The sequence below is a fragment of the Ambystoma mexicanum genome, chromosome 1p (assembly GCF_040938575.1).
Source record: "Ambystoma mexicanum isolate Mex_15411 chromosome 1p, UKY_AmexF1_1, whole genome shotgun sequence".
Lineage (NCBI taxonomy): Eukaryota > Metazoa > Chordata > Amphibia > Caudata > Ambystomatidae > Ambystoma > Ambystoma mexicanum.
Window position 1 is genome coordinate 745,423,193 of NC_090921.1, and position 72,089 is coordinate 745,495,281.

At 47.3% G+C, this 72,089-nt stretch overlaps 3 pseudogenes; all 3 read right to left on the reverse strand.

The window, feature by feature from the left end:
- Nucleotides 1-348: 348 nt before the first annotated feature.
- On the reverse strand, nucleotides 349-24,549 carry LOC138509657 (E3 ISG15--protein ligase HERC5 pseudogene; annotated as a pseudogene).
- Nucleotides 24,550-41,853: 17,304 nt separating this feature from the next.
- Nucleotides 41,854-45,236, reverse strand: LOC138580101 (E3 ISG15--protein ligase HERC5 pseudogene; annotated as a pseudogene).
- Nucleotides 45,237-58,384: 13,148 nt separating this feature from the next.
- LOC138580111 (E3 ISG15--protein ligase HERC5 pseudogene) lies at nucleotides 58,385-61,663 on the reverse strand (annotated as a pseudogene).
- Between the last annotated feature and the right edge of the window lie 10,426 nt (nucleotides 61,664-72,089).

Genomic DNA, 72,089 nt, shown 5'->3' on the forward strand with positions numbered 1-72,089 from the left:
GGAGTCAGAAAACATAACCAGACTGGTTGCAGATGCAGCCTAGTCTAGCCACGAAACAACACGTATCAAGGATTATAAGTGTGGTTACATGGCTATACTAAACTGCATTGCTACAGCCATTCTAGCCATATCGTACTGTGACATGACATTTTGTACTTTCCATTTATGATAAAGCAAACATGATAAGTGTTACTACATGTCGAACATGTTTTCTTATTGTGGCATAGCATTTTGTATTGGCAGAGCCAGCTTGGGCATGTTTTCTTATGGTATAATTACTGGCATTATGCACAAAGCAAACATGAGTATGCTCTTATATGGGAATATTGCCATGTATAGGTGCAGCCATAAACAAAGAAGTGCAGTTTATTGTATCAGTATTTTACTATCAACTTCTGAGTAAAATGTATTAGACATCTTTTATAAAAAAAATACATATTTACAATTTACAAAATTAACCAATTCATTTAAAAAAGAAAAAAAATGTGTTGGTCTTCACTATGATCCACATTTAAACAAATCCTCTGTTGTAGCCAATAGCTAGCAGCAACTTTTCAGTGAGAACTTGTTTTGTGGAGTAAGGTGGGAGGATAAGGATTTGAAAGCAGGTTTGTGTCTGTGGAAGATGATCTTTGGTTAAAGCAGCACTCGAGGTAATGGTAATCTTCATACAGTCCATTCCAGAAACAGGAATGCTGTCACTTCCAACGACAAACAAGAGAAACTTTTTCTTTTCTGACAATGGCAGCTCATGGAAAACCTCCCAAAATATTCGAATAGTTGGATGGGTTGGAGATTGCTTAAAAATACCATCATACACTGCAAGCTTTTCAAATTTAATCCAGTCATATTCTGTTTTTCCAACCATGACACCCATCAGTTCCTGGGGCTGGAAATGTTCGAGCATAGATTTCTCGCAGACTTTGTAAAACCCCCTCTTGAATTCTTCAAAAGCGACATCCACCGACTTGTTGAAAACATAGTCGACATATTTATTCACATAGTCATGTTTGTTTGAGTTATCCACTGATAAAGTACTTCCATTTGGAATTAAATCTACCCTCTCGTTGTCCCACGATGCGATAAAACAAATGTCCAAATTGTCCACAATATCATCGTGCTCATAGTCTAGAACAGACTGCAAACTCCTTCCCATGACAGGGTCCAGTTCTGCCAGGTCTTCCAGAGTGGGCTGCTGGTCTAGAAGTTTTTTGAAGAAGGCCAGTGGAAATGGAAGATGCATGCTGGGGCAGTTGAGTATTGTCAGCCCGCACAGTATTCCGAAGACCAAGTACTTTTTCAGCTCACCAGAAGGTTTGGCTGGAAACCACAATGGGGAAAACTTTGCACACTGGACAAACATTCCGTACTCTGGTTGGAGAATTTCCTCAAATATATGTAAGAAAAGCACCCTTTTAGCACGCTCTGTGTCAAAGGGAAATGTACCATGGAATTGAACCAATAATGGGTTCCTAAGATAAAAGTCGGGTAATGTACTTAGTACTTGCAGAGTACCTTCAACCATATTATCAATGCTGACAGCGAGATGCAACCACTGAAGTGTGGGCGGGGGCAATGCGCTGCTTCTTTGCTTCCGGTTCGGCAACATCTGGATAAAGGCTTCAGGAATCAAATCATTTTGTTTGAAAGCCGTATTAATTTGAAACACATGACGCTTGGCAAGTAAGTTGAGGATAAAAGGAAACCGGCAAAATATTATGGGTCCATCAGACTCATTACAGAACTGTTGTTGTTGCAAACGATGCCATACGGCCACATCTTTATATAAGTTTACATCTTTGCCGATTTCATTGATGTAGAATTCTTCTATCGCCAATGGATAGTTCGCCTTCATGTTTACCTTGTACAACTTCTCCAGCATTTCTAAGACAGATGTTGTGTTGAGATTGTCCTGTTTGGTAGCAATTCCACTCGTAAGCTTGTTCACCACCGCCCTTTTAAGCATCAGGACATGTTTATTCAAGAGGGTGGATGAGGAAGACCACCATTTCTCCAAAATGTTCAATGAAGGCAGTCCGAGCTTGTTCACACCATTTGCAAATTCAGCAACAAGAGCGAAAGAGTCCTGGCCTTCGTGCATCAAGGAACATTCTGGAAGCAGGAGGAATATAACCAGGGCATCACAGTGATCAGGAAGCCGTGAAAGATTGGGAATAAGGGACTTCCTCAACCAGGAACCAATCTGATTTAAAACTGGTTCACAATTTGCAACTGATTTAAAAAAGAGGGAAGCTGTTGAAATGGCAACCTCTGGTATCACTGAAGGAGCTTTACGCCGTTTACCTCTGTGTTGCAAAAAACTGCCATTGACACAAGCCACGGATGAAAAAATCTGTTTCATTTCCTTTTTTGCTCTGCGCCAGTGATCAGAGCTCTCATACTTGAGCCACCTCTCTGGCATCTCAGCTTCAATAGTGGCGATTGTTCTGTTCGTAGCCCTGCCGTCATTCTTTTCGTCCAAGCTGAGCAAAACACTTTGGTTTCCTCCAGCGACAATCTTATAGCTTCTTTGTTGGATAACGTTTCCTTCGTGAATACCAATTTCTAGCAGGTCCATGGGTAGCGGTATTAACTGCTCACACATCTCTCCGTTTTCTGGCGCCCCTTCTCCTCTCGCGCCAAATAAATATACCATCCTCTGAGATGGAGCACAGGCAAGGGTGTGGTTCCTCCCACATGCCACCTGTGATACCCGCACCTTACACAGTCTTTCAACCAAACGAGGTAGGGGCTGGTTTATTGTGCTTTTGTGCCCAAGCTGTCCATGTCCTCCAGCACCGAAGGTGAACAGCAGCCTGCCCTTTGACAAAACAGCTGTGTGCTCTGCGCCACAGGCAACACACTCAACACTTTTGCACTGCAGAGCTTTCACCGGAGTCGGAAGGTGTCGGTTTTCAATGTCGCCAAGTCCCAGTTGGCCAGCACCATTATTTCCCCACGCATAGACAGTACCTGATAGAGAAAGGGCGATGTTGTGCGCACTTCCTGCCGTTATCTGCACCAAGGGGCTGCCTCTGAGGTGTTCCACCAGTAGCGGCGTGCTCTGGCGGGGGGGTTGAAATGTGAGCCCCAGCTGGCCATGTGTATTCTGCCCCCAAGTGAAAAGCTCTCCGCCTTTTGAAAGTGCCAGGGAATGGTGGTCACCGCACGCAACTTGAATGATCTGCCTGTCGTGTAAACTGGTGACTGGACGAGGCGGGAGGCTGACGACTGGGTAATCACACTCAAAGAGTCTTCCATCGGCAGCGAGTAAAAGCATGAAGGACTCGCCACAGTGCAACGCCTCCACCCTCGCTTTTCTCAGCGTGACCAACTTGGGTTTTCTGCACGTTGTCTCTGAGGCCCCTGCGTTCTGTGTGCCACAGAGGGCCACGCTGCCATTGCTCAGCACCACGGCCAGGTGGCCCCGGCTGCAGCTCACCTGGCGGATGCCGCCCAGTTCCAAGGGGCACAGGCTCAGCTGGCAACTCTCCGCCGAGTACAACCAAAGCCTGGGAGAGGACTGCTTAGGGAGGGCAGTGGGTGCTGCTACTGTGCCGCGAGCCGGACCTCCTTTTCTAACTTTCCCCATCCTCGGCTTCTCCGCGGTGACTCCTAGTGAAGAATGTGCAACTCAGCAGGCGTCTTATAAACGCTGCCATCTGAGAGTTCGGTTTCTTTTCCCGGGGATGACGCCCGTCAGGCGATCTCGACACCCGCCTGTTCCAGAGGCGGCGGCCGCACAGAAAGAAGGGAAACCGAAACCGGTGCGCTGCAGGGAGCCGAGACGCGAAACCAGAGGAAACCCCAGCGCTCAGCAGAAGGGGGCGAGTTCATGAACATGTGTTTATACTGGCAATCCGGAATGGCAAACATTGCGGTGAAAGAAAGGCATGGTGAAAATGCGTTGGGAAATGCTCCTGTGCACTGTTGGTGATGTGAGGTGCCTACAATGCACTATTGGATTGTTTCATGTGTTACCTATAACATTCGAATGGAAACGCTCAGATTTGATAGCCAGATTTTCACACAAAGTGTGCAGTATAATGCACCGTTTTACCCAATTATTCAAAACATTTTCTCGGGTGGTCAGGGAAGGGGTGGGGTGTGTGGGGGTGGTGGGTTACTGGGGTTAGGAGAAGGGTAACCCCCAAACCTCTCTTGGTTTTGGCTCCCAAATTATGCTAGGTTGTTCTCGCTTATTTGTGGAAAATATGTACACCCCTTCAATTAAAATAATCACCAGGTGGCAGAGCATACTTGCCAACATTCTGTGACCAAAAAGATGTAGGATTTTTCAAGTTTCAAAAATAATTCCCATAAAAATGACATCACAGGAAATTACAAAACATACATTGTTGGCACCATTGAAACATTCTAAAATACACAATCCATCAAACAGCACAACATGGAAAGATGTTCAAATGTTAAAAATGTATAATTCCAAATGGTAAGTTAACACCAAATTCAATTACACAGAAGGTAATCACACAGGGGTGGTAGGGAACGTTTGCCCCTACTCTGTAGCAGCAGCCTTGGCAACACATATATATTCCTGCAGTGCAATTTGAACACAGAATGACATGGAGACTGATACCCCCTCAGTCTGATAGGCAGATGCTGTGTGATGGTGTTACGATCTGCCACTTGCCCTCAGTGGTGGTTCATCTAAGGGTTTTACCGGCAAGAGTGCAGGACAGAGTCACGTAGCTTTCAGGTCAGTGGATTGGTCTGAGCCCAATCAAAGTAGTCACCTACCAGCCTGCCTTAGAGTGACATAAATTACCTGCCACTGTAAACAGCAGTAGGATCTGTCACCCGAATCGGTAGATGGTAGGACTGTTTCAAAAGCAGTAGCCCACTGCCTAAATCTGTAGGGTTGGCAAGTATGCCAGTGGCTCAACTCGTCCAAAATGGGTTGCTCGATGTCCCTTCACCAATTATGGACGAGCCACCACTGGTGAGTAATTACCGTGTACATAGACATTAAACAACTTAAGCAACAGGACACCGAGATGCACATGATGTCAGTGTGGTGTGTCACCCCTCCTGGGAGCATGGTATCTCCCAGGGCTCGTGGCCATGTCACATGTCAGTGACCATGTGACCAAAACAATAAAAGGGACGAGCCAGTTCCGGCTCCTCAGTCGCTCCAACCTGACTCCTGCCTGCTGTGTGTGTCCTTGTCTGCAGCGCGATGTGTAGTAGGCAGAGGGCCTGCTTCTGCAGGGACCTCCACCCTGACAGTGCCCCTGCTGGGCAATGCTGTCTGTGATCCCCCTATGTAAGCAGAGCCCCTGCTGGGCAACTCTGCATGGAGGTGCCGGTGCCCCTGCTGTGCAACTCCGTCGCCATGGAAGAGCCCTTGTACTCACAGGCTGACAGGGTGCCCCCTGTGCCGCGATGTCAGCTGGGTGCCCCCAGCAAGTCCCCGGGCTGGCCTTGGGCCAGCCCATAACTGGGCAGGCCTACGTGTCTGCTGGGTGCCCCCAGCGATGGATGGACTGGCCTGCGTGACCGCAGGTCCAGTCGCAACAGTCAGGATAAGCAGAGCTGGGATGTTATTATGGGGAGGGGTAGAACAACATTGTCTGGACTCATAACTGCTGGGCAACTATTGAAAGCACATGGCGAAAGGGGTCTTGCTGGAGAAACAAATAAAATAATAAAACAACAGTTTACTTTAACAAGAGGCAAACAGACTGGTGTTTAAGCTGCAACACATCCAATCATTGAAAAGGAATATTTCAAAATAACAACTGCGTGTAGTAGGGGCCCTCCTACATGGTCTCGCTAAGATATTCACACTTTCCAGACACATATTTCCCTCTCACGTTGTAGATGGGATGGAAACACAAGTGCAAAGTGGCCTTGATGAGTTTCCATTAGAAACTGACGTCTACCAGCATACAGCTAAGTTCTTCACGCCTGCCCCACTACTCGAAATGCAAATGAAGGTGACACCCAAAGCTATCACCTGCCATGTGACTAGTAATGCAAGGCTGGTGGCTATCTTGCAACGGGGACAGGTCTACTAAACAAAATGTATAAGCACCTGACAAATACTCCCTATTGGTTAAAATTTGCATATTCTTTCTTTCAAACAGACAGGCAGTGCTGCACTAAATAAAAGGAAAAGAGCATTGCTCGTCTGAGGGGCTGATATGCAATAGGCCGAAGACTACCTACATACCTATACACACCCCCATCTGTAGCCCAAGGCTACCAATGCCAACACTGAACCTGCATATACTTTATCCATCGGAAGATGTACCGAAGACAGCTTTTATACTGTGGCACACAGCCCCATTGGAAAGCCCCTAGTGGGGACACCATATTCTAGGACTGGGCTTGCCTTCTACTATCATCCCTCCTCTCAGCAATACTGCATCACCCACCAAGAGTACAGTTTTGTTTTGTCATGTGATATAGGTTCTCATAAGATGAGCATGACTAAAGTTATCAAAATGGTTCTCATATGTCATAACATGCTTAAATCAGCACAAGGATAATGTCCTTTGAAAGTCCACATTCTGAAGATTACAGTCATGTATTTGTTTTTTCTACTGGTTAAACAGTTATTCTAATGCCAAAAGGTACCTTGTTCAAATGTGTTTGTTTTAAAGATGTCCTGAATTTTGGGTAGTAACTGGGCCGGGCACAAAGAATAAACACAAGTCAAAGTCGGCTTCCTTTAAAATAAGCAGATTAGGGACTCTTCTGGCAATAAAAGTTCAGAACCCCTTGTATCTAACAACATTATACGAGACAGATGGCAGACCTCCCGTGCTTCAAATGATAATAATTATCCTTCTGGCTCTCCAGGGCTGGAAGGAAAGCACTCACATACATCTGGTATTATAATGTAAAGTACATTAGCACCCTGGCGAGGGGAGTCAGCCAATCTGGTGGTTAGGAATGCAGGCTTGAACTGGTGGTGAAAGCCTGTGTTCCATGCTGCCTGATGACCGGCTCCCCGTCGCCATTTTTCCTCCACCCTCGAGGCACCCCGTTCACAGAGCGAAAATACTGTAAATTAGCCCCATTGCAAAGGGACAGGTGCTTATGGCCTTATGTACCCGTACTGTTGGGGAGAAGTTGGACCCCCACCAGAGCTTCTGGGGGTTCCAGCTATGGGAGGCCCCAACACCTCCCATTTTGCCCAAAGAAATGCAGCAGAGTTCCAAGCAAGCAGCAACATGTTCCAAACTCCGTTTATTTCTGGGCAGCAAAAAAAACACAGAGGGCTTAGTGCACAGTGAAAATCCAGGCACCGTCTCCCCTGGGGCTGGCTTGCAAGCCAGCTTTGTAACACACTGCAGGCTGACATCACATAATTGGACCAGCTCCCAGAAACCTATCTCATCCTGAGATTGGCTGCTAAGTGATTGGTCACATAGAGTCCCCTTATAGGAAGCCTGATCATTGGACATTTGGACCTTGGTGTCAGTGGGATGTCTTGACTGCTCCTCTCTCATTACCTAATTCTAAAATTGTTGCATTGTGAATTTGTTCCCATTAGTTTTAGCTGAACAGGCTTTTCGCCCCTGGGCCCTCAGCGTTCATTGGCCAGAGCTGAGCCATTCTTGTTACAATTATGTGTGGGTCTTTCGAAAATGTCTTTCGTTCCCAGAGAAAAAACACTGGGCCCTCGGTGTTCTGCTCTGACTTACTCGTATTTGTGAAGAATTAAAAATGCTTGTCTGCCAGAGTTCACTGTCATTGAAAGAAAGGAATCTTATCTTACTGTAAGACCTTGAGCTGCTCCTGGGTTTGCGAGGCGCATTGTTGAAGTCAGCACGAATCCCCACTGAGGCTGGTGTTCAGTGAGACAAGTGTACTTGGCTGTAATTTTCCTGAAACATGGCTTTACACTGTGCCATTAGATTAGGTTAATTCATATGAGCATCTGCAAGCCTTTAAACAGGAATTCTTGTGTTTTGTAGATTCTGGTATTGCTGCATTGAGGCTAATGTAGGTTGCAGTGTTAGTGAAGTGGGTGTCTTTCAGCATATTTGTCACCCATGGGCGCACTGGGGCCTGGTGCAAAATGGAGTGCGCTCATTATTCTTCCTGCTGTTCTTTCTGTTGATGTGTCTGGGGTTAGGGGGCAGGAGTTTGATCTCGATTTTCCCTCTTCAGTACCATGGGCATCACAGGGGGAGTAGCATCCCGGGGGCCCACGTTAATTGCCCTTGCTTTGCTCGGGCCGTTAACTTGGGCCCCAAGCCTTTACCCCCAGGTGATACCCATGGACCGGGTACATAATGTCACAATATTGCACACTTTACTTCTTTCCAAGGTATGGCTGAATGTAAATGCTAGACATAAAGCTGCGTGGGAACGCAACGCCATAGGTGTGGTCTACCCCAGGGCAGCCGGTTTGTGGCATCCTAGCAGTCTCCTTGACAACCTCTCATAAGCATTGGAGAAGCGCGCTCCTGCGCGTCCTCCATTGATTGTAAGCAGCATTGCCTACAGCAGGTAAGCGGCTGCCCAGCAAGCCGTGTTCTGACATTAACAAACCAGACATGCATTGATAACACATTTTTATTTAGTTACAGCTCGTAGAATTGTGTGCGTTTACACACTATAACTTCCCTTCTGGGAGGGCACAAGATTCGATTGTTTTTGTATGCATCATTGCCTGCCACAGGTAAGGGGCTGATCAGCATGACGTGTTCTGTAATTCACAAGTAATACACGCGTTCACAGCCGATTATTAATTGACTTTCAGCTTGTGAAATCGTGTGTGTTTGCACACCACGGGCCTCATTACGAGTTTGGAGGTAGCCATGCCCTTAAACTTTCCCCATTCAGGGAACCCGAACCCAGACCATCCCCATTCCCATTTGAGCCCCGATAGGGCTCAATGGGAATGGGGAGGGAACGGGCCCGTTGTTAGCTCCCTGTTCCCATCGCGGGACCCACAAAGGACGTTCGGTTTGACCAGACGTCCAGAGCGGGTCCCGCATGGGGACCTCGAAATAGGGTGGAATGGGTTTAACGGCACTGGCAGCTCTACCGGCGCCGTTAAACCCATTCCACCAGGGTAATGAGGCCCCACATCTTTCCTTCTGTGAAAGAATTGGAATCGAACGCTTTTGTCCAACCACTTAGGTACTTTTATTTTTACATTTGCACTACCAAATGCCTTCAGTTATACTGTTTGTACACTAACAGGATATTGAGCCTCATTAGAAGTTTGGCGGTAGCCTTGCTGGTAAAACTGGAAGGCTGCCGCCAAACTTCTGAAAATTTCCGGTGCCCACGAATGGGCAATAACCGGGTCATTACGGCCCTGCCGGACCCGGTAATTGCCCATTTGCGGGTGCCGGAAAAAAGATGCTCCCCATTCCCATTCGGAATGGGAATGGGGAGATCGGATGCACCGGCACCGTTTACAACGGTGCCGGTACATCCGACATGCTCTGCTTGCGGCGCCTTTCTGCCCGCTAGGTCCGACATTGCAAGCAGAAAGGCACCCGTGAGCACAACTCGTAATTTGCCGGTCTGGGAACTACGGTACCGGCATGCTTACCGGTACCGTAGTTCCCGGACTGGCAAACTTATAATGAGGCCCATTGTGCTTTTGTTTCTTTTCCCTTTTTGATCACCATGTTTGACTTTGGTATGTATCATTACATTTTATATTGAATATTGTGCTCTCATGTCATATGCTCACCTATCTGTATGAATTTGTGCAATTGTATTTGGTTTATTGAAGAATGGGCCCCATTATAAGTGTTGTGGTAAGGCAACAACGTCGCCGGTAGTGCTACCGGCGCCGTTGTTACCTCGCCGCAACATTACGAGTTCTGCTTGCGGGGGCGCTCTGCACGCCTGGTCCGTCCAGACGTGCAGAGCGGGACCCGCGAGCAGTACCGGATGGTAGCAACGGCCCCGTTATTAACGGGACCGTTGTTACCATCCTCCCCATTCCCATTGAGCCCTATGGGAATGGGGACGTACCGGGTCCGGGTTCCGCGAATGGGAATTACTGGGCCCGCAACGTTCTGAATGGCCCGGTAATTCCCATTTTTCAGGACCCAGACCCGTGTTTGGGGGTAGAAACGGCATGGCTACCTCCAAACTCGTAATGAGGCCCAATGTGTAGGGCTCCGCCCTGATGAAGGAGCTTGGTCTCTGAAATGCATTGGCTTTAGAGCTCTACCCTAAAAGAAATCTGCACAACTAATGTACCACAGGCTATTGCTGCCACACAAGACCCAACTGGTGGAGTGAAGCACGCAAGAGATAGCACGACTATCACAGCTGACAAAGTAGACAATGGGGCACATCACCAGAGCTTTGTGGAAGTATCTAATCCCACTGCTCTGGATCCTTTAATACCTTCCATTGCTCCACTCAATCCGAAACGAGGGGTAAAATATTTAAATAGGCCGGAGGTGGTGAGGCTGCTGGATAACATAATACTACAGATTTTGATTTTATTGAGCAGATTGATGTGGGTGGAAGGTGACACTACTGTACTGTTGTCTTCTGGATACTGTTGCCCTAATACGCCTACATAAGTGTACCTTTGGTGCATTGTTGTGAAAAATGCACTAGAAAGCATAACATGTTCAGTGTAACCAAGAATATTACAATAGCACAAACACCAACGTGCAGTGTAACCAAAAATACTGTAACAGCACAAACACCAAAGAGCTTTGCAAATGTACAGGGATGGGAATGGTTGAAAGGTTTCTTGCCCCAACACTGTCAGGCCTCGAACTGAGGTTTAAAGATCCTCAGTTGGAACACTAGAGGCAATAATCATCTGTTCTCTCAAGAAGGGTCCCTGCCCTTACTCCTAAGGCACATGGGGCCTCATTACGAGTTTGCTGGTAAAACCGTGTTCATTACTGGCATGCCGGAATGAGCGGGTCCGTGCACGTATGAACCCGCCAATAGCGGGTGATTACGAGTGCGCGAGCACGTGCGTTCCCCCATGCCGGTAGTGGCAATACCGCCATGCCAGTAAAGGGCCTCCAAGCCCCCTATACCGGCATCGCGGGGCCCGCCCATTGCGCTACCGCCTCACACTAACCCGTAAATACCGGCACTGTAATACCGGCGTGGTATTACCGTGTTTGCAAGAAATGGACCCGGAAATTACGTCATCGCACAGGAACGGGAAATGGGCCGGCGGCCATCTTTAAAAACACAATCCATTGCAATCCTCTACAACCAACACTCTTCCCGTGTCGTCGTGTGTCAGGAGAGCATCACCATGTCCAAGGCCAGCAGGAAATCCACCCGGAGGAAGAGGAAGCAGCGGTTCTCGGACGCTGAGCTCACCATGCTCGCCAACACACTGGAAGAGCATGCGGACGTAATACGCTGCACAGACCTCAAGCATGCAGCCCAAACCCGCAAAAAAGAGGTCTGGCTCGAGTTAGCGCAGAGGGTGACAGCAGTGGGGTGCGCCCCAAGGAGTGTGCGCGACTGCCGGAAGCGGTGGGACGACCTCCGCCTCCGTGTCCGGAGGACCCTGTCCGAAAATCGGAGAGCCGCAAGGGCGACAGGCGGTGGGCCACACTCCCCAGTCCAATTGATGCCATGGGAGGAGACGGCAAGTCGCTTCATCAACACCGAAAGCATTGAGGGGATCGGAGATCAGGAGGTCGGGGCGGCAATCACCACAGAGGAAGGTGAGTGTACCATCACAACCACGTATCACGACACATGATGTGGCCCAACTGATGGGGAAGTTAGAGTGGGCAAGGCGATGCATCAACATACCCATAGATCAATCATCGTCACTTCCCGCACCACATGGACGCAGAGTGACGACCCCAATCCCAACAGAGGTGCCACATGACCCAACCATGCCCATGCACCCACCACACAGAGACCAAACTAATGCTACACCACCAGCCATGCATTGATCCCCCACATACCCCCTCAGTACACCCAAAGCAACAAACCAGAAATGAAATGATGGCTGAATGCATGGACACATCCCACCACAATACATCACAGCCGCCAATTGACCACATCACTGATGACCCGCATCTCTTCTATCCCCCAGGCACTGACGATGAAGGTAGACCAGTGGACAGGGGTGAGAGCACGTCCAGTGCACAAAAGGGGTCCAGGGACACCCCAACACAACCGTCCAAGGAGAAGTCATCTGCCAAAGCCAGCATGCCACGCAAGGCACCAACCCTGCAGGGAACACCTGCACCCACTGACCAACAACCAAAAACCACAACAGTGGTAGCCCTGCCGCAAGCCACCAAGGACGTTGTGTCCACAGAGGTGGAAGAGGAATCAGACATGATGCCTGGCACACCCACCCCAAGCCCAATTGCCAGCCCCCAACCTCTAGCAGAGTCTGAGTGCCTCGACAATCCGTGCCTGCATGATTCAGACCTCGGTGAATAAGACACTGCACTGTTCGAGGACAGTGCCCCGGAGGATGGCTCCGCGCAGCCGCCTACCACCACCCTGCAAGGCACGACTCTGCCCTCCTCCACTCTGCCCTCCTCCACTCCGCCCTCCTCCACTTTGCCCTCCTCCACTCTGCCCTCCTCCACTCTGCCCTCCTCCACCCTGCCAGCAACCTGCAGACCTGTGGACGTCACATCATTCGAGACCCGCCTGACAAGGGTCGAGGCCCGGCAGGAGTCCATGCTCCAGATCATGCAGCAGCAGGTAGAAGCAAGCAGAGAGGCCATGAGTGCCATCGTGAGGGCAATAGCAGCCAATACTGCAGCAGTGGAGGCATCCACGCGTGCCTTCCAGGAGTGCATGGGGACACTCACGGAGGCCATCCGTGCAGGTAACGCTCCAATGCAGCGGCCATACCTTGACACAGGCAGTCCATTGAGAATTGACACTTCCGCCACAACTACCCCTGCCACCTCGGCCCAATCCAGTCCGGTGCGTCACATGAGGAGGAGCGCACGACGGCCGGCCATGGCACCACCCAACACCAAGATGCAAAAGAAATGAATGCACGGACAATGACATTGTGGCAGGACACATTGTGGAAGGGAGCACTGTCCGATGCACACATGGGGGCACTTAGCATCTGTGTGGAGGGAGAGGGATTTTACTTGGGTGTTTGGAGGGTTTGTGGGGTGGGAGGGGGGGTTCACTGGGGTGTTTGGAGGGGAATGTTAATATTATCACGTGTATGTGAATAATACACCCGTTGTTTGCAAGCAATTCAATGGCTGGACATTCTTAATTTTGTGCATGTACATTCAATGTGTGATAGCGTACGGTTGTGAACTGCTAAGTATACAAGTGTGCATGCCCACATGCAGCCAGTGTGTCACTGGAACATTCCATTGATGGTCCGTGCGTTTCAGATGTATACGTGGATTAGTGCTTGGCGTACAGCATGGCCATCCCGTGCATCATGTACTGGCAGGGGGGCTCCTTCGCCTCCGTCTCTATCCCCTTCATGGTCACCCGGCCCATGCATGTCTATGTCAGTTGGCAGTGGTACATTCCTCCGGACGCACATGTTGTGCAGCATGACACAGGCCATGGTGATATTTGCCACCCCCTCAGGCCTATATAGGAGTGCACCACCAGAACTGCATTGGCATCGTAACCGCGCTTTCACAGGCCAAAGGTATGCTCAGGCAGAACACGGGTACGAGTGTGCACGCGATTGTACTCCTATCCATGCCAGTTCAGCGGTTACGCATTGGGGTAAGTAGCCACGGCCTGAAGGTATATCCTCCATCACCTGCAGGCAGATTTGAATAGGTGTGTGTCACTCTGACTTGCCAACTTTCAGGGCACTCAGTCATGGCGGCAGTTATTTGCTGTGGGCATGCACATGTCCCTGTACGTATACGCAATAGTCACATAGATGCTATGGATACTGTAATGAGGTGTGGGACACTGGATGTGGTTTGATAGATGATGCAGGGTGTAAACATGCATGCTGAGGCAGATGTGCTGTGTTAGTGCGGCAATGTTTGGCCTCCAATTCATGATGTGTATTCTATGCATGCTCACAATTATGCATGCTCACACTGGCCACATTGCCAGGGTTACCATCCTGTTCAGTCCTGCATTGCTTGACATTGCCATGGTGGCCTGGTTGTGGCTCTTACTTGTCGTCATCCATATGCATAGTTTGACATTTGTGGCCCAGTGATGTGTCGGGTTCGGTTTGGCTAGTTCAGGTCTGGAGTGTTTGGCTCGGCATGCACTCTCCACTCACTGGCTACTGCCACCCAGGTGCACTATTCCCCCCCTTGCCACCCAGGTGCAGTAGCCCCCCCCTTCTGCAACTGCACTGATCAGGTCCCCACAGCACAGCCATGGGACAGTTGTGCAACTCACCAGGCTGCCAGGCACGTGGTCCAGCATGCGTGAGAGTAGTGGTTGTGAAATGCCATGCAGCTGGTCCACTGTGTGTTGGTAGGTGCCTGGGGCCAGGAAGTGTTGCACAGTAACCCCCTTTATTGGTGGGGGGATGGCAGTGCGTATCTCGATGTGGCTGGCAATGTCATTCTGTGTTATGTCCACTATGGTGGTGATGGTGTCACGGTCCAACCGGTCCAGGGTGTGCGTCTGCTCAGGGGTTGGTTTACATGGGCTGGGTCTGGTGCAAGGGATTGGTGGCTGCCTACGTGGCACTGGTGGCTGCGCTGGTGGTGATTGCTGGCCATGTCTCGCCCTCCTTCTCCTCCTGCGTCTCCTCTGTGCTGCCTGTTGTTGCTGCTGTGGTTGTATCACTATGGGCGGGTCCTCCTGCACCATGTTTGATGGTGCTAGTGGTGGCATTTTGGTGTGGGAAGGGGTGTGGTGTTTCATTGTGCGCCTTTTGTGATGGCTAACTCTGCATTGGCTACGCCGGGGGGGGGGGTTGCGGTGTGTGGTGTGCTCAGTTCATACTGGCACAGCCTCCTTTGACTCCACCTGTGGGGATTGTGTGCACCTGTGGCAGCTGCCTTGTATCTTGGTTGCTGTTTACGGGTGGTCCGCGATGCCTGTTTTTCCGGCATCATGCAGCCCGTTATTACCGTGTTCGCAATGCCGGTATTTGCATGTTTGCGTGGGTTGTGATTGCCCCCTATTACCGGCATGCCGGTATTTACTACCTGAGGAGGCGCGTGTACGCGCCTGTGCCGCTATTAGCGGCACCGTAAATAACGGTGCGGTTAATACCGGGTTTGTTGGTCAGAATGCTACGGAACGTTAAATGATGCCGGTATTTACATACCGGCATCATTTTTCCCTTACCGGCATAACTCGTAATGAGGCCCATTATCTTTCTTTGCCAGGAAACCTGGTTAATTGATGTAGTACATGTTGAAGGCTTTGTAATCCACCAAATTCTGGCAGGAAAGGGTACGGTGGCATGATAATTGGGGTTAGGCAATATATTGATTTGATACCCCTTCCCACTAGCACCAATAGCAGTAACATTATGGCAGTCGAAATTAAACTGCAAGGCAAGGCCGTAAAGGGAAAACATCTGTTGATCAATGTATATAGCCCACCAGGGGGGCTTGATACTCAAGACATTTTTACAAGTATCAACGAGGTGTGTGTTGATTGGCTTGGAAGTGTGGATCATGACAGGATTCTCCTGGGAGGAGATTTGAATGAGTACTGCCTTGACAAATCACCTTTCCACCCTTATGCTAACATCCGCCCTGAATCCAGGCTATTACAGCAAAAGGGGAATGCACAGAGCTGCCTATGGGTTGACTCACTAAAGGAATGGGAACTAGTCCTGCTAAATGGACGTACCACTGGGAACACCCCGGGTGCATGGACCAGGAGGAATGTTCTAAGCAAGGCTACATTAGATTATTATTTTGGAAGTGAGGGCATTTTAGAGAGCATATTGGACCTAGAAATAGCCTGGGCTGAGCATAGTGACCATGCTACATTAAGCCTGACCCTATTGTTCCCAGTGAAAATAATCTTGGGCTCATGCATAAAGGACCTAATGCCGAGCCACTCGGGAAACCGTGGACAGGGGCCGGTATAGCCAAAGCCACTGCCACTTTAGAAGCAGTAGATCAGGATGAGTGGCAGAAATATCTTGCTCTTAGTGTGGATGAGATGGAGACTTGGACTGGTTCTCTGACCACTGGTGTGGCTTCTGTTGATCCCAGGAGGGTGATTGTGACAGAGAACACAAACAGGAGGCCATTTGATATCGTAATACGCAACTCCAAAAAAAACACGTGCAGAGAGATCAGATGGCTGAGAAAGAAATAACCCCCAGGTCATAAGCTCTGTGGTGAAATCAATAGGATTAAGAACACCTATCGACGCTGGCTTTACCACTGGAAAAGTTTGGCTCTGAATGTTCAGTGGCAGCACATGATTAGTGCCCTTGGTAGTGGAAACCCAAGATCAATATGGCAAATATTGCCTGCTGCCAAGGGGAAAAGGAAAAGCAGATTCTCAATCCCATTGGCGCAGCCACCTGGCTGCGTTTTGTTGATGCAAAGATGAACTTTCAGATGTTGCCCCCGTCCGCCAGTTATTCTGGAAATATGGCCGCTTGACATCTCCACACAGGCTATATCGGCAGCTATTAAGAATGCAAAGGCCTCTAGGGCACCAGGTCCCAATGGCTTGGCCAATGTTGTACTCAGGACTATTCCTGAGTGTTGGCTACCTTATTTGAAGACCCTATTTAACAAGGTCTGTAAAGAGCATACCATTCTGTTCACATGGAGGCAGTCGATGCTGGTACCTGTCTTCAAGAAAGGAGACAGGTTTTTGTCAGCAAACTATAGACTGCTCTCCATGTTGGACGTAACTGGAAAGCTGTTTACTGGATTTGTCTTGAAAGAACTTGAGTCCTGGCTCAAAGCTGACAAAATTATGTATGATTTTCAGACAGGTTTTCGACCAGCGTCTGCAAAAACCCATAAAATTCGACTTCTTTAGCGTCTCATACTTGAGGTGAAAAAAAAAGATGCTCCAGTTCTATATATTGCATTTTTTTATTTTAAATCAGCGTTTGATCTTGTCAACAGGGCTAGGCTCTGAGACAAAATGAAACTTCAAGGTTGTCCTTGGTTGCTCTTAGATATTACTCAGAAGCTTCATGAAGGGACAGGGGCAAGAATTAGGTTGGACAACAACGGTCGTCTATCTGCATCTGTACCTATAGGTAGCGGGAAAAGCAAGGCTGCATTTTGGCTCCCTTTTTATTTAACATGTATATCTCTGACCTTCCTGAGAGAATGCTTGATGCCGTTGGGTGCCCCCCTAAGATTGGTCAAACGCAAATTGCATGCATGTTATATGCAGATGAGCTTGTCATTTTTTACCACACTTTGAGAGGTTGCAGAGCAAGATTGAACGAACTGGCCAGATATGCTAAAGAAAATGATATCAATCTGCAAAAAAATAAGATTCTCCTAATAGCCGGAAAAAGGGTGAACAGGGTGAAACTGTATTCTTTCTTTGGTTGTGTAGAGTACGTGGATCAATATCCCAATCTCGGTTTAGAGATGAGTGCAGAGACCACCTACTCGCACATCATTGCAAACAAAAAGAGGAAGGCAGTACAACTGACAAACCTCTTCTATAGCTTTGCCGACAATCTGCAGGCTACTGCCTCGAAGGCATATTAATCCTCTATAGGCAGTGCTTCTGTCCTGTGATTTTGTACGGCCTTGAGGCGCTGACTATGAAGAATGTTAGATGGTTGGATTGCATACAGGGAGTATTCTGGAGGAAACTGCTAGGGCTGCGACCCTCAGTCCCAATGGAGACTTTACGCCTCAAGTTAGGCTTAACCTCATTGGGGAGAGGCAAGCTGAAAGAAAAAGGATGGAGCTATACCTGAAGGCAAAAATTACGCCCCAATGTTGCATCCTAGAAATGTTGAGGTCAAACTGGGGAAGATGTGATCGGTGTAGGGTACCCTCATTTGCCAATCTAGCATCAACCACGTTCCAGGCAATACACTGGTATCCAAACTGGCTCATTAAGGGCGGATACCAGTAGTTAAAAGGTTCCTTCAAATCACGACTTGTATGATTGGAATAAGAACTATGACCACCTTGCTACCTTAAAAAGCTTAAAGAGTGTCTCAAATGAGGACCACAGATATAAGTGCCCTCGACAGTATTTGGTACTAAGTCCTAGCCTAGAAATATGCTGGCTTCTATTGCGACATCGAATTAAGCAACTACCGATTTTAACTATTTTGGGCCTCAATTTAAAATTTCTGCCGAAAACAGGTCCTGTTGAATTTGTCAATGTAAGAATACCCTTGAAACTGCGAGGCACTTGTTCACTGAGTGTCCAAATGTGAGTACTGTATACATGTGTGCATGTGGGAACTTTATGCACACGTATATCAGTATCAAATGTAACGAATTTTGGACATATTGCGTGAACTGCCCTGCAGTTGCGATAAATATTGCATTACTTCAGGTTTAGCGCAACATAATTAAGATGTTGCCCACTGGAATGATAATATCATAGAATGCCTGCCTCTATAAGCAACTGTTGGTAAGCCGAAGTGAGTGCTCGGAACATACACTAGCTTGTACAACTGCTTACATGTGTAACCGAAATACAGTATTACATAATATGTAATTGCATATCACTGTAAAGTTTAGGTCCCTTATGATAGGAACTAGTGTCTTATACGAGAACAATGGTATTTATGTTTACAATGTTAGCCTGTTATAGTGCTGCTGCTGATTTGAAATGATTTTTAGGTCTATATTTACTGTGACTACTTTATTAATTCGATAAACTTGTTAAAAGTCAATTGACTAATAACAATAAAATAAAATTTTAAGATTTGGGATACCTGGATAGAGGGAGAAACGCCTGAAACGGGGGCACAACAGTAAATGTAGAAATATCTGGATTATGGATACCTGGTTATAGGGAGAAACACCCGAAATGGGGGCACAACAGTAAATGTAGAAATACCTTAATTGAGATACCTGAATAGAGGGAGAAACACCTGAAATGGGGGCACAACAGTAGATGTAGAAATATGGTGAATATAACTCTTATTTCTGTTACATTTGAATTGCCATTTATTATCTTTATGAGTTAATGTATGTACAAGTGTGAGGGACAGATTCCTTTTGTTAGAGTGCTTTCCTTTAGTTTATTTTGATAGGCAAGGAAAATCCTCTGTAGGTTTGGGATAGTGAGGGGCTTATCAAACCCTTATTTATTTAATTAAATGGCTTCTTGTGAAAAACCTTTACCGTGTTGTACGCCTCGCATTTCTGACCCCTCACAGTATCCAAACTAAGCACCAAGTAACATTTATCCCAATCCATTTATCTACACTGAACACATGTTAAATTGCCACATGCGTCTAACCTAGCCACACCATTGTTCTAATATGACTTGTGCAACGTAAACCTCTGCGCTACATTGGGATTTAAAACGTGCATTGCAACAAAACCCAGGGTATTTAAAAATGTTCAGGATAAACATTAGAAAACTACTGAAAGTAGAACAAAGTTATGTTTGTTGTACAGTGTAGCATTTTCAATGGAAGTGTCTTTTCTTACACAGGCTGGCTCCATATTGCAATGGTGCTGCTACATAGAGCTACGTTGTTGCTGAATTACCTGCCTACTGGAAGTGTATAGGATTTATTTGTTTTGTGCCTCTTCCTGATATTATTTTCTGTACATTGTTGGAATCCTCTAGATCTAATGCAGTCTGCTATATGAGCTACTGTTCATGTGTGTCTCACGTTTCTTGCAGTGGCCCACCAGATTTTAACACTAGGCAGAAACTGTTTTATCACTGCACACATAGCGAGTGTACGCTAGGCCTTATCATTTCCTGACACTGCACACCGTTTATGTGCACACAGCAGACTTTACCAGTGTAGGTCAATGCACACTGCTGGTAAGTCGCACACCCAGCCTACAAATTACACACTGCACAGAGGTTGAAAACACCCAGTTATAGCACTGCACAGCACTGAACACTGCTCAATGGTCACACAATGGGATAATACAATTGCTATCACCAGGCATAGACATGAAGTAACAGCCTGGAACAATTGTACAACAAGCTTCTAAGACATTTTAATGCACAGCACACTGCTGACCAGTTACACATTCAGCCTAGAGAGGCAATGCACACAGAGGGTGTACACCATCCCCGAGCGTTGCATGGCCCAGCACTCTGCTGATAGTTTGTGCGCTCAGCCCAGATACAGCTGCCAAATTCTGTGGCACACCAGATGTGGGCACTGCACACTGCTGCAATGCTGCTTACTCATCCGATGTACTGCACATGCATGCAGAACATCAGTGCAGTGTGGCTGCGCCAAAACTGCAACCTCTAGCCATTTTCAAGATCATATTAAAAGGGGTCATTTGATTGAATTGTGGATTGTAACTTTTTAAAGTATGCAGTAGAGTATAAAAGTTCAAACTTTGACCTGCTTCAAATAAGCGCATAACAAGGTATCCCTATCCTACCCAAAAATTTCTTAGCCCTCACACCTCCTTTATTATAATCCCATCACCTCTTCACCAATATACATCAGATTCCCCTTTAAATGTAGCCCTTGTGTCTGTTCAAATTGGGAATCTGATTTGGGGATGCAGAGGGAGGGCTGCATTTTTACTGGGCATCAATGTTAAAGCAAACATTATGTTTGCTTTAACATTGTTGCACAGTAAAAAATACCATGTCAGAGTCAGAAAACCTAACTTGACTGGCAGCAGCAATGCAGTCGTATCTGGCAATGTAACAACACTAATCATGTATGATAAGTGTTATTATGTTATTATGTGGCTAGACTGGCATTTTGGGGTGGCCGGTTTAGCCATTTCTTACTGTAGCATGACATTTGTAGTGGCCATCAATGTTTAAGCAATCCATGTTAAAGCAAACATGGTACTATGTTTGCTTTAGCATTGATGGCCAGTCAAAACATGCATCCCGGAGTCAGAAAACGTAACCAGACTGGTTGCAGATGCAGCCTAGTCTAGCCACAAAACAACACGTATCAAGGATTATAAGTGTGGTTACATGGCTCTACTCAACTGCATTGCTACAGCCATTCTAGCCATATCGTACTGTGACATGACATTTTGTACTTTCCATTTATGATAAAGCAAACATGATAAGTGTTACTACATGTCGAACATGTTTTCTTATTGTGGCATAGCATTTTGTATTGGCAGAGCCAGCTTGGGCATGTTTTCTTATGGTATAATTACTGGCATTATGCACAAAGCAAACATGAGTATGCTCTTATATGGGAATACTGCCATGTATAGGTGCAGCCATAAACAAAGAAGTGCAGTTTATTGTATCAGTATTTTACTATCCACTTCTGAGTAAAATATATAAGACATCTTTTAAAAAAAAGACATATTTACAATTTACAAAATTAACCAATTCATTTAAAAAAAAAAAATGTGTTGGTCTTCACTATGATCCACATTTAAACAAATCCTCTGTTGTAGCCAATAGCTAGCAGCAACTTTTCAGTGAGAACTTGCTTTGTGGAGTAAGGTGGGAGGATAAGGATTTGAAAGCAGGTTTGTGTTTGTGGAAGATGATCTTTGGTTAAAGCAGCACTCGAGGTAATGGTAATCTTCATACAGTCCATTCCAGAAACAGGAATGCTGTCACTTCCAACGACAAACAAGAGAAACTTTTTCTTTTCTGACAATGGCAGCTCATGAAAAACCTCCCAAAATATTCGAATAGTTGGATGGGTTGGAGATTGCTTAAAAATACCATCACACACTGCAAGCTTTTCAAATTTAATCCAGTCATATTCTGTTTTTCCAACCATGACACCCATCAGTTCCTGGGGCTGCAAATGTTCGAGCATAGATTTCTCGCAGACTTTGTAAAACCCCCTCTTGAATTCTTCAAAAGCGACATCCACCGACTTGTTGAAAACATAGTCGACATATTTATTCACATAGTCATGTTTGTTTGAGTTATCCACTGATAAAGTACTTCCATTCGGAATTAAATCTACCCTCTCTTTGTCCCACCATGCGATAAAAGACATTCCCAAATTGTCCACAATATCATTGTGCTCATAGTCTAGAACATACTGCAAACTCCTTCCCATGACAGGGTCCAGTTCTGCCAGGTCTTCCAGAGTGGGCTGCTGGTCTAGAAGTTTTTTGAAGAAGACCAGTGGAAATGGAAGATGCATGCTGGGGCAGTTGAGTATTGTCAGCCCGCACAGTATTCCGAAGACCAAGTACTTTTTCAGCTCAACAGAAGGTTTGGCTGGAAACCACAATGGGGAAAACTTTTCACACTGGACAAACATTCCATACTCTGGCTGGAGAATTTTCTCAAATATATGTAAGAAAAGCACCCTTTTACTACTCTCTTGGTTAAAGGGAAACATACCATAGAATTGAACCAATAATGGGTTCCTAAGATCAGAGTCAGCTACTGTACTTAGCACTTGCAGAGTATCTTCAACCATATAATCATTGCTGACAACGAGATGCAACCACTGAATATCATTGCTGACCACGAGATTCAACAACTGAAGAGTGGGCGGGGGCAATGCAATGCTTCTTTGCTTCCTGTTCGGAAACATCTGGATAAAGTCTTTAGGAATCAAAATCTTTTGTTTGAAAGCCGTATCAATTTGAAACACATGACGCTTGGCAAGTAAGTTGAGGATAAAAGGAAACCGGCAAAATATTATGGGTCCATCAGACTCATTACAGAACTGTTGTCGTTGCAAAAGATGCCATAAGCCCACATCTTCGTATAAGTTTACATCTTTGCCGATTTCATTGATGTAGAATTCTTCTATCGCCAATGGATAGTTTGCCTTCATGTTTACCTTGTACAACTTCTCCAGCATTTCTAAAACAGATTTTGTGTTGAGATTGTCCTGTTTGGTAGCAATTCCACTCGTAAGCTTGTTCACCACCGCCTTTTTAAGCATCAGGACATGTTTATGCAAGAGGATGGATGAAGAAGACCACCATTTCTCCAAAATGTTCAATGAAGGCCGTCCGAGCTTGTTCACACCATTTGCAAATTCAGCAACAAGAGCGAAAGAGTCCTGGCCTTCCTGCATCAAGGAACATTCTGGAAGCAGGAGGAATATAACCAGGGCATCACAGTGATCAGGAAGCTTTGAAAGCTCTGGAATAAGGGATTTCCTCAACCAGGAACCAATCTGATTTAAAACTGGTTCACAATTTGCAACTGATTTAAAAAAGAGGGAAGCTGTTGAAATGGCAACCATTGACACAAGCCATGGATGAAAAAATCTGTTTAATTTCCTTTTTTGCTCTGCCCCAGTGATCAGAGCTCTCGTACTTGAGCCACCTCTCTGGCATCTCTGCTTCAATAGTGGCGATTGTTCTGTTCGTAGCCCTGTCGTCATTCTTTTCGTCCAAGCTGAGCAAAACACTTTGGTTTCCTCCAGCGACAATCTTATAGCTTCTTTGTTGGATAACGTTTCCTTCATGAATACCAATTTCTGGCAGGTCCATGGGTAGCGGTATTAACTGCTCACACATCTCTCCGTTTTCTGGCGCCCCTTCTCCTCTCGCGCCAAATAAATATACCATCCTCTGAGATGGAGCACAGGCAAGGGTGTGGTTCCTCCCACATGCCACCTGTGATACCCGCACCTTACACAGTCTTTCAACCAAACGAGGTAGGGGATGGTTTATTGTGCTTTTGTGCCCAAGCTGTCCATGTCCCCCAGCACCGAAGGTGAACAGCCGCCCGCCCCTTGACAAAACAGCTGTGTGCTCTGCGCCACAGGCAACACACTCAACACTTTTGCACTGCAGAGCTTTCACCGCAGTCGGAAGGTGTCGGTTTTCAATGTCGCCAAGTCCCAGTTGGCCAGCGCCATTATTTCCCCACGCATAGACAGTACCTGATAGAGAAAGGGCGATGCTGTGCGCACTTCCTGCCGTTATCTGCGCCAAGGGGCTGCCTCTGAGGTGTTCCACCAGTAGCGGCGTGCTCTGGCGGGGGGGTTGAAATGTGAGCCCCAGCTGGCCATGTGTATTCTGCCCCCAAGTGAAAAGCTCTCCGCCTTTTGAAAGTGCCAGGGAATGGTGGTCACCGCACGCAACTTGAATGATCTGCCTGTCGTGTAAACTGGTGACTGGACGAGGCGGGAGGCTGACGACTGGGTAATCACACTCAAGGAGTCTTCCGTCGGCAGCGAGTAAAAGCATGAAGGACTCGCCACAGTGCAACGCCTCCACCCTCGCTTTTCTCAGCGTGACCAACTTGGGTTTTCTGCACGTTGTCTCTGAGGCCCCTGCGTTCTCTGTGCCACAGAGGGCCACGCTGCCATTGCTCAGCACCACGGCCAGGTGGCCCCGGCTGCAGCTCACCTGGCGGATGCCGCCCAGTTCCAAGGGGCACAGGCTCAGCTGGCAACTCTCCGCCGAGTACAACCAAAGCCTGGGAGAGGACTTCTTAGGGAGGGCAGTGGGTGCTGCCACTGTGCCGCGAGCCGGACCTCCTTTTCTAACTTTCCCCATCCTCGGCTTCTCCGCGGTGACTCCTAGTGCAGAATGTGCAACCCAGCAGGCGTCTTATAAACGCTGCCATCTGAGAGTTCGGTTTCTTTTCCCGGGGATGACGCCGTCAGGCGATCTCGACACGCGCCTGTTTCAGAGGCAGCGGCAGCACAGAAAGAAGGGAAACCGAAACCGAAACCGGTGCGCTGCAGGGAGCCGAGACACGAAACCAGAGGAAACCCCAGCGCTCAGCAGAAGGGGGCGAGTTCATGAACATGTGTTTATACTGGCAATCCGGAATGGCAAACATTGCGGTGAAAGAAAGGCATCATGAAAATGCGTTGGGAAATGCTCCTGTGCACTGTTGGTGATGTGAGGTGCCTACAATGCACTATTGGATTGTTTCATGTGTTACCTATAACATTCGAATGGAAACTCTCAGATTTGATAGCCAGATTTTCACACAAAGTGTGCAGTATAATGCACCGTTTTACCCAATTATTCAAAACATTTTCTCGGGTGGTCAGGGAAGGGGTGTGGTGTGTGAGGGTGGGGGGTGGGGGGGTTAGGAGAAGGGTAACCCCAAAACCTCTCTTGGTTTTGGCTCCCAAATTATGCTAGGCTGTTCACGCTTATTTGTGGAAAATATGTACACCCCTTCAATTAAAATAATCACCAGGCGGCAGAGCATACTTGCCAACATCCTGTGACCAAAAAGATGTAGGATTTTTCAAGTTTCAAAAATAATTCCCATAAAAATGACATCACAGGAAAATACAAAACATACATTGTTGGCACCATTGAAACATTCTAAAATACACAACCCATCAAACAGCACAACATGGAAAGATGTTCAAATGTTAAAAATGTATAATTCCAAATGGTAAGTTAACACCAAATTCAATTACACAGAAGGTAATCACACAGAGGTGGTAGGGAACGTTTGCCCCTACTCTGTAGCAGCAGCCTGGGCAACACATATATATTCCTGCAGTGCAATTTGAACACAGAATGACATGGAGACTGATACCCCCTCAGTCTGATAGGCAGATGCTGTGTGATGGTGTTACGATCTGCCACTTGCCCTCAGTGGTGGTTCATCTAAGGGTTTTACCGGCAAGAGTGCAGGACAGAGTCACATAGCTTTCAGGTCAGTGGATTGGTCTGAGCCCAATCAAAGTAGTCACCCACCAGCCTGCCTTAGAGTGACATAAATTACCTGCCACTGTAAACAGCAGTAGGATCTGTCACCCGAATCGGTAGATGGTAGGACTGTTTCAAAAGCAGTAGCCCACTGCCTAAATCTGTAGGGTTGGCAAGTATGCCAGTGGCTCAGCTCGTCCAAAATGGGTTGCTCGATGTCCCTTCACCAATTATGGACGAGCCACCACTGGTGAGTAATTACCGTGTACATAGACATTAAACAACTTAAGCAACAGGACACCGAGATGCACATGATGTCAGTGTGGTGTGTCACCCCTCCTGGGAGCATGGTATCTCCCAGGGCTCGTGGCCATGTCACATGTCAGTGACCATGTGACCAAAACAATAAAAGGGACGAGCCAGTTCCGGCTCCTCAGTCGCTCCAACCTGACTCCTGCCTGCTGTGTGTGTCCTTGTCTGCAGCGCGATGTGTAGTAGGCAGAGGGCCTGCTGCTGCAGGGACCTCCACCCTGACAGTGCCCCTGCTGGGCAATGCTGTCTGTGATCCCCCCTATGTAAGCAGAGCCCCTGCTGGGCAACTCTGCATGGAGGTGCCGGTGCCCCTGCTGTGCAACTCCGTCGCCATGGAAGAGCCCTTGTACTAACAGGCTGACAGGGTGCCCCCTGTGCCGCGATGTCAGCTGGGTGCCCCCAGCAAGTCCCCGGGCTGGCCTTGGGCCAGCCCATAACTGGGCAGGCCTACGTGTCTGCTGGGTGCCCCCAGCGATGGATGGACTGGCCTGCGTGACCGCAGGTCCAGTCGCAACAGTTAGGATAAGCAGAGCTGGGATGTTATTATGGGGAGGGGTAGAACAACATTGTCTGGACTCATAACTGCTGGGCAACTATTGAAAGCACATGGCGAGAGGGGTCTTGCTGGAGAAACAAATAAAATAATAAAACAACAGTTTACTTTAACAAGAGGCAAACAGACTGGTGGTTAAGCTGCAACACATCCAATCATTGAAAAGGAATATTTCAAAATAACAACTGCGTGTAGTAGGGGCCCTCCTACATGGTCTCGCTAAGATATTCACACTTTCCAGACACATATTTCCCTCTCACGTTGTAGATGGGATGGAAACACAAGTGCAAAGTGGCCTTGATGAGTTTCCATTAGAAACAGACGTCTACAAGCACACAGCTAAGTTCTTCACGCCTGCCCCACTAGTCAAAATGCAAATGAAGGTGACACCCAAAGCTATCACCTGCCATGTGACTAGTAATGCAAGGCTGGTGGCTATCTTGCAACGGGGACAGGTCTACTAAACAAAATGTATAAGCACCTGACAAATACTCCCTATTGGTTAAAATTTGCATATTCTTTCTTTCAAACAGACAGGCAGTGCTGCACTAAATAAAAGGAAAAGAGCATTGCTCGTCTGAGGGGCTGATATGCAATAGGCCGAAGACTACCTATATACCTATACACACCCTCATCTGTAGCCCAAGGCTACCAATGCCAACACTGAACCTGCATATACTTTATCAATCGGAAGATGTACCGAAGACAGCTTTTATACTGTGGCACACAGCCCCATTGGAAAGCCCCTAGTGGGGACACCATATTCTAGGCCTGGGCTTGCCTTCTACTATCATCCCTCCTCTGAGCAAAACTGCATCACCCACCAAGAGTACAGTTTTGTTTTGTCATGTGATTTAGGTTCTCATAAAATGAGCATGACTAAAGTTATCAAAATGGTTCTCATATGTCATAACATGCTTAAATCAGCACAAGGATAATGTCCTTTGAAAGTCCACATTCTGAAGATTACAGTCATGTATTTGTTTTTCTACTGGTTAAATAGTTATTCTAATGCCAAAAGGTACCTTGTTCAAATGTGTTTGTTTTAAAGATGTCCTGAATTTTGGGTAGTAACTGGGCCGGCACAAAGAATAAACACAAGTCAAAGTCGGCTTCCTTTAAAATAAGCAGATTAGGGACTCTTCTGGCAATAAAAGTTCAGAACCCCTTGTATCTAACAACATTATACGAGACAGATGGCAGACCTCCCGTGCTTCAAATGATAATAGTTATCCTTTTGGCTCTCCAGGGCTGGAAGGAAAGCACTCACATACATCTGGTATTATAATGTAAAGTACATTAGCACCCTGGCGAGGGGAGTCAGCCAATCTGGTGGTTAGGAATGCAGGCTTGAACTGGTGGTGAAAGCCTGTGTTCCATGCTGCCTGATGACCGGCTCCCCGTCGCCATTTTTCCTCCACCCTCGAGGCACCGCGTTCACAGAGCGAAAATACTGTAAATTAGCCCCATTGCAAAGGGACAGGTGCTTATGGCCTTATGTACCCGTACTGTTGGGGAGAAGTTGGACCCCCACCAGAGCTTCTGGGGGTTCCAGCTATGGGAGGCCCCAACACCTCCCATTTTGCCCAAAGAAATGCAGCAGAGTTCCAAGCAAGCAGCAACATGTTCCAAACTGCGTTTATTTCTGGGCAGCAAAAAAAACACAGAGGGCTTAGTGCACAGTGAAAATCCAGGCACCGTCTCCCCTGGGGCTGGCTTGCAAGCCAGCTTTGTAACACACTGCAGGCTGACATCACAGAATTGGACCAGCTCCCAGAAACCTATCTCATCCTGAGATTGGCTGCTAAGTGATTGGAAGCCTGATCATTGGTCATGACTGCTCCTCTCTCATTACCTAATTCTAAAATTGTTGCATTGTGAATTTGTTCCCATTAGTTTTAGCTGAAAAGGCTTTTCGCCCCTGGGCCCTCAGCGTTCATTGGCCAGAGCTGAGCCATTCTTGTTACAATTATGTGTGGGTCTTTCGAAAATGTCTTTCGTTCCCAGAGAAAAAACACTGGGCCCTCGGTGTTCTGCTCTGACTTACTCGTATTTGTGAAGAATTAAAAATGCTTGTCTGCCAGAGTTCACTGTCATTGAAAGAAAGGAATCTTATCTTACTGTAAGACCTTGAGCTGCTCCTGGGTTTGCGAGGCGCATTGTTGAAGTCAGCACAAATCCCCACTGAGGCTGGTGTTCAGTGAGACAAGTGTACTTGGCTGTAATTTTCCTGAAACATGGCTTTACACTGTGCCATTAGATTAGGTTAATTCATGTGAGCATCTGCAAGCCTTTAAACAGGAATTCTTGTGTTTTGTAGATTCTGGTATTGCTGCATTGAGGCTAATGTAGGTTGCAGTGTTAGTGAAGTGGGTGTCTTTCAGCATATTTGTCACCCATGGGCGCACTGGGGCCTGGTGCAAAATGGAGTGCGCTCATTATTCTTCCTACTGTTCTTTCTGTTGATGTGCCTGGGGTTAGGGGGCAGGAGTTTGATCTCGATTTTCCCTCTTCAGTACCATGGTCATCACAGGGGGAGTAGCATCCCGGGGGCCCACGTTAATTGCCCTTGCTTTGCTCGGGCCGTTAACTTGGGCCCCAAGCCTTTACCCCCAGGTGATACCCATGGACCGGGTACATAATGCCACAATATTGCACACTTTACTTTTTTCCAAGGTATGGCTGAATGTAAATGCTAGACATAAAGCTGCGTGGGAACGCAACGCCATAGGTGTGGTCTACCCCAGGGCAGCCGGATGGTGGCATCCTAGCAGTCTCCTTGACAACCTCTCATAAGCATTGGAGAAGCGCGCTCCTGCGCGTCCTCCATTGATTGTAAGCAGCATTGCCTACAGCAGGTAAGCGGCTGCCCAGCAAGCCGTGTTCTGACATCAACAAACCAGACATGCATTGATAACACATTTTTATTTAGTTACAGCTCGTAGAATTGTGTGCGTTTACACACTATAACTTCCCTTCTGGGAGGGCACAAGATTCGATTGTTTTTGTATGCATCATTGCCTGCCACAGGTAAGGGGCTGATCAGCATGCCGTGTTCTGTAATTCACAAGTAATACACGCGTTCACAGCCGATTATTAATTGACTTTCAGCTTGTGAAATCGTGTGTGTTTGCACACCACGGGCCTCATTACGAGTTTGGAGGTAGCCATGCCCTTAAACTTTCCCCATTCAGGGAACCCGAACCCAGACCATCCCCATTCCCATTTGAGCCCCGATAGGGCTCAATGGGAATGGGGAGGGAACGGGCCCGTTGTTAGCTCCCTGTTCCCATCGCGGGACCCACAAAGGACGTTCGGTTTGACCAGACGTCCAGAGCGGGTCCCGCATGGGGACCTCGAAATAGGGTGGAATGGGTTTAACGGCACTGGCAGCTCTACCGGCGCCGTTAAACCCATTCCGCCAGGGTAATGAGGCCCCACATCTTTCCTTCTGTGAAAGAATTGGAATCGAACGCTTTTGTCCAACCACTTAGGTACTTTTATTTTTACATTTGCACTACCAAATGCCTTCAGTTATACTGTTTGTACACTAACAGGATATTGAGCCTCATTAGAAGTTTGGCGGTAGCCTTGCTGGTAAAACTGGAAGGCTGCCGCCAAACTTCTGAAATTTCCAGTGCCCACGAATGGGCAATAACCGGGTCATTACGGCCCTGCCGGACGCGGTAATTGCCCATTTGCGGGCGCCGGAAAAAAGATGCTCCCCATTCCCATTCGGAATGGGAATGGGGAGATCGGATGCACCGGCACCGTTTACAACGGTGCCGGTACATCCGACATGCTCTGCTTGCGGCGCCTTTCTGCCCACTAGGTCCGACATTGCAAGCAGAAAGGCACCCGCGAGCACAACTCGTAATTTGCCGGTCTGGGAACTACGGTACCGGCATGCTTACCGGTACCGTAGTTCCCGGACTGGCAAACTTATAATGAGGCCCATTGTGCTTTTGTTTCTTTTCCCTTTTTGATCACCATGTTTGACTTTGGTATGTATCATTACATTTTATATTGAATATTGTGCTCTCATGTCATATGCTCACCTATCTGTATGAATTTGTGCAATTGTATTTGGTTTATTGAAGAATGGGCCCCATTATAAGTGTTGTGGTAAGGCAACAACGTCGCCGGTAGTGCTACCGGCGCCGTTGTTACCTCGCCACAACATTACGAGTTCTGCTTGCGGGGGCGCTCTGCACGCCTGGTCCGTCCAGACGTGCAGAGCGGGACCCGCGAGCAGTACCGGATGGTAGCAACGTCCCCGTTATTAACGGGACCGTTGTTACCATCCTCCCCATTCCCATTGAGCCCTATGGGAATGGGGACGTACCGGGTCCGTGTTCCGCGAATGGGAATTACTGGGCCCGCAACGTTCTGAATGGCCCGGTAATTCCCATTTTTCGGGACCCGGACCCGTGTTTGGGGGTAGAAACGGCATGGCTACCTCCAAACTCGTAATGAGGCCCAATGTGTAGGGCTCCGCCCTGATGAAGGAGCTTGGTCTCTGAAATGCATTGGCTTTAGAGCTCTACCCTAAAAGAAATCTGCACAACTAATGTACCACAGGCTATTGCTGCCACACAAGACCCAACTGGTGGAGTGAAGCACGCAAGAGATAGCACGACTATCACAGCTGACAAAGTAGACAATGGGGCACATCACCAGAGCTTTGTGGAAGTATCTAATCCCACTGCTCTGGATCCTTTAATACCTTCCATTGCTCCACTCAATCCGAAACGAGGGGTAAAATATTTAAATAGGCCGGAGGTGGTGAGGCTGCTGGTTAACATAATACTACGGATTTTGATTTTATTGAGCAGATTGATGTGGGTGGAAGGTGACACTACTGTACTGTTGTCTTCTGGATACTGTTGCCCTAATACGCCTACATAAGTGTACCTTTGGTGCATTGTTGTGAAAAATGCACTAGAAAGCGTAACATGTTCAGTGTAACCAAGAATATTGCAATAGCACAAACACCAACGTGCAGTGTAACCAAAAATACTGTAACAGCACAAACACCAAAGAGCTTTGCAAATGTACAGGTATGGGAATGGTTGAAAGGTTTCTTGCCCCAACACTGTCAGGCCTCGAACTGAGGTTTAAAGATCCTCAGTTGGAACACTAGAGGCAATAATCATCTGTTCTCTCAAGAAGGGTCCCTGCCCTTACTCCTAAGGCACATGGGGCCTCATTACAAGTTTGCCAGTAAAACCGTGTTCATTACCGGCATGCCGGAATGAGCGGGTCCGTGCACGTATGAACCCGCCAATAGCGGGTGACTACGAGTGCGCGAGCACGCCCGTTCCCCCAGGCCGGTAGTGGCAATACCGCCATGCCAGTAAAGGGCCTCCAAGCCCCCTATACCGGCATCGCGGGGGCCCGCCCATTGCGCTACTGCCTCACACTAACCCGTAAATACGGGCACGGTAATACCGGCGTGGTATTACCGTGTTCGCAAAAAATGGACCCGAAAATTACGTCATCGCACAGGAACGGGAAATGGGCCGGCAGCCATCTTTAAAAACACAATCCATTGCAATCCTCCACAACCAACACTCCTCCCGTGTCGTCGTGTGTCAGGAGAGCATCACCATGTCCAAGGCCAGCAGGAAATCCACCCAGAGGAAGAGGAAGCAGCGGTTCACGGATGCTGAGCTCACCATGCTCGCCAACACACTGGAAGAGCATGCGGACGTAATACGCTGCACAGACCTCAAGCATGCAGCCCAAACCCGCAAAAAAGAGGTCTGGCTCGAGTTAGCGCAGAGGGTGACAGCAGTGGGGTGCGCCCCAAGGAGTGTGCGCGACTGCCGGAAGCGGTGGGACGACCTCCGCCTCCGTGTCCGGAGGACCCTGTCCGAAAATCGGAGAGCCGCAAGGGCGACAGGCGGTGGGCCACACTCCCCAGTCCAATTGATGCCATGGGAGGAGACGGCAAGTCGCTTCATCAACACCGAAAGCATTGAGGGGATCGGAGATCAGGAGGTCGGGCGGCAATCACCACAGAGGAAGTTGAGTGTACCATCACAACCACTTATAACGACACATGATGTGGCCCAACTGAGGGGGAAGTTAGAGTGGGCAAGGCGATGCATCAACATACCCATAGATCAATCATCGTCACTTCCCGCACCACATGGACGCAGAGTGACGACCCCAATCCCAACAGAGGTGCCACATGACCCAACCATGCCCATGCACCCACCACACAGAGACCAAACTAATGCTACACCACCAGCCATGCATTGATCCCCCACATACCCCCTCAGTACACCCAAAGCAACAAACCAGAAATGAAATGATGGCTGAATGCATGGACACATCCCACCACAATACATCACAGCCGCCAATTGACCACATCACTGATGACCGTTGTGTCCACAGAGGTGGAAGAGGAATCAGACATGATGCCTGGCACACCCACCCCAAGCCCAATTGCCAGCCCCCAACCTCTAGCAGAGTCTCGACAATCCGTGCCTGCATGATTCAGACCTCGGTGAATCAGACACTGCGCTGTTCGAGGACAGTGTCCCGGAGGATGGCTCCGCGCAGCCGCCTACCACCACCCTGCAAGGCACGACTCTGCCCTCCTCCACTCTGCCCTCCTCCACTTTGCCCTCCTCCACTCTGCCCTCCTCCACTCTGCCCTCCTCCACCCTGCCAGCAACCTGCAGACCTGTGGATGTCACATAATTCGAGACCCGCCTGACAAGGGTCGAGGCCCGACAAGAGTCCATGCTCCAGATCATGCAGCAGCATGTAGAAGCAAGCAGAGAGGCCATGAGTGCCATCGTGAGGGCAGTAGCAGCCAATACTGCAGCAGTGGAGGCATCCACGCGTGCCTTCCAGGAGTGCATGGGGACACTCACGGAGGCCATCCGTGCAGGTAACGCTCCAATGCAGCGGCCACACCTTGACACAGGCAGTCCATTGAGAATTGACACTTCCGCCACAACTACCCCTGCCACCTCGGCCCAATCCAGTCCGGTGCGTCACATGAGGAGGAGCGCACGACGGCCGGCCATGGCACCACCCAACACCAAGATGCAAAAGAAATGAATGCACGGACAATGACATTGTGGCAGGACACATTGTGGAAGGGAGCACTGTCCGATGCACACATGGGGACACTTAGCATCTGTGTGGAGGGAGAGGGATTTTACTGGGGTGTTTGGAGGGTTTGTGGGGTGGGAGGGGGGGTTCACTGGGGTGTTTGGAGGGGAATGTTAATATTATCACGTGTATGTGAATAATACACCCATTGTTTGCAAGCAATTCAATGGCTGGACATTCTTAATTTTGTGCATGTACATTCAATGTGTGATAGCGTACGGTTGTGAACTGCTAAGTATACAAGTGTGCATGCCCACATGCAGCCAGTGTGTCACTGGAACATTCCTTTCATGGTCCGTGCGTTTCAGATGTACACGTGGATTAGTGCTTGGCGTACAGCATGGCCATCCCGTGCATCATGTACTGGCAGGGGGGCTCCTTCGCCTCCGTCTCTATCCCCTTCATGGTCACCCGGCCCATGCATGTCTATGTCAGTTGGCAGTGGTACATTCCTCCGGACGCACATGTTGTGCAGCATGACACAGGCCATGGTGATATTTGCCACCCCCTCAGGCCTATATAGGAGTGCACCACCTGAACTGCATTGGCATCGTAACCGCGCTTTCACAGGCCAAAGGTATGCTCAGGCAGAACACGGGTACGAGTGTGCACGCGATTGTACTCCTATCCATGCCAGTTCAGCGGTTACGCATTGGGGTAAGTAGCCACGGCCTGAAGGTATATCCTCCATCACCTGCAGGCAGATTGGAATAGGTGTGTGTCACTCTGACTTGCCAACTTTCAGGGCACTCAGTCATGGCGGCAGGTATTTGCTGTGGGCATGCACATGTCCCTGTACGTATACGCAATAGTCACATAGATGCTATGGATACTGTAATGAGGTGTGGGACACTGGATGTGGTTTGATAGATGATGCAGGGTGTAAACATGCATGCTGAGGCAGATGTGCTGTGTTAGTGCGGCAATGTTTGGCCTCCAATTCATGATGTGTATTCTATGCATGCTCACAATTATGCATGCTCACACTGGCCACATTGCCAGGGTTACCATCCTGTTCAGTCCTGCATTGCTTGACATTGCCATGGTGGCCTGGTTGTGGCTCTTACTTGTCGTCATCCATATGCATAGTTTGGCATTTGTGGCCCAGTGATGTGTTGGGTTCGGTTTGGCTAGTTCAGGTCTGGAGTGTTTGGCTCGGCATGCACTCTCCACTCACTGGCTACTGCCACCCAGGTGCACTATTCCCCCCCTTGCCACCCAGGTGCAGTAGCCCCCCCCCTTCTGCATCTGCACTGATCAGGTCCCCACAGCACAGCCATGGGACAGTTGTGCAACTCACCAGGCTGCCAGGCGCGTGGTCCAGCATGCGTGAGAGTAGTGGTTGTGAAATGCCATGCAGCTGGTCCACTGTGTGTTGGTAGGTGCCTGGGGCCAGGAAGTGTTGCACAGTAACCACCTTTATTGGTGGGGGGATGGCAGTGCGTATCTCGATGTGGCTGGCAATGTCATTCTGTGTCATGTCCACTATGGTGGTGATGGTGTCACGGTCCAACCGGTCCAGGGTGTGCGTCTGCTTAGGGGTTGGTTTACATGGGCTGGGTCTGGTGCAAGGGATTGGTGGCTGCCTACGTGGCACTGGTGGCTGCGCTGGTGGTGATTGCTGGCCATGTCTCGCCCTCTTTCTCCTCCTGCGTCTCCTCTGTGCTGCCTGTTGTTGCTGCTGTGGTTGTATCACTATGGGCGGGTCCTCCTGCACCATGTTTGATGGTGCTAGTGGTGGCATTTTGGTGTGGGAAGGGGTGTGGTGTTTCATTGTGCACCTTTTGTGATGGCCAACTCTGCATTGGCTACGCCGGGGGGGGGTTGCGGTGTGTGGGTGTGCTCAGTTCATACTGGCACAGCCTCCTTTGACTCCACCTGTGGGGATTGTGTGCACCTGTGGCAGCTGCCTTGTATCTTGGTTGCTGTTTACGTGTGGTCCGCGATGCCTGTTTTTCCGGCATCATGCAGCCCATTATTACCGTGTTCGCGATGCCGGTATTTGCATGTTTGCGTGGGTTGTGATTGCCCCCTATTACCGGCATGCCGGTATTTACTACCTGAGGAGGCGCGTGTACGCGCCTGTGCCGCTATTAGCGGCACCGTAAATAACGGTGCCGTTAATACCAGGTTTGTGGGTCAGAATGCTACGGAACGTTAACTGATGCCGGTATTTACATACTGGCATCATTTTTCCCTTACCGGCATAACTCGTAATGAGGCCCATTATCTTTCTTTGCCAGGAAACCTTGTTAATTGATGTAGTACATGTTGAAGGCTTTGTAATCCACCAAATTCTGGGAGGAAAGGGTACGGTGGCATGATAATTGGGGTTAGGCAATATATTGATTTGATACCCCTTCCCACTAGCACCAATAGCAGTAACATTATGGCAGTCGAAATTAAACTGCAAGGCAAGGCCGTAAAGGGAAAACATCTGTTGATCAATGTATATAGCCCACCAGGGGGGCTTGATACTCAAGACATTTTTACAAGTATCAACGAGGTGTGTGTTGATTGGCTTGGAAGTCTAGATCATGACAGGATTCTCCTGGGAGGAGATTTGAATGAGTACTGCCTTGACAAATCACCTTTCCACCCTTATGCCAACATCCGCCCTGAATCCAGGCTATTACAGCAAAAGGGGAATGCACAGAGCTGCCTATGGGTTGACTCACTAAAGGAATGGGAACTAGTTCTGCTAAATGGACGTACCACTGGGAACACCCCGGGTGCATGGACCAGGAGGAATGTTCTAAGCAAGGCTACATTAGATTATTATTTTGGAAGTGAGGGCATTTTAGAGAGCATATTGGACCTAGAAATAGCCTGGGCTGAGCATAGTGACCATGCTACATTAAGCCTGACCCTATTGTTCCCAGTGAAAATAATCTTGGGCTCATGCATAAAGGACCTAATGCCGAGCCACTCGGGAAACCGTGGACAGGGGCCGGTATAGCCAAAGCCACTGCCACTTTAGAAGCAGTAGATCAGGATGAGTGGTAGAAATATCTTGCTCTTAGTGTGGATGAGATGGAGACTTGGACTGGTTCTCTGACCACTGGTGTGGCTTCTGTTGATCCCAGGAGGGTGATTGTGACAGAGAACACAAACAGGAGGCCATTTGATATCGTAATACGCAACTCCAAAAAAAACACGTGCAGAGAGATCAGATGGCTGAGAAAGAAATAACCCCCAGGTCATAAGCTCTGTGGTGAAATCAATAGGATTAAGAACACCTATCGACGCTGGCTTTACCACTGGAAAAGTTTGGCTCTGAACGTTCAGTGGCAGCACATGATTAGTGCCCTTGGTAGTGGAAACCCAAGATCAATATGGCAAATATTGCCCGCTGCTAAGGGGAAAATGAAAAGCAGATTCTCAATCCCATTGGCGCAGCCACCTGGCTGCGTTTTGTTGATGCAAAGATGAACTCTCAGATGTTGCCCCCGTCCGCCAGTTATTCTGGAAGAGGGGGAAATATGGCCGCTTGACATCTCCACACAGGCTATATCGGCAGCTATTAAGAATGCAAAGGCCTCTAGGGTACCAGGTCCCAATGACTTGGCCAATGTTATACTCAGGACTATTCCTGAGTGTTGGCTACCTTATTTGAAGACCCTATTTAACAAAGTCTGTAAAGAGCATACCATTCTGTTCACATGGAGGCAGTCGATTCTGGTACCTGTCTTCAAGAAAGGAGACAGGTCTTTGCCAGCAAACTATAGACTGCTCTCCATGTTGGACGTAACTGGAAAGCTGTTTACTGGATTTGTCTTGAAAGAACTTGAGTCCTGGGTCAAAGCTGACAAAATTATGTATGATTTTCAGACTGGCTTTCGACCAGCGTCTGCAAAAACCCATAAAATTCGACTTCTTTACCGTCTCATACTTGAGGTGAAAAAAAAAGATGCTCCAGTTCTATATATTGCATTTTTTGATTTTAAATCAGCGTTTGATCTTGTCAACAGGGCTAGGCTCTGGGACAAAATAAAACTTCAAGGTTGTCCTTGGTTGCTCTTAGATATTACTCAGAAGCTTCATGAAGGGACAGGGGCAAGAATTAGGTTGGACAACAACGGTCGTCTATCTGCATCTGTACCTATAGGTAGCGGGAAAAGCAAGGCTGCATTTTGGCTCCCTTTTTATTTAACATGTATATCTCTGACCTTCCTGAGAGAATGCTTGATGCCGTTGGGTGCCCCCCTAAGATTGGTCAAACGCAAATTGCATGCATGTTATATGCAGATGACCTTGTCATTTTTTACCACACTTTGAGAGGTTGCAGAGCAAGATTGAACGAACTGGCCAGATATGCTAAAGAAAATGATATCAATCTGCAAAAAAATAAGATTCTCCTAATAGCCGGAAAAAGGGTGAACAGGGTGAAACTGTATTCTTTCTTTGGTTGTGTAGAGTACGTGGATCAATATCCCAATCTCGGATTAGAGATGAGTGCAGAGACCACCTACTCGCACATCATTGCAAACAAAAAGAGGAAGGCAGTACAACTGACAAACCTCTTCTATAGCTTTGCCGACAATCTGCAGGCTACTGCCTCGAAGGCATATTAATCCTCTATAGGCAGTGCTTCTGTCCTGTGATTTTGTACGGCCTTGAGGCGCTGACTATGAAGAATGTTAGATGATTGGATTGCATACAGGGAGTATTCTGGAGGAAACTGCTAGGGCTGCGACCCTCAGTCCCAATGGAGACTTTACGCCTCGAGTTAGGCTTAACCTCATTGGGGAGAGGCAAGCTGAAAGAAAAAGGATGGAGCTATACCTGAAGGCAAAAATTACGCCCCAATGTTGCATCCTAGAAATGTTGAGGTCAAACTGGGGAAGATGTGATCGGTGTAGGGTACCCTCATTTGCCAATCTAGCATCAACCACGTTCCAGGCAATACACTGGTATCCAAACTGGCTCATTAAGGGCGGATACCAGCAGTTAAAAGGTTCCTTCAAATCACGACTTGTATGATTGGAATAAGAACTATGACCACTTTGCTACCTTAAAAAGCTTAAAGAGTGTCTCAAATGAGGTCCACAGATATAAGTGCCCTCTACAGTATTTGGTACTAAGTCCTAGCCTTGAAATATGCTGGCTTCTACTGCGACTTCGAATTAAGCAACTACCGATTTTAACTATTTTGGGCCTCAATTTAAAATTTCTGCCGAAAACAGGTCCTGTTGAATTTGTCAATGTAAGAATACCCTTGAAACTGCGAGGCACTTGTTCACTGAGTGTCCAAATGTGAGTACTGTATACATGTGTGCATATGGGAACTTTATGCACACGTATATCAGTATCAAATCTAACGAATTTTGGACATATTGCGTGAACTGCCCTACAGTTGCGATAAATATTGCATTACTTCAGGTTTAGCGCAACATAATTAAGATGTTGCCCACTGGAATGATAATATCATAGAATGCCTGCCTCTATAAGCAACTGTTGGTAAGCCGAAGTGAGTGCTCGGAACATACAATAGCTTGCACAACTGCTTACATGTGTAACCGAAATACAGTATTACATAATATGTAATTGCATATGACTGTAAAGTTTAGGTCCCTTATGATAGGAACTAGTGTCTTATACGAGAACAATGGTATTTATGTTTACAATGTTAGCCTGTTATAGTGCTGCTGCTGATTTGAAATGATTTTTAGGTCTATATTTACTGTGACTACTTTATTAATTCGATAAACTTGTTAAAAGTCAATTGACTAATAACAATAAAATAAAATAAATAAATAATTGTAATAACATCCAGATTTGAGATACCTGGATAGAGGGAGAAACGCCTGAAACGGGGGCACAACAGTAAATGTAGAAATACCTGGATTATGGATACCTGGTTATAGGGAGAAACACCCGAAATGGGGGCACAACAGTAAATGTAGAAATACCTTGATTGAGATACCTGAATAGAGGGAGAAACACCTGAAATGGGGGCACAACAGTAGATGTAGAAATATGGTGAATATAACTCTTATTTCTGTTACATTTGAATTGCCATTTATTATCTTTATGAGTTAATGTATGTACAAGTGTGAGGGACAGATTCCTTTTGTTAGAGTGCTTTCCTTTAGTTTATTTTGATAGGCAAGGAAAATCCTCTGTAGGTTTGGGATAGTGAGGGGCTTATCAAACCCTCATTTATTTAATTAAATGGCTTGTTGTGAAAAACCTTTACCGTGTTGTACGCCTCGCATTTCTGACCCCTCACAGTATCCAAACTAAGCACCAAGTAACATTTATCCCAATCCATTTATCTACACTGAACACATGTTAAATTGCCACATGCGTCTAACCTAGCCACACCATTGTTCTAATATGACTTGTGCAACGTAAACCTCTGCACTACATTGGGATTTAAAACGTGCATCGCAACAAAACCCAGGGTATTTAAAAATGTTTGGGATAAACATTAGAAAACTACTGAAAGTAGAACAAAGTTATGTGTGTTGTACAGTGTAGCATTTTCAATGGAAGTGTCTTTTCTTTATACACAGGCTGGTTCCATATTGCAATGGTGCTGCTACATAGAGCTACGTTGTTGCTGAATTACCTGCCTACTGGAAGTGTATAGAGTTTATTTGTTTTGTGCCTCTTCCTGATATTATTTTCTGTACATTGTTGGAATCCTCTAGATCTAACGCAGTCTGCTATATGAGCTACTGTTCATGTGTGTCTCACGTTTCTTGCAGTGGCTCACCAGAATTTAACACTAGGCAGAAACTGTTTTTATCACTGCACACATAGCGAGTGTACGCTAGGCCTTATCATTTCCTGACACTGCACACCGTTTATGTGCACACAGCAGACTTTACCAGTGTAGGTCAATGCACACTGCTGGTACGTCGCACACCCAGCCTACAAATTACACACTGCACAGAGGTTGAAAACACCCAGTTATAGCACTGCTCAGCACTGAACACTGCTCAATGGTCACACAATGGGATAATACAATTGCTATGGGTAATCACCAGGCATAGACATGAAGTAACAGCAGGGAACAATTGTACAACAAGCTTCTAAGACATTTTAATGCACAGCACACTGCTGACCAGTTACACATTCAGCCTAGAGAGGCAATGCACACAGAGGGTGTACACCATCCCTGAGCGTTGCATGGCCCAGCACTCTGCTGATAATTTGTGCGCTCAGCCCAGATACAGCTGCCAAATTCTGACAGGTGGCACACCAGACGTGGGCACTGCACACTGCTGCAATGCTGCTTACTCATCCGATGTACTGCACATGCATGCAGAACATCACTGCAGTGTGGCTGCGCCAATAACGCAACCTCTAGCCATTTTCAAGATCATATTAAAAGGGGTCATTTGATTGAATTGTGGATTGTAACTTTTTAAAGTATGCAGTAGAGTATAAAAGTTCAAACTTTGACATGCTTCAAATAAGCGCATAACAAGGTACCCCTATCCTACCCACCAATTTCTTAGCCCTCACACCTCCTTTATTATAATCCCATCCCATCACCTCTTCACCAATATACATCAGATTCCCCTTTAAATGTAGCTCTTGTGTCTGTCCAAATTGGGAATCTGATTTGGGGATGCAGAGGGAGGGCTGCATTTTTACTGGGCATCAATGTTAAAGCAAACATTATGTTTGCTTTAACATTGTTGCACAGTAAAAAATACCATGTCAGAGTCAGAAAACCTAACTTGACTGGCAGCAGCAATGCAGTCGTATCTGGCAATGTAACAACACTAATCATGTATGATAAGTGTTATGATGTTATTATGTGGCTAGACTGGCATTTTGGGGTGGCCGGTTTAGCCATTTCTTACTGTAGCAAGACATTTGTAGTGGCCATCAATGTTTAAGCATTCCATGTTAAAGCAAACATGGTACTATGTTTGCTTTAGCATTGATGGCCAGTCAAAACATGCATCCTGGAGTCAGAAAACGTAACCAGACTGGTTGCAGATGCAGCCTAGTCTAGCCACGAAACAACACGTATCAAGGATTATAAGTGTGGTTACATGGCTATACTAAACTGCATTGCTACAGCCATTCTAGCCATATCGTACTGTGACATGACATTTTGTACTTTCCATTTATGATAAAGCAAACATGATAAGTGTTACTACATGTCGAACATGTTTTCTTATTGTGGCATAGCATTTTGTATTGGCAGAGCCAGCTTGGGCATGTTTTCTTATGGTATAATTACTGGCATTATGCACAAAGCAAACATGAGTATGCTCTTATATGGGAATATTGCCATGTATAGGTGCAGCCATAAACAAAGAAGTGCAGTTTATTGTATCAGTAATTTACTATCAACTTCTGAGTAAAATGTATTAGACATCTTTTATAAAAAAAATACATATTTACAATTTACAAAATTAACCAATTCATTTAAAAAAGAAAAAAAATGTGTTGGTCTTCACTATGATCCACATTTAAACAAATCCTCTGTTGTAGCTAATAGCTAGCAGCAACTTTTCAGTGAGAACTTGTTTTGTGGAGTAAGGTGGGAGGATAAGGATTTGAAAGCAGGTTTGTGTTTGTGGAAGATGATCTTTGGTTAAAGCAGCACTCGAGGTAATGGTAATCTTCATACAGTCCATTCCAGAAACAGGAATGCTGTCACTTCCAATGACAAACAAGAGAAACTTTTTCTTTTCTGACAATGGCAGCTCATGGAAAACCTCCCAAAATATTCGAATAGTTGGATGGGTTGGAGATTGCTTAAAAATACCATCATACACTGCAAGCTTTTCAAATTTAATCCAGTCATATTCTGTTTTTCCAACCATGACACCCATCAGTTCCTGGGGCTGGAAATGTTCGAGCATAGATTTCTCGCAGACTTTGTAAAACCCCCTCTTGAATTCTTCAAAAGCGACATCCACCGACTTGTTGAAAACATAGTCGACATACTTATTCACATAGTCATGTTTGTTTGAGTTATCCACTGATAAAGTACTTCCATTTGGAATTAAATCTACCCTCTCGTTGTCCCACGATGCGATAAAACAAATGTCCAAATTGTCCACAATATCATCGTGCTCATAGTCTAGAACAGACTGCAAACTCCTTCCCATGACAGGGTCCAGTTCTGCCAGGTCTTCCAGAGTGGGCTGCTGGTCTAGAAGTTTTTTGAAGAAGGCCAGTGGAAATGGAAGATGCATGCTGGGGCAGTTGAGTATTGTCAGCCCGCACAGTATTCCGAAGACCAAGTACTTTTTCAGCTCACCAGAAGGTTTGGCTGGAAACCACAATGGGGAAAACTTTGCACACTGGACAAACATTCCGTACTCTGGTTGGAGAATTTCCTCAAATATATGTAAGAAAAGCACCCTTTTAGCACGCTCTGTGTCAAAGGGAAATGTACCATGGAATTGAACCAATAATGGGTTCCTAAGATCAGAGTCAGCTACTGTACTTAGTACTTGCAGAGTACCTTCAACCATATTATCAATGCTGACAACGAGATGCAAACACTGACGTGTGGGCGGGGGCAATGCGCTGCTTCTTTGCTTCCGGTTCGGCAACATCTGGATAAAGGCTTCAGGAATCAAATTATTTTGTTTGAAAGCCGTATCAATTTGAAACACATGACGCTTGGCAAGTAAGTTGAGGATAAAAGGAAACCGGCAAAATATTATGGGTCCATCAGACTCATTACAGAACTGTTGTCGTTGCAAACGATGCCATACGGCCACATCTTTATATAAGTTTACATCTTTGCCGATTTCATTGATGTAGAATTCTTCTATCGCCAATGGATAGTTCGCCTTCATGTTTACCTTGTACAACTTCTCCAGCATTTCTAAGACAGATGTCGTGTTGAGATTGTCCTGTTTGGTAGCAATTCCACTCGTAAGCTTGTTCACCACCGCCCTTTTAAGCATCAGGACATGTTTATGCAAGAGGATGGATGAGGAAGACCACCATTTCTCCAAAATGTTCAATGAAGGCAGTCCGAGCTTGTTCACACCATTTGCAAATTCAGCAACAAGAGCGAAAGAGTCCTGGCCTTCGTGCATCAAGGAACATTCTGGAAGCAGGAGGAATATAACCAGGGCATCACAGTGATCAGGAAGCCGTGAAAGATTGGGAATAAGGGACTTCCTCAACCAGGAACTAATCTGATTTAACACTGGTTCACAATTTGCAACTGCTTTAAAAAAGAGGGAAGCTGTTGAAATGGCAACCTCTGGTATCACTGAAGAAGTTTTACGCTGTTTACCTCTGTGTTGCAAAAAACTGCCATTGACACAAGCCACGGATGAAAAAATCTGTTTAATTTCCTTTTTTGCTCTGCGCCAGTGATCAGAGCTCTCGTACTTGAGCCACCTCTCTGGCATCTCAGCTTCAATAGTGGCGATTGTTCTGTTCGTAGCCATGTCGTCATTCTTTTCGTCCAAGCTGAGCAAAACACTTAGGTTTCCTCCAGCGACAATCTTATAGCTTCTTTGTTGGATAACGTTTCCTTCATGAATACCAATTTCTAGCAGGTCCATGGGTAGCGGTATTAACTGCTCACACATCTCTCCGTTTTCTGGCGCCCCTTCTCCTCTCGCGCCAAATAAATATACCATCCTCTGAGATGGAGCACAGGCAAGGGTGTGGTTCCTCCCACATGCCACCTGTGATACCCGCACCTTACACAGTCTTTCAACCAAACGAGGTAGGGGATGGTTTATTGTGCTTTTGTGCCCAAGCTGTCCATGTCCCCCAGCACCGAAGGTGAACAGCCGCCCGCCCCTTGACAAAACAGCTGTGTGCTCTGCGCCACAGGCAACACACTCAACACTTTTGCACTGCAGAGCTTTCACCGCAGTCGGAAGGTGTCGGTTTTCAATGTCGCCAAGTCCCAGTTGGCCAGCACCATTATTTCCCCACGCATAGACAGTACCTGATAGAGAAAGGGCGATGCTGTGCGCACTTCCTGCCGTTATCTGCGCCAAGGGGCTGCCTCTGAGGTGTTCCACCAGTAGCGGCGTGCTCTGGCGGGGGGGTTGAAATGTGAGCCCCAGCTGGCCATGTGTATTCTGCCCCCAAGTGAAAAGCTCTCCGCCTTTTGAAAGTGCCAGGGAATGGTGATCACCGCACGCAACTTGAATGATCTGCTTGTCCTGTAAACTGGTGACTGGACGAGGCGGGAGGCTGACGACTGGGTAATCACACTCAAAGAGTCTTCCATCGGCAGCGAGTAAAAGCATGAAGGACTCGCCACAGTGCAACGCCTCCACCCTCGCTTTTCTCAGCGTGACCAACTTGGGTTTTCTGCACGTTGTCTCTGAGGCCCCTGCGTTCTCTGTGCCACAGAGGGCCACGCTGCCATTGCTCAGCACCACGGCCAGGTGGCCCCGGCTGCAGCTCACCTGGCGGATGCCGCCCAGTTCCAAGGGGCACAGGCTCAGCTGGCAACTCTCCGCCGAGTACAACCAAAGCCTGGGAGAGGACTTCTTAGGGAGGGCAGTGGGTGCTGCCACTGTGCCGCGAGCCGGACCTCCTTTTCTAACTTTCCCCATCCTCGGCTTCTCCGCGGTGACTCCTAGTGCAGAATGTGCAACCCAGCAGGCGTCTTATAAACGCTGCCATCTGAGAGTTCGGTTTCTTTTCCCGGGGATGACGCCCGTCAGGCGATCTCGACACGCGCCTGTTTCAGAGGCGGCGGCCGCACAGAAAGAAGGGAAACCGAAACCGAAACCGGTGCGCTGCTGTGAGCCGAGACACGAAACCAGAGGAAACCCCAGCGCTCAGCAGAAGGGGGCGAGTTCATGAACATGTGTTTATACTGGCAATCCGGAATGGCAAACATTGCGGTGAAAGAAAGGCATCATGAAAATGCGTTGGGAAATGCTCCTGTGCACTGTTGGTGATGTGAGGTGCCTACAATGCACTATTGGATTGTTTCATGTGTTACCTATAACATTCGAATGGAAACTCTCAGATTTGATAGCCAGATTTTCACACAAAGTGTGCAGTATAATGCACCGTTTTACCCAATTATTCAAAACATTTTCTCGGGTGGTCAGGGAAGGGGTGTGGGGGTGGGGGGGTTAGGAGAAGGGTAACCCCCAAACCTCTCTTGGTTTTGGCTCCCAAATTATGCTAGGCTGTTCACGCTTATTTGTGGAAAATATGTACACCCCTTCAATTAAAATAATCACCAGGTGGCAGAGCATACTTGCCAACATTCTGTGACCAAAAAGATGTAGGATTTTTCAAGTTTCAAAAATAATTCCCATAAAAATGACATCACAGGAAAATACAAAACATACATTGTTGGCACCATTGAAACATTCTAAAATACACAACCCATCAAACAGCACAACATGGAAAGATGTTCAAATGTTAAAAATGTATAATTCCAAATGGTAAGTTAACACCAAATTCAATTACACAGAAGGTAATCACACAGAGGTGGTAGGGAACGTTTGCCCCTACTCTGTAGCAGCAGCCTGGGCAACACATATATATTCCTGCAGTGCAATTTGAACACAGAATGACATGGAGACTGATACCCCCTCAGTCTGATAGGCAGATGCTGTGTGATGGTGTTACGATCTGCCACTTGCCTTCAGTGGTGGTTCATCTAAGGGTTTTACCGGCAAGAGTGCAGGACAGAGTCACGTAGCTTTCAGGTCAGTGGATTGGTCTGAGCCCAATCAAAGTAGTCACCTACCAGCCTGCCTTAGAGTGACATAAATTACCTGCCACTGTAAACAGCAGTAGGATCTGTCACCCGAATCGGTAGATGGTAGGACTGTTTCAAAAGCAGTAGCCCACTGCCTAAATCTGTAGGGTTGGCAAGTATGCCAGTGGCTCAGCTCGTCCAAAATGGGTTGCTCGATGTCCCTTCACCAATTATGGACGAGCCACCACTGGTGAGTAATTACCGTGTACATAGACATTAAACAACTTAAGCAACAGGACACCGAGATGCACATGATGTCAGTGTGGTGTGTCACCCCTCCTGGGAGCATGGTATCTCCCAGGGCTCATGGCCATGTCACATGTCAGTGACCATGTGACCAAAACAATAAAAGGGACGAGCCAGTTCCGGCTCCTCAGTCGCTCCAACCTGACTCCTGCCTGCTGTGTGTGTCCTTGTCTGCAGCGCGATGTGTAGTAGGCAGAAGGCCTGCTGCTGCAGGGACCTCCACCCTGACAGTGCCCCTGCTGGGCAATGCTGTCTGTGATCCCCCCTATGTAAGCAGAGCCCCTGCTGGGCAACTCTGCATGGAGATGCCGGTGCCCCTGCTGTGCAACTCCGTCGCCATGGAAGAGCCCTTGTGCTCACAGGCTGACAGGGTGCCCCCTGTGCCGCGATGTCAGCTGGGTGCCCCCAGCAAGTCCCCTGGCTGGCCTTGGGCCAGCCCATAACTGGGCAGGCCTACGTGTCTGCTGGGTGCCCCCAGCAATGGATGGACTGGCCTGCGTGACCGCAGGTCCAGTCGCAACAGTCAGGATAAGCAGAGCTGGGATGTTATTATGGGGAGGGGTAGAACAACATTGTCTGGACTCATAACTGCTGGGCAACTATTGAAAGCACATGGCGAGGGGGGTCTTGCTGGAGAAAAAAATAAAATAATAAAACAACAGTTTACTTTAACAAGAGGCAAACAGACTGGTGGTTAAGCTGCAACACATCCAATCATTGAAAAGGAATATTTCAAAATAACAACTGCGTGTAGTAGGGGCCCTCCTACATGGTCTCGCTAAGATATTCACACTTTCCAGACACATATTTCCATCTCACGTTGTAGATGGGATGGAAACACAAGTGCAAAGTGGCCTTGATGAGTTTCCATTAGAATCTGACGTCTACCAGCATACAGCTAAGTTCTTCACGCCTGCCCCACTAGTCGAAATGCAAATGAAGGTGACACCCAAAGCTATCACCTGCCATGTGACTAGTAATGCAAGGCCAGTGGCTATCTTGCAACAGGGACAGGTCTACTAAACAAAATGTATAAGCACCTGACAAATACTCCCTATTGGTTAAAATTTGCATATTCTTTCTTTCAAACAGACAGGCAGTGCTGCACTAAATAAAAGGAAAAGAGCATTGCTCGTCTGAGGGGCTGATATGCAATAGGCCGAAGACTACCTATATACCTATACACACCCTCATCTGTAGCCCAAGGCTACCAATGCCAGCACTGAACCTGCATATACTTTATCCATCGGAAGATGTACCGAAGACAGCTTTTATATTGTGGCACACAGCCCCATTGGAAAGCCCCTAGTGGGGACACCATATTCTAGGCCTGGGCTTGCCTTCTACTATCATCCCTCCTCTCAGCAAAACTGCATCACCCACCAAGAGTACAGTTTTGTTTTGTCATGTGATTTAGGTTCTCATAAAATGAGCATGACTAAAGTTATCAAAATGGTTCTCATATGTCATAACAGGCTTAAATAAGCACAAGGATAATGTCCTTTGAAAGTCCACATTCTGAAGATTACAGTCATGTATTTGTTTTTCTACTGGTTAAACAGTTATTCTAATGCCAAAAGGTACCTTGTTCAAATGTGTTTGTTTTAAAGATGTCCTGAATTTTGGGTAGTAACTGGGCCGGGCACAAAGAATAAACACAAGTCAAAGTCGGCTTCCTTTAAAATAAGCAGATTAGGGACTCTTCTGGCAATAAAAGTTCAGAACCCCTTGTATCTAACAACATTATACGAGACATATGGCAGACTTCCCGTGCTTCAAATGATAATAATTATCCTTTTGGCTCTCCAGGGCTGGAAGGAAAGCGCTCACATACATCTGGTATTATAATGTAAAGTACATTAGCACCCTGGCGAGGGGAGTCAGCCAATCTGGTGGTTAGGAATGCAGGCTTGAACTGGTGGTGAAAGCCTGTGTTCCATGCTTCCTGATGACCGGCTCCCCGTCGCCATTTTTCCTCCACCCTCGAGGCACCCCGTTCACAGAGCGAAAATACTGTAAATTAGCCCCATCGCAAAGGGACAGGTGCTTATGGCCTTATGTACCCGTACTGTTGGGGAGAAGTTGGACCCCCACGAGGGCCTCTGGGGGTTCCAGCTATGGGAGGCCCCAACACCTCCCATTTTGCCCAAAGAAATGCAGCAGAGTTCCAAGCAAGCAGCAACATGTTCCAAACTGCGTTTATTTCTGGGCAGCAAAAAAAACACAGAGGGCTTAGTGCACAGTGAAAATCCAGGCACCGTCTCCCCTGGGGCTGGCTTGCAAGCCAGCTTTGTAACACACTGCAGGCTGACATCACAGAATTGGACCAGCTCCCAGAAACCTATCTCATCCTGAGATTGGCTGCTAAGTGATTGGTCACATAGAGTCCCCTTATAGGAAGCCTGATCATTGGACATTTGGACCTTGGTGTCAGTGGGCTGTCTTGACTGCTCCTCTCTCATTACCTAATTCTAAAATTGTTGCATTGTGAATTTGTTCTCATTAGTTTTAGCTGAACAGGCTTTTCGCCCCTGGGCCCTCAGCGTTCATTGGCCAGAGCTGAGCCATTCTTGTTACAATTATGTGTGGGTCTTTCGAAAATGTCTTTCGTTCCCAGAGAAAAAACACTGGGCCCTCGGTGTTCTGCTCTGACTTACTCGTATTTGTGAAGAATTAAAAATGCTTGTCTGCCAGAGTTCACTGTCATTGAAAGAAAGGAATCTTATCTTACTGTAAGACCTTGAGCTGCTCCTGGGTTTGCGAGGCGCATTGTTGAAGTCAGCACGAATCCCCACTGAGGCTGGTGTTCAGTGAGACAAGTGTACTTGGCTGTAATTTTCCTGAAACATGGCTTTACACTGTGCCATTAGATTAGGTTAATTCATATGAGCATCTGCAAGCCTTTAAACAGGAATTCTTGTGTTTTGTAGATTCTGGTATTGCTGCATTGAGGCTAATGTAGGTTGCAGTGTTAGTGAAGTGGGTGTCTTTCAGCATATTTGTCACCCATGGGCGCACTGGGGCCTGGTGCAAAATGGAGTGCGCTCATTATTCTTCCTGCTGTTCTTTCTGTTGATGTGCCTGCGGTTAGGGGGCAGGAGTTTGATCTCGATTTTCCCTCTTCAGTACCATGGGCATCACAGGGGGAGTAGTATCCCGGGGGCCCACGTTAATTGCCCTTGCTTTGCTCGGGCCGTTAACTTGGGCCCCAAGCCTTTACCCCCAGGTGATACCCATGGACCGGGTACATAATGCCACAATATTGCACACTTTACTTCTTTCCAAGGTATGGCTGAATGTAAATGCTAGACATAAAGCTGCGTGGGAACGCAACGCCATAGGTGTGGTCTACCCCAGGGCAGCCGGATGGTGGCATCCTAGCAGTCTCCTTGACAACCTCGCATAAGCATTGGAGAAGCGCGCTCCTGCGCGTCCTCCATTGATTGTAAGCAGCATTGCCTACAGCAGGTAAGCGGCTGCCCAGCAAGCCATGTTCTGACATTAACAAACCAGACATGCATTGATAACACATTTTTATTTAGTTACAGCTCGTAGAATTGTGTGCGTTTACACACTATAACTTCCCTTCTGGGAGAGCACAAGATTCAATTGTTTTTGATTGCATCATTGCCTGCTACAGGTAAGCGGCTGATCAGCATGCCGTGTTCTGTAATTCACAAGTAATACACGCGTTCACAGCCGATTATTAATTGACTTTCAGCTTGTGAAATCGTGTGTGTTTGCACACCACGGGCCTCATTACGAGTTTGGAGGTAGCCATGCCCTTAAACTTTCCCCATTCAGGGAACCCGAACCCGGACCATCCCCATTCCCATTTGAGCCCCCATAGGGCTCAATGGGAATGGGGAGGGAACGGGCCCGTTGTTAGCTCCCTGTTCCCATCGCGGGACCCACAAAGGACGTTCGGTTTGACCAGACATCCAGAGCGGGTCCCGCATGGGGACCTCGAAATAGGGTGGAATGGGTTTAACGGCACTGGCAGCTCTACCGGCGCCGTTAAACCCATTCCGCCAGGGTAATGAGGCCCCACATCTTTCCTTCTGTGAAAGAATTGGAATCGAACGCTTTTGTCCAACCACTTAGGTACTTTTATTTTTACATTTGCACTACCAAATGCTTTCAGTTATACTGTTTGTACACTAACAGGATATTGAGCCTCATTAGAAGTTTGGCGGTAGCCTTGCTGGTAAAACTGGCAGGCTGCCGCCAAACTTCTGAAAATTTCCGGTGCCCGCGAATGGGCAATAACCGGGTCATTACGGCCCTGCCGGACCCGGTAATTGCCCATTTGCGGGCGCCGGAAAAAAGATGCTCCCCATTCCCATTCGGCCCCCTAGGGCCCAATGGGAATGGGGAGATCGGATGCACGGGCACCGTTTACAACGGTGCCGTTACATCCGACATGCTCTGCTTGCTGTGCCTTTCTGCCCGCTAGGTCCGACATTGCAAGCAGAAAGGCACCCGCGAGCACAACTCGTAATTTGCCGGTCTGGGAACTACGGTACCGGCATGCTTACCGGTACCGTAGTTCCCGGACTGGCAAACTTATAATGAGGCCCATTGTGCTTTTGTTTCTTTTCCCTTTTTGATCACCATGTTTGACTTTGGTATGTATCATTACATTTTATATTGAATATTGTGCTCTCATGTCATATGCTCACCTATCTATATGAATTTGTGCAATTGTATTTGGTTTATTGAAGAATGGGCCTCATTATAAGTGTTGTGGTAAGGCAACAACGTCGCCGGTAGTGCTACCGGCGCTGTGGTTACCTCGCTGTAACATTACGAGTTCTGCTTGCGGGGGAGCTCTGCACGCCTGGTCTGTCCAGACGTGCAGAGCGGGACCCGCGAGCAGTACCGGATGGTAGCAACGGCCCCGTTATTAACGGGACCGTTGTTACCATCCTCCCCATTCCCATTGAGCCCTATGGGAATGGGGACGTACCGGGTCCGGGTTCCGCGAATGGGAATTACTGGGCCCGCAACGGTCTGAATGGCCCGGTAATTCCCATTTTTCGGGACCCGGACCTGTGTTTGGGGGTAGAAACGGCATGGCTACCTCCAAACTCGTAATGAGGCCCAATGTGTAGGGCTCCGCCCTGATGAAGGAGCTTGGTCTCTGAAATGCATTGGCTTTAGAGCTCTACCCTAAAAGAAATCTGCACAACTAATGTACCACAGACTATTGCTGCCACACAAGACCCAACTGGTGGAGTGAAGCACGCAAGAGATAGCACGACTATCACAGCTGACAAAGTAGACAATGGGGCACATCAGCAGAGCTTTGTGGAAGTATCTAATCCCACTGCTCTGGATCCTTTAATACCTTCCATTGCTCCACTCAATCCGAAACGAGGGGTAAAATATTTAAATAGGCCGGAGGTGGTGAGGCTGCTGGCTAACATAATACTACGGATTTTGATTTTATTGAGTGGATTGATGTGGGTGGAAGGTGACAATACTGTACTGTTGTCTTCTGGATACTGTTGCCCTAATACGCCTACATAAGTGTACCTTTGGTGCATTGTTGTAAAAAATGCACTAGAAAGCGTAACATGTTCAGTGTAACCAAGAATATTGCAATAGCACAAACACCAACGTGCAGTGTAACCAAAAATCCTGTAACAGCACAAACACCAAAGAGCTTTGCAAATGGACAGGGATGGGAATGGTTGAAAGGTTTCTTGCCCCAACACTGTCAGGCCTCGAACTGAGGTTTAAAGATCCTCAGTTGGAACACTAGAGGCAATAATCATCTGTTCTCTCAAGAAGGGTCCCTGCCCTTACTCCTAAGGCACATTATCTTTCTTTGCCAGGAAACCTGGTTAATTGATGTAGTACATGTTGAAGGCTTTGTAATCCACCAAATTCTGGCAGGAAAGGGTACGGTGGCACGATAATTGGGGTTAGGCAATATATTGATTTGATACCCCTTCCCACTAGCACCAATAGCAGTAACATTATGGCAGTCGAAATTAAACTGCAAGGCAAAGCCGTAAAGGGAAAACATCTGTTGATCAATGTATATAGCCCACCAGGGGGGCTTGATACTCAAGACATTTTTACAAGTATCGACGAGGTGTGTGTTGATTGGCTTGGAAGTGTAGATCCTGACAGGATTCTCCTGGGAGGAGATTTGAATGAGTACTGCCTTGACAAATCACCTTTCCACCCTTATGCTAACATCCGCCCTGAATCCAGGCTATTACAGCAAAAGGGGAATGCACAGAGCTGCCTATGGGTTGACTCACTAAAGGAATGGGAACTAGTCCTGCTAAATGGACGTACCACTGGGAACACCCCGGGTGCATGGACCAGGAGGAATGTTCTAAGCAAGGCTACATTAGATTATTATTTTGGAAGTGAGGGCATTTTAGAGAGCATATTGGACCTAGAAATAGCCTGGGCTGAGCATAGTGACCATGCTACATTAAGCCTGACCCTATTGTTCCCAGTGAAAATAATCTTGGGCTCATGCATAAAGGACCTAATGCCGAGCCACTCGGGAAACCGTGGACAGGGGCCGATATAGCCAAAGCCACTGCCACTTTAGAAGCAGTAGATCAGGATGAGTGGCAGAAATATCTTGCTCTTAGTGTGGATGAGATGGAGACTTGGACTGGTTCTCTGACCACTGGTGTGGCTTCTGTGGATCCCAGGAGGGTGATTGTGACAGAGAACACAAACAGGAGGCCATTTGATATCGTAATACGCAACTCCAAAAAAAACACGTGCAGAGAGATCAGATGGCTGAGAAAGAAATAACCCCCAGGTCATAAGCTCTGTGGTGAAATCAATAGGATTAAGAACACCTATCGATGCTGGCTTTACCACTGGAAAAGTTTGGCTCTGAACGTTCAGTGGCAGCGCATGATTAGTGCCCTTGGTAGTGGAAACCCAAGATCAATATGGCAAATATTGCCTGCTGCCAAGGGGAAAAGGAAAAGCAGATTCTCAATCCCATTGGCGCAGCCACCTGGCTGCGTTTTGTTGATGCAAAGATGAACTCTCAGATGTTGCCCCCGTCCGCCAGTTATTCTGGAAGAGGGGGAAATATGGCCGCTTGACATCTCCACACAGGCTATATCGGCAGCTATTAAGAATGCAAAGGCCTCTAGGGCACCAGGTCCCAATGGCTTGGCCAATGTTGTACTCAGGACTATTCCTGAGTGTTGGCTACCTTATTTGAAGACCCTATTTAACAAGGTCTGTAAAGAGCATACCATTCTGTTCACATGGAGGCAGTCGATGCTGGTACCTGTCTTCAAGAAAGGAGACAGGTTTTTGTCAGCAAACTATAGACTGCTCTCCATGTTGGACGTAACTGGAAAGCTGTTTACTGGATTTGTCTTGAAAGAACTTGAGTCCTGGGTCAAAGCTGACAAAATTATGTATGATTTTCAGACAGGTTTTCGACCAGCGTCTGCAAAAACCCATAAAATTCGACTTCTTTAGCGTCTCATACTTGAGGTGAAAAAAAAAGATGCTCCAGTTCTATATATTGCATTTTTTTATTTTAAATCAGCGTTTGATCTTGTCAACAGGGCTAGGCTCTGAGACAAAATGAAACTTCAAGGTTGTCCTTGGTTGCTCTTAGATATTACTCAGAAGCTTCATGAAGGGACAGGGGCAAGAATTAGGTTGGACAACAACGGTCGTCTATCTGCATCTGTACCTATAGGTAGCGGGGAAAAGCAAGGCTACATTTTGGCTCCCTTTTTATTTAACATGTATATCTCTGACCTTCCTGAGAGAATGCTTGATGCCGTTGGGTGCCCCCCTAAGATTGGTCAAACGCAAATTGCATGCATGTTATATGCAGATGACCTTGTCATTTTTTACCACACTTTCAGAGGTTGCAGAGCAAGATTGAACGAACTGGCCAGATATGCTAAAGAAAATGATATCAATCTGCAAAAAAATAAGATTCTCCTAATAGCCGGAAAAAGGGTGAACAGGGTGAAGCTGTATTCTTTCTTTGGTTGTGTAGAGTACGTGGATCAATATCCCAATCTCGGTTTAGAGATGAGTGCAGAGACCACCTACTCGCACATCATTGCAAACAAAAAGAGGAAGGCAGTACAACTGACAAACCTCTTCTATAGCTTTGCCCGACAATCTGCAGGCTACTGCCTCGAAGGCATATTAATCCTTTATAGGCAGTGCTTCTGTCCTGTGATTTTGTACGGCCTTGTGGCGCTGACTATGAAGAATATTAGATGGTTGGATTGCATACAGGGAGTATTCTGGAGGAAACTGCTAGGGCTGCGACCCTCAGTCCCAATGGAGACTTTACGCCTCGAGTTAGGCTTAACCTCATTGGGGAGAGGCAAGCTGAAAGAAAAAGGATGGAGCTATACCTGAAGGCAAAAATTACGCCCCAATGTTGCATCCTAGAAATGTTGAGGTCAAACTGGGGAAGATGTGATCGGTGTAGGGTACCCTCATTTGCCAATCTAGCATCAACCACGTTCCAGGCAATACACTGGTATCCAAACTGGCTCATTAAGGGCGGATACCAGCAGTTAAAAGGTTCCTTCAAATCACGACTTGTATGATTGGAATAAGAACTATGACCACCTTGCTACCTTAAAAAGCTTAAAGAGTGTCTCAAATGAGGTCCACAGATATAAGTGCCCTCGACAGTATTTGGTACTAAGTCCTAGCCTAGAAATATGCTGGCTTCTATTGCGACTTCGAATTAACCAACTACCGATTTTAACTATTTTGGGCCTCAATTTAAAATTTCTGCCGAAAACAGGTCCTGTTGAATTTGTTAATGTAAGAATACCCTTGAAACTGTGAGGCACTTGTTCACTGAGTGTCCAAATGTGAGTACTGTATACATGTGTGCATATGGGAACTTTATGCGCACGTATATCAGTATCAAATCTAACGAATTTTTGACATATTGCGTGAACTGCCCTACAGTTGCGATAAATATTGCATTACTTCAAGTTTAGCGCAACATAATTAAGATGTTGCCCACTGGAATGATAATATCATAGAATGCCTGCCTCTATAAGCAACTGTTGGTAAGCCGAAGTGAGTGCTCGGAACATACAATAGCTTGTACAACTGCTTACATGTGTAACCGAAATACAGTATTACATAATATGTAATTGCGTATGACTGTAAAGTTTAGGTCCCTTATGATAGGAACTAGTGTCTTATACGAGAACAATGATATTTATGTTTACAATGTTAGCCCGTTATAGTGCTGCTGCTCATTTGAAATGATTTTTAGGCCCATATTTACTTTGACTACTTTATTAATTCGATAAACTTGTTAAAAGTCAATTGACTAATAACAATAAAATAAAATAAATAAATAATTGTAATAACATCCAGATTTGGGATACCTGGATAGAGGGAGAAACGCCTGAAATGGGGGCACAACAGTAAATGTAGAAATACCTGGATTATGGATACCTGGTTATAGGGAGAAACACCCGAAATGGGGGCATAACAGTAAATGTAGAAATACCTTGATTGAGATACCTGAATAGAGGGGGAAACACCTGAAATGGGGGCACAACAGTAGATGTAGAAATATGGTGAATATAACTTATTTCTGTTACATTTGAATTGCCATTTATTATCTTTATGAGTTTTATGTATGTACAAGTGTAAGGGACAGATTCCTTTTGTTAGAGTGCTTTCTTTTAGTTTATTTTGATAGGCAAGGAAAATCCTCTGTAGGTTTGGGATAGTGAGGGGCTTATCAAACCCTTATTTATTTAATTAAATGGCTTCTTGTGAAAAACCTTTACCGTGTTGTACGCCTCGCATTTCTGACCCCTCACAGTATCCAAACTAAGCACCAAGTAACATTTATCCCAATCCATTTATCTACACTGAACACATGTTAAATTGCCACATGCGTCTAACCTAGCCACACCATTGTTCTGATATGACTTCTGCAACGTAAACCTCTTCACTACATTGGGATTTAAACGTGCATCGCAACAAAACCCAGGGTATTTAAAAATGTTTGGGATAAACATTAGACAACTACTGAAAGTAGAACAAAGTTATGTTTGTTGTACAGTGTAGCATTTACAATGGAAGTGTCTTTTCTTTATACACAGGCTGGTTCCATATTGCAATGGTGCTGCTACATAGAGCTACGTTGTTGCTGAATTACCTGCCTTCTGGAAGTGTATAGAGTTTATTTGTTTTGTGCCTCTTCCTGATATTATTTTCTGTACATTGTTGGAATCCTCTAGATCTAACGCAGTCTGCTATATGAGCTACTGTTCATGTGTGTCTCACGTTTCTTGCAGTGGCCCACCAGAATTTAACACTAGGCAGAAACTGTTTTATCACTGCACACATAGCGAGTGTACGCTAGGCCTTATCATTTCCTGACACTGTACACCGTTTATGTGCACACAGCAGACTTTACCAGTGTAGGTCAATGCACACTGCTGGTAAGTCGCACACCCAGCCTACAAATTACACACTGCACAGAGGTTGAAAACACCCAGTTATAGCACTGCTCAGCACTGAACACTGCTCAATGGTCACACAATGGGATAATACAATTGCTATGGGTAATCACCAGGCATAGACATGAAGTAACAGCCTGGAACAATTGTACAACAAGCTTCTAAGACATTTTAATGCACAGCACACTGCTGACCAGTTACACATTCAGCATAGAGAGGCAATGCACACAGAGGGTGTACACTATCCCCGAGCGTTGCATGGCCCAGCACTCTGCTGATAGTTTGTGCGCTCAGCTCAAATACAGCTGCCAAATTCTGACAGGTGGCACACCAGACGTGGGCACTGTACACTGCTGCAATGCTGCTTACTCATCCGATGTACTGCACATGCATGCAGAACATCAGTGCAGTGTGGCTGCGCCAATACTGCAACCTCTAGCCATTTTCAAGATCATATTAAAAGGGGTCATTTGATTGAATTGTGGATTGTAACTTTTTAAAGTATGCAGTAGAGTATAAAAGTTCAAACTTTGACCTGCTTCAAATAAGCGCATAACAAGGTACCCCTATCCTACCCACCAATTTCTTGGCCCTCACACCTTCTTTATTATAATCCCATCCCATCACCTCTTCACCAATATACATCAGATTCCCCTTTAAATGTAGCTCTTGTGTCTGTCCAAATTGGGAATCTGATTTGGGGATGCAGAGGTAGGGCTGCATTTTTACTGGACATCAATGTTAAAGCAAACATTATGTTTGCTTTACCATTGTTGCACAGTAAAAAAATACCATGTCAGAGTCAGAAAACCTAACTTGACTGGCAGCAGCAATGCAGTTGTATCTAGCAATGTAACAACACTAATCATGTATGATAAGTGTTATTATGTTATTATGTGGCTAGACTGGCAGTTTGGGGTGGCCGGTTTAGCCATTTCTTACTGTAGCATGACATTTGTAGTGGCCATCAATGTTTAAGCATTCCATGTTAAAGCAAACATGGTACTATGTTTGCTTTAGCATTGATGGCCAGTCAAAACATGCATCCTGGAGTCAGAAAACGTAACCAGACTGGTTGCAGATGCAGCCTAGTCTAGCCACGAAACAACACGTATCAAGGATTATAAGTGTGGTTACATGGCTATACTAAACTGCATTGCTTCAGCCATTCTAGCCATATCGTACTGTGACATGACATTTTGTACTTTCCATTTATGATAAAGCAAACATGATAAGTGTTACTACATGTCGAACATGTTTTCTTATTGTGGCATAGCATTTTGTATTGGCAGAGCCAGCTTGGGCATGTTTTCTTATGGTATAATTACTGGCATTATGCACAAAGCAAACATGAGTATGCTCTTATATGGGAATATTGCCATGTATAGGTGCAGCCATAAACAAAGAAGTGCAGTTTATTGTATCAGTATTTTACTATCAACTTCTGAGTAAAATGTATTAGACATCTTTTATAAAAAAAATACATATTTACAATTTACAAAATTAACCAATTCATTTAAAAAAGAAAAAAAATGTGTTGATCTTCACTATGATCCACATTTAAACAAATCCTCTGTTGTAGCCAATAGCTAGCAGCAACTTTTCAGTGAGAACTTGTTTTGTGGAGTAAGGTGGGAGGATAAGGATTTGAAAGCAGGTTTGTGTCTGTGGAAGATGATCTTCGGTTAAAGCAGCACTCGAGGTAATGGTAATCTTCATACAGTCCATTCCATAAACAGGAATGCTGTCACTTCCAATGACAAACAAGAGAAACTTTTTCTTTTCTGACAATGGCAGCTCATGGAAAACCTCCCAAAATATTCGAATAGTTGGATGGCTTGGAGTTTGCCTAAAAATACCATCATACACTGCAAGCTTTTCAAATTTATTCCAGTCATATTCTGTTTTTCCAACCATGACACCCATCAGTTCCTGGGGCTGGAAATGTTCGAGCATAGATTTCTCGCAGACTTTGTAAAACCCCCTCTTGAATTCTTCAAAAGCGACATCCACCGACTTGTTGAAAACATAGTCGACATATTTATTCACATAGTCATGTTTGTTTGAGTTATCCACTGATAAAGTACTTCCATTTGGAATTAAATCTACCCTCTCGTTGTCCCACGATGCGATAAAACAAATGTCCAAATTGTCCACAATATCATTGTGCTCATAGTCTAGAACAGACTGCAAACTCCTTCCCATGACAGGGTCCAGTTCTGCCAGGTCTTCCAGAGTGGGCTGCTGGTCTAGAAGTTTTTTGAAGAAGGCCAGTGGAAATGGAAGATGCATGCTGGGGCAGTTGAGTATTGTCAGCCCGCACAGTATTCCGAAGACCAAGTACTTTTTCAGCTCACCAGAAGGTTTGGCTGGAAACCACAATGGGGAAAACTTTTCACACTGGACAAACATTCCATACTCTGGCTGGAGAATTTCCTCAAATATATGTAAAAAAAGCACCCTTTTATTACTCTCTTGGTTAAAGGGAAACATACCATAGAATTGAACCAATAATGGGTTCCTAAGATCAGAGTCGGGTAATGTACTTAGTACTTGCAGAGTACCTTCAACCATATTATCATTGCTGACAACGAGATGCAACCACTGAAGAGTGGGCGGGGGCAATGCAATGCTTCTTTGCTTCCTGTTCGGAAACATCTGGATAAAGTCTTCAGGAATCAAAGTCTTTTGTTTGAAAGCCGTATCAATTTGAAACACATGACGCTTGGCAAGTAAGTTGAGGATAAAAGGAAACCGGCAAAATATTATGGGTCCATCAGACTCATTACAGAACTGTTGTCGTTGCAAACGATGCCATAAGGCCACATCTTTATATAAGTTTACATCTTTGCCGATTTCATTGATGTAGAATTCTTCTATCGCCAATGGATAGTTCGCCTTCATGTTTACCTTGTACAACTTCTCCAGCATTTCTAAGACAGATGTCGTGTTGAGATTGTCCTGTTTGGTAGCAATTCCACTCCTAAGCTTGTTCACCACCGCCCTTTTAAGCATCAGGACATGTTTATGCAAGAGGATGGATGAGGAAGACCACCATTTCTCCAAAATGTTCAATGAAGGCAGTCCGAGCTTGTTCACACCATTTGCAAATTCAGCAACAAGAGCGAAAGAGTCCTGGCCTTCGTGCATCAAGGAACATTCTGGAAGCAGGAGGAATATAACCAGGGCATCACAGTGATCAGGAAGCCGTGAAAGCTCTGGAATAAGGGATTTCCTCAACCAGGAACCAATCTGATTTAACACTGGTTCACAATTTGCAACTGCTTTAAAAAAGAGCGAAGCTGTTGAAATGTCAACCTCTGGTATCACTGAAGGAGCTTTACGCCGCCGTTTACCTCTGTGTTGCAAAAAACTGCCATTGACACAAGCCACGGATGAAAAAATCTGTTTAATTTCCTTTTTTGCTCTGCGCCAGTGATCAGAGCTCTCGTACTTGAGCCACCTCTCTGGCATCTCAGCTTCAATAGTGGCGATTGTTCTGTTCGTAGCCCTGTCGTCATTCTTTTCGTCCAAACTGAGCAAAACACTTAGGTTTCCTCCAGCGACAATCTTATAGCTTCTTTGTTGGATAACGTTTCCTTCGTGAATACCAATTTCTGGCAGGTCCATGGGTAGCGGTATTAACTGCTCACACATCTCTCCGTTTTCTGGCGCCCCTTCTCCTCTCGCGCCAAATAAATATACCATCCTCTGAGATGGAGCACAGGCAAGGGTGTGGTTCCTCCCACATGCCACCTGTGATACCCGCACCTTACACAGTCTTTCAACCAAACGAGGTAGGGACTGGATTATTGTGCTTTTGTGCCCAAGCTGTCCGTGTCCTCCAGCACCAAAGGTGAACAGCAGCCCGCCCTTTGACAAAACAGCTGTGTGCTCTGCGCCACAGGCAACACACTCAACACTTTTGCACTGCAGAGCTTTCACCGCAGTCGGAAGGTGTCGGTTTTCAATGTCGCCAAGTCCCAGTTGGCCAGCGCCATTATTTCCCCACGCATAGACAGTACCTGATAGAGAAAGGGCGATGTTGTGCGCACTTCCTGCCGTTATCTGCGCCAAGGGGCTGCCTCTGAGGTGTTCCACCAGTAGCGGCGTGCTCTGGCGGGGGGGTTGAAATGTGAGCCCCAGCTGGCCATGTGTATTCTGCCCCCAAGTGAAAAGCTCTCCGCCTTTTGAAAGTGCCAGGGAATGGTGATCACCGCACGCAACTTGAATGATCTGCTTGTCCTGTAAACTGGTGACTGGACGAGGCGGGAGGCTGACGACTGGGTAATCACACTCAAGGAGTCTTCCGTCGGCAGCGAGTAAAAGCATGAAGGACTCGCCACAGTGCAACGCCTCCACCCTCGCTTTTCTGAGCGTGACCAACTTGGGTTTTCTGCACGTTGTCTCTGAGGCCCCTGCGTTCTCTGTGCCACAGAGGGCCACGCTGCCATTGCTCAGCACCACGGCCAGGTGGCCCCGGCTGCAGCTCACCTGGCGGATGCCGCCCAGTTCCAAGGGGCACAGGCTCAGCTGGCAACTCTCCGCCGAGTACAACCAAAGCCTGGGAGAGGACTGCTTAGGGAGGGCAGTGGGTGCTGCCACTGTGCCGCGAGCCGGACCTCCTTTTCTAACTTTCCCCATCCTCGGCTTCTCCGCGGTGACTCCTAGTGCAGAATGTGCAACCCAGCAGGCGTGTTATAAACGCTGCCATCTGAGAGTTCGGTTTCTTTTCCCGGGAATGACGCCGTCAGGCGATCTCGACACGCGCCTGTTCCAGAGGCGGCGGCAGCACAGAAAGATGGGAAACCGAAACTAGTGTGCTGTCGGTGTAACGTCACTTTTTGCTGTCAGAAAATCCAATCAGTAGGAAAATCTGACAGGAATTGTAATGTAATTTTTTGCTACCGTCAGAAAATCCTACCGACAGCAGGCATTGGGCAAGCCACCCCGGGGTAGGAAAAAGTGACGGGTAGGAAAATCTGACAGCCTGACCTGTCATTTTGTGCTACCCGTCAGAAAATCCTACCGACAGCAGGCATTGGGCAAGCCACCCAGGGGTAGGAAAAAGTGACGGGGTAGGAAAATCTGACAGTCTAACCTGTCCTTTTTTCCCACCCGTCAGAAAATCCTACCGAGAGCAGGCATTGGGCAACCCACCCAGGGGCAGGAAAATGTGACGGGGTAGGAAAATCTGACAGGCTGACCTGTCATTTTTTCCTACCCGTCAGAAAATCCTAGCGAGAGCAGGCATTGGGCAAGCCACCCAGGGGTAGGAAAAAGTGACGGGGTAGGAAAATCTGACAGCCTGACCTGTCATTCTTTCCTACCCGTCAGAAAATCCTACCAAGAGCAGGCATTGAGAAACCCACCTAGGGGTAGGAAAAAGTGATGGGGTAGGAAAATCTGACAGCCTGACCTGTCATTCTTTCCTACCCGTCATAAAATCCTACCAAGAGCAGGCATTGAGAAACCCACCCAGGGGTAGGAAAACGTGAAGGGGTAGGAAAATCTGATAGCCCGATCTGTCATTTTTTGCTAACCGTCAGAAAATCCTACCGAGAGCAGGCATTGGGCAACCCACCCAGGGGTAGGAAAAAGGGATGGGGCAGGAAAATCTGACAGCCTGACCTGTTATTTTTTCCTACCCGTCAGAAAATCCTACCGACAGTAGGCATTGGGCAACCCACCCAGGGGTAGGAAAAAGTGACGGGGTAGGAAAATCTGACAGCCTAACCTGTCATTTTGTGCTACCCGGCAGAAAATCCTACCGAGAGCTGGCATTGGGCAACCCACCCAGGGGTAGGAAAAAGTGACAGGGTAGGAAAATCTGACAGCCTGACCTGTCATTTTTTCCTACTCGTCAGAAAATCCTACCGACAGCAGGCATTGGGCAAGCCACGTAGGGGTAGGAAAAAGTGACGGGGTAGGAAAATCTGACAGCCTAACCTGTCCTTTTTTCCCACCAGTCAGAAAATCCTACCGAGAGCAGGCATTGGGCAACCCACCCAGGGGCAGGAAAAAGTGACGGGGTAGGAAAATCTGACAGCCTGACCTGTCATTTTTTCCTACTCGTCAGAAAATCCTACCGACAGCAGGCATTGGGCAACCCACCCAGGGGTAGGAAAAAGTGACGGGGTAGGAAAATCTGACAGCCTGACCTGTCATTCTTTCCTACCCGTCAGAAAATCCTACCAAGAGCAGGCATTGAGAAACCCACCCAGGGGTAGGAAAAAGTGATGGGGCAGGAAAATCTGACAGCCTGACCTGTTATTTTTTCCTACCCGTCAGAAAATCCTACCGACATTAGGCATTGGGCAACCCACCCAGGGGTAGGAAAAAGTGACGGGGTAGGAAAATCTGACAGCCTAACCTGTCATTTTGTGCTACCCGGCAGAAAATCCTACCGAGAGCTGGCATTGGGCAACCCAACCAGGGGTAGGAAAAAGTGACAGGGTAGGAAAATCTGACAGCCTGACCTGTCATTTTTTCCTACTCGTCAGAAAATCCTACCGACAGCAGGCATTGGGCAACCCACCTAGGGGTACGAAAAAGTGACGGGGTAGGAAAATCTGACAGCCTGACCTGTCATTTTTTCCTACCCAACAGAAAATCCTACAGAGAGCAGGCATTGGGCAAGCCACCCAGGGGTAGGAAAAAGTGTCAGGGTAGTAAAATCTGACAGCCTGACCTGTCATTTTTTCCTACCCGGCAGAAAATCCTACCGAGAGCAGGCATTGGGCAACCCACCCAGGGTTAGGAAAAAGTGACGGGGTAGGAAAATCTGACAGCCTAACCTGTCATTTTGTGCTACCCTGCAGAAAATCCTACCGAGAGCAGGCATTGGGCAACCCACCCAGGGGTAGGTAAAAGTGACAGGGTAGGAAAATCTGACAGCCTGACCTGTCATTTTTTCCTACTCGTCAGAAAATCCTACAGACAGCAGGCATTGGGCAACCCACCTAGGGGTAGGAAAAAGTGACGGGGTAGGAAAATCTGACAGCCTGACCTGTCATTTTTTCCTACCCGTCAGAAAATCCTACCGAGAGCAGGCATTGGGCAAGCCACCCGGGATAGGGAAAAAGTGTCGGGGTAGTAAAATCTGACAGCCTGACCTGTCATTTTTTGCTACCTGTCAGAAAATGCTACCGAGAGCAGGGATTGGGCAACCCACCCAGGGGGAGGAAAAAGTGACAGGGTAGGAAAATCTGACAGCCTGACCTGTCATTTTTTCCTACCCGCAGAAAATCCTACCGACAGCAGGCATTGGGCAACCCACCCAGGGGTAGGAAAAAGTGACGGGGTTGGAAAATCTGACAGCCTGACCTGTCATTTTTTCCTACCCGTCAGAAAATCCTACCGAGTGCCGACATTGGGCAAGCCACCCAGGGTAGGAAAAAGTGTCGGGGTAGGAAAATCTGACAGCCTGACCTGTCATTTTTTGCCACTCGTCAGAAAATCCTACAGACAGCAGGCATTGGGCAACCCACCTAGGGGTAGGAAAAAGTGACGGGGTAGGAAAATCTGACAGCCTGACCTGTCATTTTGTGCTACCCGTCAGAAAATCCTACCGAGAGCAGGCATTGGGCAACCCACCCAGGGGTAGGAAAAAGTGACAGGGTAGGAAAATCTGACAGCCTGACCTGTCATTTTTTCCTACCCGTCAGAAAATCCTACCGACAGCAGGCATTGGGCAACCCACCCAGGGGTAGGAAAAAGTGACGGGGTAGGAAAATCTGACAGCCTGACCTGTCGTTTTTTCCTACCCGTCAGAAAATCCTACTGAGAGTAGGCATTGGGCAACCCACCCAGGGGTCGGAAAAAGTGACGGAGTAGGAAAATCTGACAGTCTGACCTGTCATTTTTTCCTACCCGTCATAAAATCCTACCGAGAGCAGGCATTGGGCAAGCCACCCAGTGGTAGGAAAAAGTGACGGGGTAGGAAAATCTGACAGCCTGACCTGTCATTTTGTGCTACCCGTCAGAAAATCCTACCGAGAGCAGGCATTGGGCAACCCACCCAGGGGTAGGAAAAAGTGACAGGGTAGGAAAATCTGACAGCCTGACCTGTCATTTTTTCCTACCCGTCAGAAAATCCTACCGAGAGCAGGCATTGGGCAAGCCATCCAGAGGTAGGAAAAAGTGTCGGGGTAAGGCAATCTGACAGACTGACCTGTCATTTTTTGCTACCTGTCAGAAAATCCTACCGAGAGCAGGCATTGGGCAACCCACCCAGGGGTAGGAAAAAGTGACAGGGTAGAAAAATCTGACAGCCTGACCTGTCATTTTTTCCATCAGAAAATCCTACCGAGAGCAGGTATTGGGCAAGCCACCCAGAGGTAGGAAAAAGTGTCGGGGTAGGAAAATCTGACAGCCGACCTGTCATTTTTTGCTACCTGTCAAAAAATCCTACCGACAGCAGGCATTGGGCAACCCACCCAGGGGTAGGAAAAAGTGACGGGGTAGGAAAATCTGACAGCCTGACCTGTCATTTTTTCCTACCCATCAGAAAATCCTACTGAGAGCAGGCATTGGGCAACCCACCCAGGGGTAGGAATAAGTGACAGGGTAGGAAAATCTGACAGCCTAACCTGTCATTTTTTCCTACCCGTCAGAAAATCCTACCCAGAGCAGGCATTGGGCAAGCCACCCAGGGGTAGGAAAAAGTGACGGGGTAGGAAAATCTGACAGCCTGACCTGTCATGTTGTGCTACCCGTCAGAAAATCCTACCGAGAGCAGGCATTGGGCAACCCACCCAGGGGTAGGAAAAAGTGACGGGGTAGGAAAATCTGACAGCCTGACCTGTCATTTTTTGCTACCTGTCAGAAAATGCTACCTAGAGCAGGCATTTGGCAACCCACCCAGGGGTAGGAAAAAGTGACGGGGTAAGACAATCTGACAGCCTGACCTGTCATTTTTTGCTACCTGTCAGAAAATCCTACCGAGAGCAGGCATTGTGCAACCCACCGAGGTGTAGGAAAAAGTGGCAGGGTAGAAAAATCTGACAGCCTGACCTGTCGTTTTTTCCGTCATAAAATCCTACCGAGAGCAGGCATTGGGCAAGCCACCCAGGTGTAGGAAAAAGTGTCGGGGTAGTAAAATCTGACAGCCGACCTGTCATTTTTTGCTACCTGTCAGAAAATGCTACCGAGAGCAGGGATTGGGCAACCCACCCAGGGGTAGGAAAAAGTGACGGGGGTAGGAAAATCTGACAGCCTGACCTGTCATTTTTTCCTACCCGTCAGAAAATCCTACCGAGAGCAGGCATTGGGCTAGCCACCCAGGGGTAGGAAAACGTGACGGGGTAGGAAAATCTGACAGCCTGACCTGTCATTTTTTTCTACCCGTCAGAAAATCCTACCGAGAGCAGGCATTGGGCAAGCCACCCAGGGGTAGGAAAAAGTGTCGGGGTAGGAAAATCTGACAGCCTGACCTGTCATTGTTTGCTAACCGTCAGAAAATCCTACAGAGAGCAGGCATTGGGCAAGCCACCCAGGGGTAGGAAAAAGTGACGGGGTAGGAAATTCTGACAGCCTGACCTGTCATTTTTTCCTACCCGTCAGAAAATCCTACCGAGAGCAGGCATTGGGCAACCCACCCAGGGGTAGGAAAATATGACAGCCTGACCTATCATTTTTTCCGTCACGAGTTTATGGAAACAATTCTTCTTTTTCCAGTTTGATGACATACCCAAGTAGATTGAAACCTCTCCCGATGCAAGATCCTCACGGAGCTCGGTGGAGGTTTCCGAATGCCCAGCCAGCGTGTGTGTGCCGAGGGAGCAATGTTCAAGGCGCTTTAGGAAGAAGCAGCCTATAGAGAGATGGGGGCATTGCTTAAAGAGTCGGGGACTGAGACCCTGTGAGTTTCCGGCAGTATGCTGTCACACGTGGGTGGGGTGCAGAGTGCCCTCTTATGGCAGCCCAAACACTGATGTGCTTTCTTCAAAGAGGCATTTTATTTTCAAGTAATTTCTTAATGGGGGCGGGCATGTTAATGGCAAAATGAGGAAAACAGATTATTGTGTAAATATAGACTGGGGTGTGAGAAAATCACCCCTCCAACAAAAGGGCCCTGCCTCTCTGATTTTCGATCCTGATGAGACCCCCGGCCCAGCCCAGATCCCCCATGAATGAGGGTCTTGTGGAACGCCAGGCGCCCCCTCCCTTCTCCCTGACATCAGCATGCTTTGCCCTGCCCGCCTCATGTTACTGCTGGGCGAGATGGCTCATCCGGGCAGCACTGAGCCTTGACCACATCAAACAAGATCTAAGGCGGGGGCACCACCTCACCCACGCCCTGGGCAGGTGTAAAATGGCTGAGGTGTATAGACCCTGCCCTAAGCGCCCCCTTCCCTGCCCCTACTGCTTTCCTCTGTACAAAGATGCCTCTGCTATTTCGGCTGCCCTGGCCCCACTATTTAACTGTAAGTCATGACTGAGCATGTGCACGCACTGCACACTTTATTTAGTATTCATTTTTTGCAGTTACATAGCGCTACAGGCTTCTGAGCGCTGCTCATTACCAACAGAGTATGGTGCTCATGTATTTACCTCAGCAGGTTAAACATCAAAGCTTTCTCTGAATACAGAATATGAGGGAGGAAACCTGGGCATGTACTGCAGTGGGGGCGGGGAGGGGGGTTAGCGGATGATGCGAGCATGCGTGCATGTGGGAAAGAGCCCAAGGGGACATGGGGAAACATCCACATGGGCTGAGAGGCCAATGTGGGCATGTCTGCATAAAGACTGGTGCAGCAGAGGTCCACTAATGGCAGCGTTCTCTCTGGCCATTTTATGGTCACAGTAGAAAGAGCTTCCTGGGGGGCAAGAGGGGCTGGGGGTGGGTAGGGACACACACAAACATCACAGAGGCAATATGCCCTGGTCTTTCTACAGCAAAAGTCCAACCATGGAAGTGACTTTTGAATAAGTTGCCATAAGTAAGCAAAATGGGAAACAAAACCAAATGTAAGTTATTTAAGAACAAACTTACCTGGAAAGGCAGCAGCAGTACTACTCAGGGACCCTACACCTTTCACCGTTCAAGTCAGCAAACAAAGAGGGCTACTACACCCAAACCTGTGCATATAAGCATTTCCCTGCCTCCCACTATCCAGCCTTGCCTCTGGATAGCCCGTCACACCTTGCCCCGGTATTCGGCCAATGTCCTTCTGCCTCCTGCCATCCTCTTCACCCCAGCATGCCCTCCCTTTTATCACACTCTCCCATTTGCCAGGCGGCCCTTCCCCTTGGAGCTGCCTGCATCCTTTCCCCCCAAGCCGGTGAATCTCCATGGCTGGTGTTAGGTGTGGGGGCCACCAAGAGGCCAATGTGGACAGGTCTGCATACAGACTGGTGCAGCAGAGGTCCACTGCACACTGTTAGTATTCATTTCTGCATTTACATAGCGCTAAAGGCTTCTGCATTTTGGAGCTCGTAGTGTTTATTATATGTCAAATTTAATATGGAACTCCAAGTTCCAGGGTGCAACGCGCGGTTGGCTCAAATTATAGGATCGTCCGACCATTTCATACACCATGAGGTGAAACTGTACGATTTGGTCACAGAACAAGTGTGTTGATAATTGTCCAGTAATCAGGGAATCTGCAAAGAGAAAGATGTTTTTGGAGGGGACACCATTGTGTTACCTGACTGGCATACTTTTGTGTTCTTCGATTATGTTTGAGCCGGGATCATGACCTAATCCCATTGAACGTTAAATAATGAACAATGTGCGCATAACTTTTTGTTTCCTCTTCCTGGCAAGATAGCTCTGGGAGCTAATGCACCCCCTACAAGCGATCAGCTAGCAACCACCTGGTCGTGCAGTCACATCATGTCAGGGTGCACAATGTTCAACTCTTCTTAATTCATTCCAGAAACATTTATCACAACTGTTACAATGCCCAGTGCCTGTCACAACAATTCTTAATTAATATCACGCTTCATTGCACCCAGAGTTTGTGTTCTATCTATGCTGTGCCCTGTCTACTGGCGCTGAAATTGCTCGCACACCAGTCTCCTACCTCTGTTTACTGCCCTAAATCCCTTAGCCTTGTGCCTGAACCATTGGACAACCTACGCCATTCACCACAAGGCGTTTGAGACATGCTTGACCTGCGGGTTGGGAGCCATTGTGCAATGTTTTATGTGCTCCCTTATGGGGGTACCCCACCAAATGCATTCTGGTATCTGTGGCGTGCTAACTATTGCAGTAAACAGAAGTTGGGTCAGTGCTGTGCTGGGTTGTGCCAGGATTGGTGGAGGCTATGCTGTGGTGACCTAGGTGAGTGGGCATTGTGGCGAGTGAGCTGCGGTGGGTCAGTGCTGTGCTCTGCGTGGTTGAGGTGCTGGCTTGATCTGGGGCATGTTGGGTGCCAGGTCTAAGCTAGAGAGGAAGGGTGGAGTGCTTGGAGGCGCTAGGGTTGGTGGAGGAGGTCCTACAGGGAGCTGGTTTGGGCGCAGCGTTGTGGTGAGTGGGCTGCTGGGCTGTGCTAATGTGGTTGCAAAGGGCCTCATTACATGTTTGGTTTTCATTCATTGGCCCCTATTTTTCATTACCATTATCACCACTTGGCTCCATGAGTGCACCATGGGATTACAAGTGATGGTAAAGTTGTGTAGTTCCCCGTGTGTGTAGTGCACAGGGCTCCATGGAGATTTGTGGTGGATTTACCTCTGGCGGATTTGTTGCTGGAGGTAAATCCTCCACTTTATATCCAAATGTATAATTCAGTGTTTTGTGAAAAATGGCAGTAATTCTGCTACCAACCAAAAAGGTGGCAGTAATGGAATTACCACTTTTGGACGTATTTTATTTATTTATTTATTTGTTTGTAAGGCGCTGAAAGCCCACGGGCATCGGGGCGCCACATGAAGACGGTAACAAACATATAATAGACAGACTAGACAAAACAAAGCACAAGACGCTTAACATGTCAAGAACAAGTAGAGGCAGGTACTACTCGTGGATGTTTAGTTCATTTAAATAAAAAGGTTTTCAATTGCTTTCGGAATCTGAGGAGGTTAGATTCAACACTCAGGCTCAGCGGCAGTTTGTTCCAGTGGAGAGCGGCCCAGTTTGGAAAGGCTCTGCCCAAACCGTTTCCTTTCCTGTGGAGATTAGTTGTAATGAGTCCTTGGGCCTCAGATCTAAGGGAGCGGGTTGGAATGTAGCCCACAATCTTAGCCTTAAGGTAAGCTGGTGCTTTACCGTATAGGCACTTGTGTGTGTGTCATTGATTTGAACATTACGCGGTCTTCTACCTTTAGTCAATGTAGTTTCTTCCTTGCCTCACTGACATGATCAGATTTATTTTTATACTTGATTATACGCAGAGTATGATTCTGAATGTGCTGGAATTTAGTTAGACATTGTTTACTTGCACCCAATTGTAGGGTGTTGCCGTAGTCCCGTTAAGAAAGTATGGTCGCTCTGGCTATGGGAGCGCAGTTAGATTCATTGAGTACCGGTCTGATGGCTTTTAGTAATCTCAAGCAGTAAGCACAATTTTTGCACACATAGAAGTCTTGAGCGTCTGAACTCAGGGAAGCCTCCAGTGTCATGCCCAGGGTTTTGACACTAGTCACTACTTGGATGTGGGACTCTTTTATCGTGAAAGACTCGTAGCTGGATGGTAGTTTGGCCGTGCCACTGAACTTGTAATGAGGCACTTAAAGTGTGCTGCTTTTCGCTCAGTTGTGTGTGTGTTGTGCTTGATCGAGCTATGGGATGCTTGTGTGTGCCATGGGATGCTTGTGTGAGGTATGGGATGCGTGTGTGAGCTAGGGGATGCTTGTGTGAGCTAGGGTTTGCTCGGTTGATGCAGTGGACGGGCATCAAGAAGATGCAATCTAGGGTGGTGTGTGATGTCTTGAGAGAAGCCTGTACTGGGATCTAATTGGGTGCTTGGCTATACAGCTCGGGTGAGCTTATGTGGGTGGGTGGGCTGCTGGGGTGAGCTAGGCTGGGTGGGTGCTGTGCTGGGGTGAGTTACGGTGGGCTGCTTGGATGAGCCACAGTGACGTTGTTATTTGCTCTAGTGTCCTAGGGTGGGTGGGTGATGTGCTGTGATAAGCTATGTAAGCTTGTTCAAATGCTCGGTGGCTAGGTTAAGTGGGCTGGGTGCTGGTATGAGCTTAGGTCCAGTGGGATGATGAGGTGAATTAGGGTAGGTGGGTGGGATTGTTGGGAATAGCTCTGGTGGGTGTGGGGCTAGGGTGAACTAGGATGGATGGTTTGCTGGGGTGAATTAGGATCGGCATGCTAGTCTGTGTCATGCTAGGCTGGGGCAGTTTGCTGGTGTGAGCTACGGTCGGTGGATGTTGTACCTGATGAGCTAGGTGGGTGGGTGCTGTGTTGTGGTGAGCTAGAGTGAGTGGCTAGGGGCTGAGATGAGTTCAAATGCGCACATTGTTGGCGGAGCTTATGGTGGATCGGATGCTCGGTCAACGGGATGCTTTGGTGAGCTTGAGTTGACAGATGGGGTGCTATAGTGATCTTGTGCTGGAGTGATCTAGGGTGCAGGGGGTGTTGCTAAGGGCTAGAGGAGGGTGGGTGTACTGCATAGGTGAGCTCAGGCGGGTAGATTGTATGCTAGTAAGAGTTAGGGTAAGTGGAATGTTTTTTTTGTGGTGATCTATGTTGTGAGCTAGGGTGGGTGGTGAGCTGGAGAGAGGAAAGGTCAGGAGTGTACTAATGCAAGCTGGGATTGGTGTGTGGATTGGTTTGCTGAGGCAGTTTATGTTGCCCTGGGTGAGCTACAATAAGTATTGTGCCAGGGCAAGCTAGACCAGGAGGTTTATGTACTGGAGGGAGCTAGAGTGGATATGTATTGTGCAGGGATTAGTTAGGGTAGATGGGTGGCGTGCTGCGGAGAGCTAGGGTGGGTCGGTTTTATGCTGGGGAGCTAGGGCAGGGTGACGTTGTTGGGTAAGCTTGTGTGGGATGAGGCAAAGTGGTTTGTTGAAGTTTGGTGGGGTGTGTGAGGTCGGGTGAGGTATGAGGGAGGTTGTGTGATGGGGAGAATGGGGCGCTGGGGTGAACTCATGTTTTCTGGGGGGCTTTGGCAGTGGTTGGATAGGTGGGCTGCTGAGATGAG